General features: G+C 41.9%; 4 protein-coding genes and 1 long non-coding RNA gene across 9 annotated transcripts; 2 read left to right on the top strand and 3 right to left on the bottom strand.

Moving 5' to 3' along the window:
- Nucleotides 1-16,326: 16,326 nt before the first annotated feature.
- LOC131883667 (peroxynitrite isomerase THAP4-like) lies at nucleotides 16,327-35,277 on the bottom strand. The gene is made up of 5 exons (XM_059231185.1): nucleotides 35,149-35,277; nucleotides 35,007-35,090; nucleotides 17,313-17,585; nucleotides 16,805-16,908; nucleotides 16,327-16,729 (listed from the first exon to the last, which is right to left on the bottom strand). The coding sequence occupies exons 2-5, from the start codon at nucleotides 35,023-35,025 to the stop codon at nucleotides 16,610-16,612; spliced, it is 516 nt and encodes a 171-aa protein (XP_059087168.1). The 5' UTR covers nucleotides 35,026-35,090; nucleotides 35,149-35,277; the 3' UTR covers nucleotides 16,327-16,609.
- LOC131883665 (nucleobindin-1-like) lies at nucleotides 17,775-20,544 on the bottom strand. Its single transcript, XM_059231179.1, has 2 exons — nucleotides 19,279-20,544; nucleotides 17,775-19,183 (listed from the first exon to the last, which is right to left on the bottom strand). Exons 1-2 carry the CDS (start codon nucleotides 20,065-20,067, stop codon nucleotides 18,137-18,139), a joined length of 1,836 nt encoding a protein of 611 aa, XP_059087162.1. The 5' UTR covers nucleotides 20,068-20,544; the 3' UTR covers nucleotides 17,775-18,136.
- Nucleotides 35,278-36,990: 1,713 nt separating the features above from the next.
- LOC131883668 (uncharacterized) lies at nucleotides 36,991-38,054 on the bottom strand. Its single transcript, XR_009373631.1, has 2 exons — nucleotides 37,789-38,054; nucleotides 36,991-37,719 (listed from the first exon to the last, which is right to left on the bottom strand). It is a non-coding gene; the product is annotated as an uncharacterized LOC131883668 (long non-coding RNA).
- Nucleotides 38,055-38,214: 160 nt separating this feature from the next.
- LOC131883664 (polyadenylate-binding protein 4-like) lies at nucleotides 38,215-43,961 on the top strand. 2 transcript variants are annotated; one of them, XM_059231178.1, is made up of 5 exons: nucleotides 38,215-38,793; nucleotides 38,868-39,343; nucleotides 40,615-41,139; nucleotides 41,352-42,037; nucleotides 43,219-43,961. In XM_059231178.1, the coding sequence occupies exons 1-4, from the start codon at nucleotides 38,544-38,546 to the stop codon at nucleotides 42,024-42,026; spliced, it is 1,926 nt and encodes a 641-aa protein (XP_059087161.1). In that variant the 5' UTR covers nucleotides 38,215-38,543; the 3' UTR covers nucleotides 42,027-42,037; nucleotides 43,219-43,961. The 2 variants fall into 2 exon arrangements, with proteins under 2 accessions (XP_059087161.1, XP_059087160.1); XM_059231177.1 differs by having other exon boundaries at nucleotides 38,217-38,793; nucleotides 41,352-42,075.
- Nucleotides 43,962-52,932: 8,971 nt separating this feature from the next.
- Nucleotides 52,933-64,051, top strand: LOC131883666 (myosin light chain kinase, smooth muscle-like). 4 transcript variants are annotated; one of them, XM_059231184.1, is made up of 3 exons: nucleotides 55,126-55,572; nucleotides 61,885-63,380; nucleotides 63,447-64,051. In XM_059231184.1, exons 2-3 carry the CDS (start codon nucleotides 62,254-62,256, stop codon nucleotides 63,454-63,456), a joined length of 1,137 nt encoding a protein of 378 aa, XP_059087167.1. In that variant the 5' UTR covers nucleotides 55,126-55,572; nucleotides 61,885-62,253; the 3' UTR covers nucleotides 63,457-64,051. The 4 variants fall into 4 exon arrangements, with proteins under 4 accessions (XP_059087166.1, XP_059087167.1, XP_059087165.1 ...); XM_059231182.1 differs by adding an exon at nucleotides 56,813-57,005 and having other exon boundaries at nucleotides 55,128-55,572; nucleotides 61,885-64,051; XM_059231183.1 differs by lacking the exon at nucleotides 55,126-55,572 and adding an exon at nucleotides 52,933-53,199 and having other exon boundaries at nucleotides 61,885-64,051.
- Nucleotides 64,052-71,185: the final 7,134 nt, after the last annotated feature.

Below are 71,185 nucleotides of genomic sequence, written 5' to 3'. Positions count from 1 at the left end.
ATTCGAACGAACGAGGCTCGGCTGCATCGAGAGTAAAGTAACCTAGGACACACTGAGAACGGCAACGACTCCCATCTAGACAATCAACCGACTTGGCCAGCCTCTTCATGGCGGTTAGTAGTGCTCCGTCGGAAATTGCATGATTGGAGCACAGTGTAGTGTACGCGTAGTAGTGGACGTAGTGGAGGTAGAGCATGCATGGTGGGGAAAGAAGTCGGGGAAGTCGACGAGGGTTGACCGGGGTAGAACGTATAATGTGGATGAGTGTGTGGCGTGTGAGTGTGAGTGTACAGTAGGCCCTGTCACAGATTAGCACTGGGCTCGGAGAATATGAAGGCGATCTTTGGCGAGGTACGCCGGGGCTTCAGAGTGGAAATCGGTTGCCCTGTCAGAGGGAGAGTGCATAAGAGATTTGAATTTTTCCATTTCCACCCTAAAGGCGACAATTCCGTCGCCCTCTTGAACGGTCCAAATGGAGCCGTTCAATGGATGGGTGGATGTATGGATGGACGGGTGGTCCCGACGTGCGAGGACCAAGATGACTCATCGACCATTCATGCATCTATCCAGGCTACCACGTTATTCGTCAATCAGGCAGTTTGCCCACTTTACCGAGCTTCGACAACGGTGTACGAATCTTTTGTGCACGGAACTGTACGGGTTAACACAATCATGTCGAGAAATACTCACACCATTTCTACTCAGTGCATGAACTACGTAGTCTGGACGAGAAGCGCGTTACCGACCGTTGGATTGTAGAAGTGGAAGTAGAACTAGTGAGTGGTTCATGACTGTCTTTCCACGAGTTTGAATCATCGACAGAGACTGTGATCGCGGCACGGCCACAAAGAACTTGGAAACGTCTGTGGAGGAAAATGCATTGATTGCATGACCCACCAGACAGCCAATCAGTCCGTCAAACGCTCTCGTGCATACTCAGGATATTCAAAGTAGATGCAACGGTCTTATATCTTAAGACAGCGACTCGTTCATTTCGAATCTTAATTCTAAAGAACCACTAACTGGCGAGGCCAAAGGGAATTGAAATAACTGCAAAATACCACATTCCATGCGTTCAAAAGCGAAGTTCACAAACAGAAATGATTTAGATCAAATGTCAAACTTGGTATGCAATTTACTTCAATTAGGAAACTTTGTGATTGGATCCAAGTTCGCTATTCCAAATAATGAAAAAAGAAAACATCTTTGACATCAGGGCAAAATTCAAAAGAATCCTAGACCCTGCGCAACAAAGAGAAAGAGGCCGTCTTCCTAGTGCAAACGTGAGCCCTTACAATGGCCAAAAATGTTAATTCAATGAAATGCAATAAGAAAAAGAGCTGGCCATAAAATATCATGTTAACAATAACTGATGGTAGGGGAAATTTGTAATCGTATGTTTCCCAAAGCATATGCAAGCCTGGGCTAAATTAAATATTTTTGCATGTCTATCCACTCAGCAACTTCTTCCTTTTGAGTCTTTTGAGTGTCAGAAAGCATCACATAAAACACAACAAATTTGAACACAAATGAGCTAAACTATTCTGATTAACATCAAACATTTAACAAACGATCTTAACTGAGAAAAATTAAGATTATTAGATATTAAGACTACCATGAAAACAAGCCACTGATTGAATTCGCTACATAGAGCCAGGGCAAGGACAATAGGGCCAGTAACTTGTACTGCACATGGATGAAATTTTTATCTGGGATTGGAAACCCAGCAGTTCAAGACGAGAAATATATTCATTTTATTTGACTTTTATTTATATATATTCTTTGATGGACCAACGAGTTGGCTGATCTGGCTAACCCTTGAATATAAGGTTGATCGGGAATTTTAGTCAAAAACTTATCCAAGTCTGACTTAAATCCTTTAATTCAATTGCCAACATGCTTGTGCAAAAATGTGTTCTCAGTGTCAGGGAAAAAACAATATATCATAGAATACCTTTATTTGCAAGAAATTAGTCGTTCCTCAATAAAAGGAACGGATTACAGTTACATTTATTCTGGCCACAAAGATTGATTCGTTACACAACTGTTACTCGCGGAAAAATGTAATGGCGAGCTTTTTTGCCTCATCAAAACCATACTTTGCTAAATTGATGGTCTTATTTTTTTCAAACAGTCCTAAAATTTAAGGGTTTCCTGCCAACATGTCCTAGTGAGTAGAGGTCGAAAAAAACCTTGCTTTGCCGTTGAGCCTAAATTCCAAATGGTTGTCAGAATTAGCTTTCCTGACAGTAGTAACTCTTCACTTGTGCAGAAAACTACTCTCATTCAGATCTCTAGGTTTGTTGCTCGACGGCAAAGCAAGTTATCTTTTTCGAGCTTTACTAATGAGCATTTAGGTTGGCCGTTTTGCTTCCAATATTAAAATGTAAAAGTAAAGGTATCATAAACAAGGTTACGCTTCAAATTCAGTTTTGATGTTTTGAAAAATCAAAGGTCAGGAACTGTTTTTTTTTTTCTGTTAGTTGAAACTCTCTTCGAAAACGTGTCAAAAATGATAATCTTCGACAGTATTTTATTGAATATATTAAGTTTTCAAGTTTCCTCTGTTGCCAAGAGAGAAACGAAAAATTCAATGCCACTCTGCAGCGTGAAAAAAGGAACGAGTTTTTTTTAGGAATTTAGGATTTTTTTTTAATTGAAATTCTTTACAATTTTTTGTACCTTTTTTGCGTTCAATCCCTATAGTATTTGATCCACCAACAAACTACAGTTGGCAGATCGGGCTAGCCCTTGAATTAGGAAATTTGGTCAAAAATTTGCCCAAGTCTGAGTTACATTTCAGCTACAGGAGCAACACCTAAATGTTCCCTAAGAATATTTGGGTGACCGTGTAAAGAAGCTTTGTGTGATTTATTTGCATATTTTTGGACACACTCTTTAACAATGCCCACATGTCTAAACATGATATTCAGCACAAACCAGGACCCTGTTGGCCTTGCCCGCAGACCATAAACTGTCATGTCCCATTGCACTTCTCATTTTTTAATAAAGATCTTATTAATCAAGATCACTTGAATGAAGAAACACGATAGCCTTGCATTTGAGCAGGTTGAAGTAATGTAAAGGGTTGGTAGAAAATAATTTCAGGTCCACGGCAAACGCCTTCCGAATGCTAAAGTGTGTTGACTTTAGTCAAGTAATTCACCAAAAACAATATCTCTCGCAATTTTGTCAAAATACCTAGAACACCTCAAATTTTGTTTGTGACTTGACTCGAGAACAGGCCTCAAACACGAATGCTAAGTTTGATAACGATGAGTTAAACTTAGGGCAAGAAGCCACAAAAACGCAAGGATCAATTGAGTTCCCCTCAGTTTCTTGTCCTTTAGATGAAAAATTCAACTGTAATATGTAAAAGGTAATCCAAGCTCTAAATTAAGCTTTTGGATTTGCTCTTGTGAGGGCTTAGCAGTGCATGTTTATTTGACCAGGATCAAGAGAGTACTCCTACATCAGAAATAATGTGAAAATTATGAAGACTTTGAGGGAGCAGAACATAGAGGTGTGAAATGGACAGAGAGCGATAATCACTATTGGGCATGACCATACATCTTCCCACCCTCAAGTTAAAAGAAGCCAAAACAAAGAAATTCCAAACAATTATTGTGTATAGCAGACATGAAGAGAAACATTGGATGCAGATCATCCGTTGGGTTGAAGCGGTGGAAATGAAACAGAGCTGACTTGGACGAGTGATGTATCAATGGGGTTAGAATTGGGAGTAGACCTCCTCAAGTCTGATGTTGGCGAAATTGGAGACGAAATATTGCCCTGCCAGAGACGTCCACCAGTGCATACTGAAGCGAAGTGACCTTGCTTATGGCACTTAAAGCATGTGGCGTGCTTAGCTGGACAATTAATACGGGAACCACGTTGATGACTCGGTTGACCACATCCAATGCATTTTCCTTCAAGATTGGTGGGATCAATTTGAGATGGAGATGTGCTACGAGAACCTTGGTGTGATTTAGATCTTTTGTAGGACGATATGGCACATATTGCCGATACCGAATCTGGAGATATCGACCTCTCAACAACGTTGGCAGATTCCCAAGCCATGGCGATGCGATGGAGATGATTTCGAGATGGTTCGGCTTGACGTAAAAATTCCTCCCGGAGACGGCGATCAGACGTTCCAGTGACCAATCTAAGGGTGAACAGGTCGTCTTCCCCTATGGAAGAGAGCTCGGCTTCTTGACCCTCGAGTTGTAGACGCAAATACCATTCGCTGAAAAGCTCTCCAGAACTTTGGTTGCATTTGAAGAAGTTATATCGTCGTGTAAGCAAGGGTACTTGTTGAATGAAAATTTCACGAAGCCTAGAAATGCATCCGTCACTGCCATAAATTAGGGTCGTGGTGTCGATTTTGGTCATGAGCATTTGTTGAAGTTTTAGTTCAAGACAAGATCGAAGATATCCATGTTGCTCCTCGATGGGAAATTGATTCATACGATTTGACGAGAAGAAAAGATTGAAGCCAGTGTGCCAGGAACGAAATTCAGAGAGCGAACAAGATGCCATGAGTTTTTCTGGTTTGAGGGCCATGTTGATTTTGGATGGAGAAGAGACGTTGATAGGAAGATTTGAGGGAACAGAGTTCGCTAAATAAGACCGAATTGAGGTGGAAGTCTTCAAGATTCGCAACCTTAATTTGTTGAGTTTGGCAGAGAATTGATCAAGTGTTGTGTTCTCAACAGTAAGAGACTCCACATCCACATTTGCTGCCGAAGAATCCATTTCTTCTTCCCAATTGACTAGGGCAGACTCCACTTTAGCGAGTAGGGACTCTATTCGTTCTACCATCGACAAATGGAGATGCGTTTGGTCAAGAGATTCAACTTGAGAAAGATACGATTCGCACGAGTTGAACTGCCGAGAGAAGACCGCTTTCTTGGCAACGAGAGACTTCTTGGCGTTTTCCATGGTCGAAATAGCACTGACGAAAGATGAAGTTCCGAGTTGACCGACAAAGTTCTAGGCGGAGAAGAGACTTGTCCAGAGAGAAGGGTCAAAAAGCGAGGACGAAAAAAACCGACTGCGCCATGTGAGGGCTTAGCAGTGCATGTTTATTTGACCAGTATCAAGAGAGTACTCCTACATCAGAAATAATGTGAAAATAATGAAGACTTTGAGGGAGCAGAACATAGAGGTGTGAAATGGACAGAGAGCGATAATCACTATTGGGCATGACCATACAGCTCTGGAAGCAAAATCTTGAGCCAAACAAATAGGCAAATTTGAAGTTCCTTTTGGAGTCCTATCGAGGAGAAAGGTTGGGTTCAAAGTTCAAACAAATGAAGAGAAAGGCATGTGATTAAGGCACCCTCATCTTCTGGGTCTCAATCGTCTTTTTGAGAGGCTGAAACTGAATAGTTTCTCTTTGTTCATGTTTTAATGAGAAGCAAGACATACCTTTTTGTCATTTTCTTTTAGAAACTAATTGGAGTCCGGCAGGGCCGGAGCGGCAAGCTATTTTGAAGCTAGTTAAATGATGTTTCAGTATCGCGTTACGTCCCAACCAGGTGCTTTAAGACTAAGTACTCTCTCTGCGGGCGTCGATCTGATGAGGAGGTAACGCAATGCTCAAACCTCTTCTAACAAAATTTTGTCGAGTTGTCCAGTCAAGGCCTGCCTCCATGTATTAACCTGCTCACATAACTATTACTGAACACGAATTATATTTTGAAAAGTAATTGCAGTAAATGTTCTCGTTTTTGTATTTATAAGTATCGTTTGATACAGGGCAGGGGCTTACAAATATTAATAATAATAATTAATTGTTAATAATCTATTGAGACTTTCGGTCATGTCAACTCGTAAAATAATAAAATTGTGCATGTAAGCAACTTACACAAATATGGATAGGAATAAATAAAAGAAGAAACTAAAATGGTTTAAACGAGAAAACATTCGACTGGTGATATCACAGGAGAGATGACTAGAATTGGTTCAGTGCTCATGAAAAAAGGGAAGAGGGGAATCACAAACAGTACAAACACAGTTAGGTAAAGGTAATTGATGAAATTCTTGGTTATTGCCGTATAGTGGGTGGGTCAGATTGAACAGATCTTTTGTCAGCTCCCGTCGTTGATGGCATTGGGCTGGGAGCCGGACAAAGGTGCGTGACCGCCAACACTGTTGGACACTAACTTGACCAGCCCGACAAAGAGGGGCTCGGTTTCGCAAAGAAAATGCGTCCATACATTGTTGGCATATTGGGGTACGCAGAGGTATCGCTTGAGGAATTTAGTAAAGGTGTCATCGGTGGATTTAAGGGCGGAATGGGCGGAGTTGGGAAGCCAAAAGTGTAGGCCGTAGAGAAAGATTGGGGTGACGTAGATCCAGAAGAGTTGAACGACTATTGGGAGGGGAAGATTCTTCATGGGAAGTCTATTGCATATGTATCCGATCCTGGCCCCTGGCTTTGACTATTGATGATTTGAGAGGGTTGGTGAAGGAGAGTTGAGCTGATATTGCGAAACCGACATAATTAAGATTATCGACGATTTCAATCGGACTTTTTTGGATATGGAAATAAGTGGGAAGCAGACGACCTTTATGGAAAACCATGGCCTTCGTCTTGATGGTACTGACTTGACGGCCGTTCTCTTGGCAGTAGCGGTGGAGCGCATTGATGGCATTTTGCAATTCTATGGCTGATTCAGCGAAGAGAACCAGGTCGTTCTGGTCCATATTAAGTACTACCCACAAATTCAATTCTTGAGCATAACGTGTTTTGAAGGTGTCTTCAGTATTATAATCAAGGTATCTTGTCAACAAAGCCCTTGTCCCATCGAAAGAGTATGCACCTTTTTTATGGTTTTCTCAATTTGCCATTGGTTCGTTCATATAAGACTATTTCATCTTCAGAAGAGCATTATCTGAGAACTCGGCGACGTCTCTGTGTTCTCCGGCCTCTTTTTAATACGTATGTTTGACCAATTCTCGAGTATGCTTTTTCTGTTTGGGCCCCTGGGTTGAAGCAGGTACTCGAACAATCTGCTGGAGTCCGTTCAGAGGGGGATGTCGAGGCCGTTTTGACGACGACGGAATCAGTGGGGATTGGGTAATTTGAACGGTTACGCCTATGGGATCTTCCATTTCTGAAGTGTAGAAGGATCAGTGCCTATCAGGTCAACTTCTTCAAAATATTCAACGGTGAAAGGACAGTCAGAAATATCTACTCTACCGATGAAGTCGTTGTTTTGGTCAGCAATGTGTCCAATAGGATTACCAGGAGGGTTTTTGAGCAAGAGATCGGGAAACCCTTCACCATTTCCTCTTCCCGGCTTTGAACCTTTGTTTTAGGACTGTAGATTCATGGAATGCGCTCCCCCTGGTGACTCGTCTTACCACTACGTCTGCTGCCTTTATACAATTGGTATACAACGCAAGCAAATGATCGGCTTTCTCGCCATAGTTTACTTCTAATTCTGTCATTGTCATCTGAGACATTGATCTTTTTCTGCCTGTCTACCCGCCAGCTTCTTTTTCCTTTCGGTTTGGACCTGTCCTTTGTCTTTTTACTTTATTCATATTTTCATTTCATTTGTGCCATTACTCTTCTATACGCATTGTGTCTTTGAGTGTCTATCAACAGTAAACAAAAAGGGCATTGAGAAAAAGGATAGCATTAAATGGATCTTTAAATCTAAATTGCTATGACATTTAAAGCTTTTTTAAAAGCCTATGGAGGAAATCAGATCGCAGTTTTTCAAAGTCATGGCAAAATCACCAAGAAAGTGATGGTTGGTTATTATCAATCTCTTTCACTCCTACACCTAAGGATTGTAAAGCCTGACTGATTCTGAGCAATTTGTAAACAGAACCTCGCTTCCATATCTTATTAAATTAATGGAACATTTTGGGCTAAACCCTCGTTACATACAAGAATTGACCAGGGGCTGGAACTCGATGGTGTCTGTGAAGTAGGCAAAACCGAGGAAATATCGTCAGCCCCACGTTATTCTGGTAGCAAAGGTCAACACCACAATCCTACCCTTACTGTCGACGATTGAGACAATTCCGTTCGTTCCCCAAGATTACTCCTTCGCCCATAAACGACGCCATGTCCAATCACCCAATTTGGTTTGACATCTTCATTAGTATCTTAGACTCGCATTTGTGTGATACATCGATCCAAGGTGTTTTTCTATATACTCGTACCTTAATCGAAGCGAAAGCAATTACCGATTCCACCTTGTTTGTCAACGAAGTTTTTTCCCAGTCGATTTAACCGTTAAAAACCGTTCTTTCGTGCGCTTTCTCCGCCATATTCGAACTTACTAGTTATTTGTGCATATACCTACAGTAAGCGACACCGTGAGTTAGTGAGCGAGCGAGAGATTGGGACCCCGCAAAAATAAAAAACTTAGCCAAGCGTGATATTGGAACTATCCAACGGCCAAAAAGCCAAGCCGAGCGCAAAATCTCTGCACTATGCACATAATGTACGATGTAAAATTGTATGCAGCAACTTGATGAGAGCAAGACATCAAATAGATAGCTTCCAATCTAAGTATAGCATTTAAGGGTGTTTGCTCCCATCAAGTGCTGTTTCTAGCCATGAACCACTAGAACCTGGACGGAACGTGTAAGGTTGCTAATTATTAATTCTGATTTGAGTCAATGCGTTGCATTCTTCTTCAAATAAGACTGACCCCAGTCGTCACAATTGTGATTTCAATTTTCAGCTCGATCCAATGACTGGATTGAAAATTACACCCTCTCAAGGTATGGCACACTTCAGGGTACAGAATGAATAAGCTAGCCTTCTTGTGGTTGTTGAATACCTTGACTAGCTCATTCATTCTGTGGAGGGTCATGTGGTGAGTCTTGGGAAGGCGTGGCTTTTGATTCAATCGTTTGAATCGTTGTAAAAAGAAAATAACAACAATGACACACCCAGAAGAAATATGAAGATATTGTGGTTGCTTTGTGTTGGCCAGGGTCTTGCCTTTTGCAATTCGGCTCATTTTAAAGTGCAGGCCCCTTGTTTAGCTATCAGACGCCCACCAAACCTTACTTAAAGAGGGTTTTCCTCCCCCCTCTCCCCTTAGTTTCAGAATAAGTATGTATATAAAAAGAAGCCGTTCATCATTTACCGGCCCATGAGACGAGGAACTCTGTCTGCCCGTCGGAGTCAGCCACGGCTTAACATCTGAATGTGAAGCCCACCTGAAATAGAGTTTTCATACGGAACACTATAATCAGTTCGTAACTATTTGATGTTCATACCAAGAAGGATACTCTAAAACATTGTTGAATCCTTAGTTCAGACTCATCGCCTCTTGTCGTTTGAGAAGGACAAATTTGAAATGAAACAACCACACACGAGGAGCAGGATCTTGGATCTCGCATCAAAGCTAAATGTAATTAATCATCTTATGCGTACCTCATGATATGCCCATCTTCCAACGTCTTTTTTTCCTCCTTCGAATCGAGGAAGCCTCGTGAAACCGTCGGCGTCGGGTCTTTCTCTGTTTACCGTACATGTGTGGATTGTACCTACCACTCACTCAGTCAGTCGCTCGCTCGGCCAACTCCAATGGTTTGGATGGAAAATGGTTGTATCTGTGTCGCTCTGAAGGGCAGACAAGCACAGGAAGCCAGCAAGACGAAAAACCGTTGAACATTTAAAAGCCCGGTTCAGAACCAAAGACTTGAATGAGTCAGAGAATAATTGCGGACCAAGCGTGAACGGCTTTGGATTGACTAAAAAACCAAGGCTAAAAACTAACAAGGGAAATTCACACTCATATATCGTGTTGCAGATCTATAGGTTAGGCCAGAATTACGGGTGGGGACAGGTTAAGATTTGATAGGGGGAGGAGGGTGAAACAAATCTCACATTATATATTCAAACCCAAGTTTGTCTCCCATTGTAATACCCAAAGGCACGTGATCAACCAACCCCCTTGCGTTCAAAAAATGTGCACCCTTGCTTGGAGCACCACACGACTTTGTAACATACGAGCGTATTATGCGGAAAGCGAATTCGAAGGAAGGAAAGGCAACTGTCACACAACATCCCAACAGATCGGGATTCAGGGCTCTTTTGAGCGTGATTCAGGGCCCTTTTAATCGGGTTCTGATTTGTTTGTTATTTCAGGTCTTCTGATGGTTGAAATCGTTCCACCCCCGGCTCTCCTTAATTTACAATAGAAGTCTCTGACCTTTTCCAATGAAAACAAACGGACAACAAAAAAAAAAAACTAAACTCTGTGGTGTCATTCAAAGAGGAACACAGAACACCCTTGATCAATAGCTACAAAAAGCATATTTATAAGGGGACATTGTCACTAAATATAGTGAAATGATCAAATTCGGAATCTGAGCGCCAAATGTCTTGACTTAACTTGGCGGTAAGGGGTTGGTAATCTCAAAAAGTCGCACTGCCTCGCTCTAACATTCGTTAGTAGCATTACTACCAAAGGTCTGACAATCAACAAGTATCTTTGAATACATTTCAGCATTTCCTGGAGTTCAGGACCACTCGAGTTCATTTATGTAATACTTTGAAATTCGGTATATGTGAGAATGATATTCATCAAAATCAAATCACTGTTTGTTTTGCTGGACTAAATTTTTGGAAACCTTGAATCTACCTTTTCTGAATTGTTGGAGGCTACATGATACTTAGAAAAAACTAATATTTTTTAGATAGTCACGGAAGAATCAATTAATTGAGCTTTTTCAACAAATGCAATAATCTATCTGCCTTGTTTATGTTTTGTACCCACACATATTCAGTTGGTCACCTTACTCTCAGCAGCCAGCCAAATTTTCGGTCGAAAGCTAGCTTTTTTAGTTTGTGTGCTTCTTTGCTTGTGCTTTCATAGAGTTTGGAGGGCCAAAATATGATTCGGTGAGCCGAAGTAAAGTTTGGTGTGCCAAATTCTGTTTTTCTGTGCTCTTATTTGCTACCTGTACCTTTTTATCTATGCGTGTGCCACTTTCTTTATCGGTGTGCTGTTCAAAAACTTTGATGCGCCCTTTCTATTTTTGGTGCGCCCGTTTTTATGTCACCAGTGATAAAAATTGTATATCTGGCAGTTTCAAATATCATTCGAATCTGAATGACTAGATGTCCATTCATTTTGGTTATTATTTAAAATTTATTGATGAGACTTTTGGTCCAAAAAAGGTACTTCGTATATTACGATCTTCATGGAATTGCTGAGTTCAAATTAATTTAAGATTGGTTTTTTGCGGACTTCCTTACGCCTACTGGGAAAGGGATCCCCAGCTTCTAAATTGTGCACATTACTTAGCAAGGATCGCGCCATTGTGTGCTTATATTATTAACCATTCTTTTGCATTTAGGTCAAGCATTTCAAACACCGGCGGTCATTTGGGACCATCTTCCACCATTTTCTACCATTTTGCCACTTTCTGCCATGCTATGGTAAAAAATGGCAGAAATTCCCTCAAAGTTGATTTTTGCCATCGCTGCTGAGAATGAGTGTCTTCCAACCTGTTCTGTTGTTCAGGGCAATTGGTGAATGCTTTTTGTGCATTTTCATGGGCTTTTTCTAACCGCCACAGGGAATGTAATCCCCAGTACTATTAAAATGAAAGGTTATAATTCGTCTATTTATTACCTTTCAATCTTTATATGATATTTGGTCTACCAACGAATTTGAGTTGGCAGACCGAGCTGGTCCTTGAATATATGGTTGATCTGGAATGCTAACTAAACATTTGTCCAAGTCTGACTTGAAAGATGCAACCGGATCAACCAGGCCTACGTATTCCCTATGAATATTAGAGGGAAGCAAATTCAACAATGAAGTAGCCCGAGAAAGAAGAGAAGTGGACTTTATTGTTCGAACTAGCCTGGATTCACAAGGGTTTGAAAATGCTCTCAAAACGCACATTATGCTTCTACGGTCACTAGAACTGACCCTAAATCCTGGGTTGGGACAAAGCTCATGGATGCTTTTGAAAACGTGCAGTATCATATGCCTTTCGTACCTTCTCTGAACTCTGTACAGCCCCAACTTTTCTAGTCTCTCCCAATATGAGAGCTCATGTGATGTTCCTAGTGAAGCATCTTTGGACTTGTTAGTAGATAGTAATTGAGAGTTCCAATCCACTTTTTTCTCCATTTGTGACCGGCACCCATATGTCTCATTTCACTCCACCAAAATCCATTTCGTCAGCCTTTTTCACTCACCTCCCCAATTTTCCCCCATTTTTTACAAGTAAGACACTAAGTTTATTTCACCTCAAATTCATTTATTTATCCCCAAAACACATATTGCACATAGTAAATCTAATTAACTATGTCCCATCACCTTGATTTTGAAGAGTATAAGAGGTAAATTTGGTAAAACAAATTTACATGGTATATTTTATGTACGGGGAATATATCACATACTCATGTTTATACTGATATTACGTACCGGCTCTTATGTCAGATCTGGCTACTCACGCAAATCATACCCTACAAATAACTAGTTGTACCACTTAAATGCCTTAACACATGAACGAATGGACGATAAAGTCCTTGTGAACCGGAATATGGCGGAGGAGAATCATCCTGTCGTTGCTCATTGGCATTTCTTCACACGTTGCCTCAGGCTCTACCTCGCACCATCGCCAGAATTGTCAATCGCATTTCTCGTGGCGACACCTATGATGAAACCGGCGTCGAGACCGAAGACGGCACCGACGGCGAGGCCCATGAGGCAGCCAAAGCCCATGAAGCAGAGGACACCCAGACGGTTGTGTAAACGGTTATCAGTGGTCTCCAAGAGGCAGCTTAAATGGCTGCGTGATTATTTTTTAAACTTGCGTCGGTATTTTTATATGCACTTCCAAGCGGTCCGATGGGTCCGATGCATGGCTCCGAATTGGGTCACACCGCAGCCTGCGTACCTGGAGAGACGCGAGGCGCAGATTGTCAAGGCATTGTGGATAATCATGCCTTCTGGCTCCTTACACAAAGCGTGAAATTTCCTTTATAGTCACCGGATAGCAATGACGTCCTTCTTGAAAGGGCCCTTGAAAGCACGCTCAAAAGAAAAACTTACGCAACCTTTTAAGCAGCCTCTTGGAGACTGGCTGGCCAGGTAGCATTTTTTGATGCTAATCTTTTCAAATTAGCATTATATCAAGGCCGCTAACATTGGAATTTTTTATTAGCATTAGTCTCATTCTTAGCATTAAACTAGCATTATTTGCATGGTCCAAGCATTGTGAAATCTCGTCTTGCATTTTTGCATTTTCCTATTATTATTTCACTGAAAAAATGACCAAAAGGGAAGAAAAGCAAAAAAACATAAAAATCTCACAAGGGAACTAAATTTGGCAGTGTTACCATGTTAAAAATGTTCTTTCATTGCATCCCTTTCACTTTTCATGAAATTGATAGGCTGTAGCCACAATGTGATTTCCATAGGAATGTTTACTTTACATTAAGCAAGCAAAATTAGTTTCATTGTATTCCGAAAAGTACTACCCCAAAATAATTTTAGGTAAAAAAAGCACAAGGTTCAAAAAAGCAAAAAAAAATTCAAAGTAAAAGAGATGGATAAAGAAACTTATTGCAGCTCTTGCAAATATCCGCTTGGAAGAATGATGCACGATAAAAAAAACCATTAATATTATTTTCTTGATCTAATCTCACGCAAGAAGAACATTTTTTCGGCGATAAGATAAATTTTAATTGCGTGTAAAAAAACCTTGCTCAAGTCCTGAAAATGCATTTTTCCTCAAATAAAACTTGTCACTTTTTGGTGTCCCCTTCTAAGGCTCAGGGTCCAAAATTAGATGAATATCATAAACGCAACTGCATCAGTTATTACTGCCAAGATTTTCTTTAGATTTTTGTGGTTTTCAATTTTTTTTCTCCTAAAAGTAAAATTTTCAAGATGTTTCCTGAACATACCCTGTCAAAGAGTGCCAAATATAATTGAATTGTGAAACTGAAATTATTTATCCGCACCATGAATAATTTGCTTTTATTAATAAGTAGCATCGTTCTAGCATTATCGAATTCCAATTAGCATTTTTTTAGCTTCGATTTTGCACGTGCTAGCATTGTTGGCGGAAAATAACCTGGCCAGCCTGCTTGGAGACCACTGATTACCGTCTACAGTTTCATTTCATTTCGTTCTCGCAAACATGGACAACTAGTTATATGTAGGATATAATTTGCGTGAGTAGCCATATCTGACATAAGAGAGAGTACGTAATATCAGTATAAACATAAGTACATAAGATATAACGTGTATATTTTTTATACCAAATTTAACCTTTTATACCCTTTAAAATCAAGGTGATGGGACATAATTAATTAGATTTACTATGTGCAATATGCGCTTTGGGGATAAATAAATGAATTTGAGGTGACATAAACTTAGTGTTTTACCTGTTAAAAAATGGGGAAAATGGGGGAAAATTGGGGAGGTGAGTGAAAAAGGCTGACGAAATGGATTTTGGTGGAGTGAAATGAGACATATCGGTGCCGGTCACAAATGGAGAAAAAAGTGGATTGGAACTCTCAAATACTATCTACTCTAGTTCGACCTTTTGCAAACCTGCAGAACTCATTGGAGCCCAAATGAGTGAACTATATTCAAGATGTGGCTGAACAATCGACTTGTAGAGAGTTAGCATCGTGATACTATCTCTGGACTTAAACGTGCGACATATCCAACCACACACTTGAAAAGCTTTACCCACCTTCAACTGTATATGCTCGTCGAACTTTGCATTAATTTGGAGGACTACACCAAAATTTTTCATAGATGAGACCTGCCATGAACAACTGGAATATGGACGGGGACGCTTGGTTTGAGAATTAGCTTTTCGCGATTGAGTTAACGCATTATGTTCTTCAAATGAGAATGATCCCAGGCTACAACAATTACTCATTTCAATTTTCAGCTTGATCGAGCGACTGGATCAAAAGTTATGCCGTCTCAAAAGGCACTAAAAAGCTCTTCAATGAATGAACGAACTTGCCCTCTTGTGGTGATTGATTACCAGAAGAGGGCTAAGTCATTCATTCTGTGCTCTGTTATGTACTGCACTTTGAGAGGGCATAACTTTTGACCCAGTCGTTTGATTGAGCTGACATTTGAAATACGCAATCGCAGGGATCTGGGGCCATCCTTTTTTGAATAAGAATTTAATTCATTGACTCGAATTGGAGTTGCTAATTTTCAACCTTACCATCCCCGTCCATACTTCAGTGGTTCATGGACCTGCTCAATATCTTTGCCTCCATTATCTACGAGTGGAGTATTGAAAGGAGTTGCCCACCCTGATCCCTTGCAAAATCCGTTGATAAGAGGCCAATTTTCCGTCTTTGAGCTTCACTTAGCCAGACTGACCGTTCTAGCCGGTCTCATCTCTCGGACATTGTTATGGAAAGTATATGACAGATCACGGACCTCTAGAAATATGGACTGCGAACGAGCTTCCCGGCAAATCGGCCTGCTCTTGGTCATAGCCACTCTGAGCCACTTTTCGAATTAAAGTATTAAGATAAGAAACGTAGATCTCTTCAATTAACGGAAGGCCAATTTCATATCATTTACATGCAAAGTCGATCGTTTCAAAGTTATGTTGTCAAAAGCTTATGTAGCTGACCAAGAGTAGGCCAAAAATTCAAATTTTATGTAGCGTTTACTACATAACTTTGAACATGGCTCCTGAGTTCCCTAGATATAGGTTTGGGCTCAAACTTGGCTAAGTTCATCTATTCATCAAGACCTTGTGGTCGTATGAAGTGCTTATTTGGAATAAGATAAGCGGTTTAGGAGATAGGATATTTTTGCTTCCGTTTGCAGTCCGTATCTCTAGAAGTCCGTGGACAGATATGGTGATGTGACATACTGCTGGGCATTACAGTTTCACTATTGCTACTGGTCGGGGTTTAGACCCATACCGCAGAGGGAGAAGAGCCTTGCCTTGTTCACGTTGTCTCTTAGAGGTGCTCGGTTACCCTAACTCTTTCAATGGCTTACTTCCGGCACCAGAGTTTGAACCGACGTTTCCTGAGAAGAAGATTCTTGCCGTTTGAATGCTGCTGCTCATTAGACCGCTCCACTGCACTAGTAGATCCATTCAGGTGTAAATTCAACGAAAATTTGCATATTTTAATGCAGGTTTTTCGAAAAGCTCTTGTACATTTTCCCCCATCTCTACACATTTTACTTTTAAGTTTGGTGTCCCATTCAATATCTGTTTTGATTGGTGGGTGCCAGGGTCAGAGAGATGAACGGGGTGAAGCTTGCATGCCCAGTGAAGACGGCTGCCACAACGTCCATTTTTGTAATAAGAAATGTCGTGGCCGTTTATACAATGCAAGTTTATTCATCAACGTTATTATTGGTCGGGCGAGTTTTACAAATGTCAGCAGACTATTTTTTTTTCCATCAATAGATTGTGATGGATCAAAAGATACCTTCTCCCCAATTGATACATCTTTTTTTTTAATATTGTACGTTTGCGGTTAAAATCGATCAATTTGAAATGGTCCAAAGCACTGTCTGGAAATATGGTGCCTAAAAGAAACACACTCAAGTTCTCAAGCTCTCAAATTCTGTCATTACGTAAGTGTTGCTATTCAGAGTTATTGATTTGTCTTCTTCTCGTATACGGCTTCCAAATGTTTGGTCAAGGGTGTGTTGGTGGTCGCCATGAAAATGACTTGTTTCAGCTTTTCGCCTTCCAAGGAGAACTCTCGCACCAACTGAAATATTCAAACAGGATTGAAACAATTAACAATGATCTTGGAAAAATTTTGATACACCTGTACTGAACCCACCTTGAGCACATTTGGGTCTTTAGCAAAGCTCATTCGACCAATGTTCCTGGACTCAAATTTTAATGCAATGTCTCCGATCTGGCCCTCTTCAACGGTAGTTAAACCTGGAATGAAAAGGAGTTAAAAATGAAATGATGCCTTTGAGGCCGTCAATCAAATACAGAGAAGTTGTTTAGATCACCACGAAATATGTCCACGTCACGCCTAATAATCTGTCAGCTCACAATGTTCTGGAGATAGGGTCGACCTTTACTCAGTCAAAAGCCGGCGTGCTCTAAAGAAAGACCGGTCACAAAGGTCGTTCTGGCTTTGTTCAAGTTCAAAGATGAACATTGGTCTCTAATTGTAGAAAGGTTCGGGTAGCTGTTTTTTTTAAATTGAAAATGAAACCTAATCTATGCTTTTAAGGAAGGGTGTACCATTTGAGCTGGCCTTCAATATACCCTCAAATATAGCATGGTCAATATTCTGAGCTTAGAGAAGATGTATTTTTTCAATGGTAACGTACCAAAGTTGTGGGTAACCAGGAGGGACACATCCTGGGATTCGGGTTTGAGGCGAAGGAAGCCAAACTCTTGATGCATGGGTGTGAACTTCTCGGTGTGCCAAGAGAATGAGTTGTAGTTCAGCATGGGTTGGCCCACATTCCAGAAAGCTATTTCTTCACCGTACGTAAAATCCTGAATGGTGGGGTAGGATCCATAAGCTTTCTCGCAACGCCATTTGCCCAGAAGCCAGGCCACCGGTTGGATGGACCTCGGCACGGGCAGTTCTTTGACACCTGAGAAACATGGAGTACAGGGGCAAATAAATGAATGAATAGTGGCTACCATTAGCAGATGATATACGTAGGTATGCAAAAAGGTATTCAACTATTAAGTATAGTTGGACACTTTAGACAATACTTGAGACAAGTGAGCGAATCGAAGAAATAGAGTTTATATCTAATTATTGGAAGAAAACAGCCAGGCACAGATCAGTTCCTTTTATGATTTTAGTAAATCTAGACCAAATACAATCGAAATTATCACAACTAAAACATTGCTTCTCATACCTTTAAGTCAATTGGAAGATATGTCTCACGACGTTGTTTGTTTGAACAGTTACAATTTGAAGTTGAAAAAAAAAAATGCATGGAAAAAAATTGAGTACAAATTCATTGTGACAAGCGAGAGTCTTTCCTCCATCCAGAGATAAATCATCCTCCATGTCGCGTCTAAATGCTCAGAGAGAAGTTAAGAAAGCGTTTCCTTGAAGCATTCTGGTCAGATCTTCCTTGAAATCTTTGGCACTCTTGACACATCCTTTGGCTAGACTTTGAATCCAATCCCCTTAAGGTTTGGGACCTTGCCCGCCTTGAAATTGCTGGGCTTGTCCTACTCGCTCTTGTTGTTGCTGTTGCTGCTGAAACTGAGGTTGACCAGGACTCTGCTTTTGGGGAGGCTGACCCGCCTGAGGTTGTTGTTGTTGTTGCTGAAATTGTTGTGATTGTCCAGCTGGTGGTTGGAATTGCCGAGCTTGACCACCTTGGGGTTGTTGTTGTTGTTGCTGGAATTGTGAAGCTTGACCATCCTGGGGTGGAGGTTGCTGAAACTGTTGGGCTTGGCCTGCTTGTTGGAATTGTTGAGGCTGACCAGGTTGGGCCGGCTGCTGGGAGCCTTGTCCTCCGCCCTGGGGCTGAGGTGGATTATATTTCGTGTCCTGATTTTGCCCAGGTGCAGATCGGCCAAACTGTTGTTGTTGTTGCTGCTGCTGTTGTTGTTGCTGTTGTTGATGTTGTTGCTGTTGCTGCTGTTGTTGTTGTGGCTGTTGTTGTTGTTGTTGTTGTTGTTGCTGCTGCTGCTGTTGTTGTTGTTGATGGATTGGCGCTCCATATTGAGGCGGATGTTGTTGTGCTTGAAACTGCTGAGGCTGACCAGGAGGTACCAATTGTTGATGATAGGGTTGCTGATGTTGTCCAGCGTAGACCTCTTGGTTATAAGCGGGCTGGCCAGGAATGCCCAAGTTCTGTTGAGGGGGTTGAAACTGGTGGGCGCCGGGCGGGATATCGCCATAGTACGGATATCCCGGAGGAACCACTCCGCGGTTCAGCATATCCTGAATCTCGCGTTGTCGCTGCATCTCAAAGGCTCGGAACTCTTCATCACTGAAGTCTTCGTGCCCATCGGCGTCCAACGTATCCCAGCCCGGATCGTTATCAAACTCATCCCGCTTGGTTTCGCTCAAGAACTCGTCGTAGGAGATTAATCGGTCCTTGTTCTTGTCCGATTCGGAAAACACATGTTCGCGCATGCGCTCCATTTCTTCTTGACGTTCTCGCATGTCATCCTCCGGCGCATTGGGATCGTAGACCTTGTCCAATTCTTTCTTAAACAACATCTAAAATATGGAAAGTAACGCAGACTTTACAAACATGTCGCCAACATTAATAGGCAGCACTATGCAATACTCCTCCCGAAAACTATTGGACTCACTCGAATTTCATCCTCATCCCAATGTTGGTCTCCATTGAGGTCGTGCATGGCAAAGAAAGTCTTGGGATCCCAATCCTCGGCTCGCATGTGATCCTGTTCTTCCCACACCTCTTCCAATTGATCCTTGGACATGGGATGGTGGGGCTTGACGTGTTTCTTGTGCTTGGCCTCGGCCTCTTGGATCTTTTGGGCCTCCTCCTTCCGCTTGGCCTCGTCATCAATGTGCTTGAGGCGCTCGTCTTGCTCGAACTTCTTCTCCATCTCGTACTTCTTGAAGTCCTCGCGCCGTTTGGCATCGGCCACCTCCAGGTCTTTGGTAGTGGCTTTGATCAAGCGCTTGAGATCCTCCTTCTCAAAAGTGGGGGATTGGATTTCCACGTGATGCGGTACTTTAATGTGCTTCTTGTCGATTCCATTGTCCAATTCAAACTGCTTCATAGCCAAATGGCGTAATCGCTCCAACTCTTGCCGCTTAATGTCGTCCAACTGATTGCGAATCCCATGGTGGAGGAAATCTAACTCGTCGGCGATCGATCCATCGCGAATCTTTTCCACATCGGCCTCCTCGAGCTTCTTGCGGAACTCGGGATCGCTTTCCAGCACTTGAACTACTTCCTGCAAGTAGCGATTGTACTCCACGCCCAGTTCCCAATCCGTCTCGTTGGTATGCTTGGTCTCTGCTGCTTGAGGCTGGTTCTGGGCGTGGTCCGGCCTGGGTGGACGGGCCTGGGACAAGGCCGCAATAAGGAGTACCACCCCCCCGAGCTGAATAAGCCCTACCCCCGTCATGGTTAAAGGCAAAGCCCCGCCCCCGCCCCGCCAGTGAGTGGATCCAAGCACTTGATGGCCTGCCTGACCACGATTCGATGATTCAAAGCACAAAAAGCAGAAAAAGCAGAAAAAGCAGAAAAAGCACAATGGCGCCGAAATGCCGATGGATGGACACTGACTGGACAATGTCTCACGTTTCTCCTGGATCAATGACGACTAATGAATGAATTGACTCGTAGGATTGGCGCAACAATGAAGTCCGTTCGATGGCTACTCAACGAGACGATGGGGCCCCGACTGAAGGCCTGTGGGAATTTGGCATTTAATACCAGTGGTGATGGTGGCGATGGTGCTTCTAGCACTGACGATTCGGTGGTGATGCTCGACTTGTCTGGTGAACAGATTGACGTTGCTGGGTTGGTTGTTACCTGCAACGCCTGCAACGCTGCATGCCAAGATTAGAGGCCAAGATGTGTATTTTCAGGCTTGCCATATTCGGCAAATAAACTTGGTCAAATCGGATTCATTGCCGGACCCCATGGGCCAGGGGGCGGGGGTAGGCTTCAAACTCAACCACTTATGCCGAGCATGAACTGAAAGAGCTTCAATGGATTGACTGGCTTGCACGTACAGAGTCGACGGGATTGGTCAGCCTGTTTTCCCAGGTGTTTTATTTGACCCACCCGGCATGCCCAAGGCAGAAGCGCTGACTCCAACACGAACATGACACCAGACTCAAGCGAATGCGAACAGAACCATACTTCATGGACTTAAATTCATTGGCCAGCCAGGCTGATAATGTTCTCAAAACCACATCTATCATGTCCAATTATGATCACGTCCATGCTGATCTAGCAACACTAATATGAAACGTCGACTACTTTCCATCCAGTCAATGAGTCAATAATGACAATCTCCCTACCACGCACGGCTCTCCGCATGCACTAGTCCATGATAGGACCGAGCTGGCCCCTCAGGACCAGATCTGGACTAGTCTCAAGAGCCCAGCCGTGCAGAGCCTACCGTAGGGCTGTAAAGATGATTAAGAGTCATTCTGAGGACTCGGGTAAGATTCGAGGCAATTTGGTTCACTCGGTTGATTTAGGAATTCACCCCTATTGTGCCCCGATTTATGCTTGGATGAATGGTTGTACCTGAAGATATTGGGAGGCACCTGGGCCTAATTTTTTAAACGAAGAAAGTGGGCCTGGGCATAGAAATTATTGCTAACTCTTGATATCCCGGGTTTTCCTTTTTCCCAAAATCCAGGACGGGACTTAGATGAGACTTGGACGTTGTTCCTTCAGAGATTTTCACGGGACCATCCACGCTCTAATAGTTGACCGAGAGTGGACTTCAAAGATGATGTTCCATCAATATTCAAGTTATTTTACCGTAGTTTTATCATGAAGTCTACAATTCAGAATTATAAGTGGGACGACTAATTATGGTGGCATTAAACCTTCATCAAAGGTGAAAATGCTAAATTTAAGCAAGTAAGCTATACTCCTTGGGTGTACAATAGTCTTTATGTACCCCAAGGAGTGCTAGAGTCGTCCCAAACAATGAACAATAAATATGGAGCCTCCAGCTCAATTCCTCTTCACAGAATCACGGGAAAAAGCATACAGTTTTAATTTGAAGCCACGCCCAACCACCCAAGATATCGACGGTTCAAGACTTGGTTTTGGGAGAAATTTTTCTCGTGGGAAAAGAACCAAACCATGCTTGGATGAACTGGGTTCTTGAGCTCGTAAAACAATTTTGCGGAGTTCTTCAAAGAGGTCCTTGTCCTGTATTTTTTGGACTTACTAGTGGTCTTGTTCCCATCGTTTTCTCCCATTTTGTAGAAATGAAATTTAAAATCATCTCAAACGGTGAGCCAAATTGTTGACAAGGGATCTTCAAATTTCGGAGGAACGCCCTTGACAGAAATTCTTGGATGGATTATTATCAACCAAAGTGGCAAAACCATCACTTTTTTAACCAAAGCTTTTCTGATTATTTTGCTCCTTATTTTGGGGGGTCACATTCATAAAGTCGAAAATCTCCAAATTTTTCTTTTCAACGTGGCTTTAAATTGAGACTGGATATTCTTCCTATGATTCTGTGAGGGAGAATTCAGCTGGAGCCGTCATTTTTTAAATTCCAAGCTCATAATGATTGTGGATTACTTCCCTAAGATTACCATTTTTCACCTTTGACAAGCCAATCACGAGTCATAGAGCTTCAAAGTAGCGGCCAATTTAAATGGTCCACCGTGTAGTGGTAATGGGGCACCCCCGCATGGTTTCGTGAGTGCATATTTTGAGATGCGATTTGTACCCAGTTGCACCTACTGCGAGTATCAGATAGTTTCGTGAACGCACATTTTGAAATGCGACTGGGTAAAATTTAGTACTGTCGCATTTCAAAATTTGCGTTCACGAAACCACGTGGGGGTGCCCCATTGATTGCCAGAAGAGGAATGAATCATTCGTTCGGATCCCTTTTATGTAATGTGCTTTGAGAGAGTATAAGTTTTGCCTTAGACATTCCATTGAGCTGAAATTTGAAACCTGTAATTGCATTGACCTGGGTCCAGTTACATATGCCTAACGTTCACTCATTTTCAAATTGTGAATTTTCGACCATATTGTGAGGGTCCTCGTCCATATTCCAGTGGCTCATGGATGGATTGAACTTGTCGTCATTCTACGATCATAGACACTTGGAAACCTGGGAGTGAGTGTAAATCGCCCAACGTTCGACACGCGTTTTTCCAATGCCTTGCTAATTCCAATGATACATCAGCTTCAGCAAAACGGTTTCCTATTAATAAAATAATAAAATCAGGTCCAGAAAGGATTCAACTTATTTTGTAAAGTACGAGATAATACAACGATTCACTTCTACGATTTAAAGATTTGGGCTCTGATCGCTCTTGAATCTTGGAAGATTCCAGAGGTATCTGTAGGAACGAACACCAAATCGAGCTATGGCGTTCCCTATATGTGCACGTCATTTTACTTGTAGAGAGTCCTAGTCCAGTTGTGCTTGAAGTCATCATTTCTTTGTCCTCCTCGTCTTCCACGTCCCCACTCCACGAAGTACTCGTACTGCTTGATGCGTTGTAACTGGATGATTACGTCACTTATCTTAAGTTAGGTGGCACACAAGATCAACGAAAAGCATCCCGGCTAAACGTGTGAGCAATGCCCTAGTACTACGTTTGAGATAAGCTGTTGAATTTAGAACATGGACAAAGCGCAATCGTTGATTTCCCTCATGCGCCAGAGGCAGGGATGAGAAGCTATTTAAGACCGTTTTCGAACGCCTGGCAGAAAATGGCAGGTAACCATGCAAAAAAGGTGGCAGAAATCTCCAATTTATTGAAGCTGAAGGAACCTACATAATAGAGCTCTCTCATGGTTTCACAATGTATCGTTGTGACAGGGATAAGCCAAAATAACATCGTCTGTCCGCACGGTGGAGTGTGTCTTTATGTATGTATGAAATGAATATGTTACATCCACTCCAAAAATGTCCAATGGAGAAGTCGAGATCCTTTTTGCTCATGTAACATCCATTGATTTAACCCTAATTACTATCGACAGGCCAGCTTCTTGTTCTCTTGTCTTATTTTCCGAAGATTTAACGTTCATCCACGATGAACTAGCCCAGGCAACCTGCTCTCGACATATCATACTTGTGGACTTTAATTTCCCGAAAACGGTAGTTAAGTGGCATCCTAGCCCCCGTGGTTACACATCGTTCCCCAAGTCCTATTCCACTGGCTACCAAATAAGAGTACTTGAGGGTTTCATGACCGAGGGTAACCTGTCCCAGCATGTGAGCACCGCCACACGAGTCGATAGTGTACTATCTAGAACTTGCCAGTGATCCAGAGATTATTTCGACTATTCAAGTAATGCCAAGTGACCTTTCCGATCATAGCATTCTGGAAATATATACCACAATTCAGGAGAAAAAAACATCTAAAATTCCAGGAAAAGTCTCAAAAACTGGACTTGCCCTCCACTGCTTTCATGAAGAATGCTGGCCCTCGATAATCTCAACCATAGAATCCTTTGACCTTGTTTCCAAAATGGAATAGGAGCCTAACATTGACGATGCCATGACATTGCCCATAAGCTCACTTGAAGGCAAGTGTGCCCAAGTACGAGTAGGAGTACCTCTTTCGGCGAAAAAAGATAATGAAGCCATTATTCCGAAACGGAGACATAAGCGTAACAAAAGAGGCTAAAGTCCCTGGATGATGAAAAATTCATATCCCAAAATGTTAAAATTAAGATTAAAGACATCGACGTTCGATTGAAAAGTGCGCTAGAAAAGGGTCAGTAGTGGAAAGAGAGGAGAGTTGTCAAAGATGTTAAACTCAACCCAAAAGCGTTTTACTCATACGCCAACCCCAAACGGAAAACCAACCCCCCTGTAGTACCCCTTGGACTACCGTACGATGAAGAGGTATCTATCTAATCCAATTTAGTCAATATCCCAAGTGATCAATTTGTCTCTGTATTTTCAATCCCACTTGATCATGTAGCAATGGGGACGTTTAGGCAAGCTCTGGCAGGTTCGTTTGTTTGTTGGTATCAGTGTCAGTGATGCAAGTATGGGGCTTTAAACACGTTTTTGAGAAGCTGACCCTTGTTTCACATTGCTCTATGAGGAAAGGTCACCTTCGTTAACACCAGTTTGAAACGCCAATTTTGCATCACTGGCATTGGCAGGCAAGTTTGTTTGCTGGTACCAGCGCTTGCCTGAATGTCCGAATAGGGCAACAGCAGTTCCTCGTTAGCAGGCATTTCTACTGATGATCACGATGTTCGGAAAGCCATTGAAGGCTTGAAGTTTTCGAGTGCTCCAGGACCTGATGGCGTGACACCCTAGTTCATTAAAAGCACCATACAAGTCATTCCTCAAATACTAACATACTTTATGAAAATATCTTTATCAGAGGGTCAGGTGCCCATCCAACTAAAAACTACCCATATTGTGCCAATTTATAAATGAGGAGATAGGGTGGGTATACCTGGCAATTATAGACCAATATCCCTTACGCCAAATATTGCCCAAATCATGGAAAAGCTGTTAAAGGAAAAACTTCTTAAATACCTTGACAAAAAAGGTAGCATTCCTGACCAACAACATGGGTTTTGTTCCGATGCACTCTGACTAACCTTAGTCTGATTTGGCTGGCACGGCCATGTCCTCAACGTCGGACCAGAATCCGTTGGCCTTTGATAAAGTGGACTGTAGGTGTAACTTATTCACGTCTTTTCTATTTCTCACACGAGAGTCTCTCTGTCTTTTCTTTTCTTTTTTATTTAGAATTCACACTTCGGAGATATATAATAACCATCACCAACCTCGAGAGACGGTCATGATAACTTGGGCAATGAATCCAAACATATATTCGTCCAATAAACCCGTCTGAACATCCTTCCCGCATTCCTTGCCCAGATTCTCAAAGTCTCTTCACTCTTCTTGAGTCCTCAACAGGCATAATTTAGTAATAGGTCTGCTTTTGCGGCCATCACTGGATTCAACTGTTGCCGCTCTTACGCGACCATCGATTCCAGAATGAACTTCAACAACCGACGATGTCTTCCATGTACCCCTCGGCGCATTTGGGCCCACAACTAAGACACAATCTCTTACCGCCAAGTTGTGGGACGATTTCTGCCACATCTGCCTCGATATCAACGTTGGGAGATATTCGCCTATCCTTCTCTTCCATACTTGATCCACCAATCCTTGTACCTATGCATAATGTCTCCTAGGAGATAGAGATGCATATTCTCCAGATGGGACAATTCGATTTGGGCGTTGCAGAAGGAAGTGATTAGGTGTCAGGCCGACCAAATCTCCAGGATCACTTGATTCATAGGTCAAAGGCTTCGAATTGAGGAAACCCACCACCTCGGAAAACATCAATCGTAATTCTTCTTCCCGGAGATACCGAAGAGATTTATCCTCGCGTTCCATTATTCCATTTTTTTTATCATTTCATATCATTGGGTTCAAGCACAGAACATGGAGTTGAATGGGGATAAATTCCGTATTATGGCATACGACCAAGTTGGCATAGACCCCCTATTTATATCGATAATCACCGGAACACAATCGAATTGGTAAACTCAATCAAGGATCTCGGGATAATCCTTCAAGAGGATGGTAAATTTGAAGAGCATATACAGTCAAAAGTGACCAAGGCTGGATACATCGAACATTCAAGTCCAGAGATGTATTGACTATGAAAAAATCTAGAATACGCCTGCCCAATCTGGGCCCCCATGACCGCTCGGGGTTAAAGAAGATGAAATGAGTACAAAGGAGTTTCACGAGACACTTTTTTTTGGACTTCCTAACCGCTGCTGGGATTGGAGTCCCAGGAGTTCAAGACGAGAAATTTATTCATTTTACTTAACTTTTATTCAAATATATTATTTGATCGACCAACGAATAGGAGTTGGCTAATCTGGCGAGCTCTTGAATATAAGGTTGATCCGGAATTTTAGTCAAAAACTTGTCCAAGTCTGACTTAAATCTTGCTACTGGATCAACCCCTACATAAGCCCTACGAATATTTGAGGGCAGCAAATTGAACAATGAAGGAGCCCGAGAAAGAAGAAGAGTTGGACTTCATTGTTTTAACTAGCCTGGGTTCTCGAGGGCTTGAAGGTGCTCTCAAAACGAACGTTAAGCCTCTGCAGTCACTACAATTGACCCTAAATCCTGGGTTGGGACAAAGCTCAAGAATCTCAGATACCTTTCATACCTTCCCTGAACACTGCACAGTCCCAACCTTTCTAACCTCTCCCAATACGAGAGCTCTCTCATATCCTCAATGTTCCTAGAAAAACATCTTTGGACTTGTTCGACCTTTTGCAAACCTGCTGCACTTATTGGAGCCCAGACGGGAGAGGCATATTCAAGATGCGGGTGAACAATTGACTTGTGCAGAGTTAGCATCGTGACACTATCTCTGGACTTAAACGTGCGATATATCCAGACACATGTTTGAAAAGCTTTACCAACTTTCAACTGGATATGCTTATCGAACTTTCCATTATCTTGGAGGACTACGCCTAAATCCGTCATGGATGAGACTTGCTGAATGCCCTTGACTTCATCATCTAATAGTGGAGTGTCTAATGGTGTCGACCCAAAGGTAATTGAGCGGAATTTCATTCCATTCAGTGCCATGTTACTCGCAACAACCCAGGAGTAGATTTGGTCTAGGACCTCTGCCAGACAACCGGAATCCTGACCATTCCTACCAACTACCAATTTTGTATCATCAGCATAGGAGGAGATACTGACATTCCAATCTGGAACTCTCTCTCTCTCTTATGTTCTACGAACAAATCGGAACCTACCAGTTTTGTGGGAATTGTTGTCTAAAGAAATAACAAATGACAACTAGTGACTGGTGAAAGGAAGTGTACTCTGGCTTGTTTCCTCTTCTTCATTTCCTTCATCTTCTTTTATACATCTTTTTACAATGTTGATACTTACCAATAATACTCTTTATACTCATCCATTGTTATACCCACAAGAAACAAAAAAACAATAATTACTCTTACCAAGCTTCTAAAGTGGAGCAATGAAGATGATGAAAAGGAGAGGACCCAATATTGAGCCCTGAGGAACACCCGACTTGACATCATGTATGTCACGAAGAGGGATCCCTCAACCTTAACCAATTGCTTTGGACCAGAAATGGAACTCCTTAACCAATTGAGAACCTTGCCTTGGATCCCAATCTCATGGAGCCTGTTAACTAAAAGGCCATGATCTACCTTGTCAAAGGCCTTGGCAAAGTCGAGATAAACTACATTAACTGATTAGTGGCTCTCCAGTCCCTCAATAACCTGCTCTATATGCTCAATCAGTTGGGTAACCGTGCTAAAATGTGCTCGGAACCCATGCTGGCTAGGAGGAAGGACTTCATGTATATCAATAAATTCTACAAGTTTGAACTTCATGTTCTTCTCAAACATCTTCGCAATATTCGAAGTGAGAGAAATTGGCCTGCAGTTACTGGGGAGTGACTGATCTCCCCTTTTGAAAATTGGAACAACATGAGCTACCTTCAGAGAAGAGGGGAACTTGCCCTCGTCCAAGATGCAACGCATCAAGTACGAGAAAACAGGAGCAAGAACCTGTGAGCATCTCATCAGAAACTGAGATGTCACTCCATCAGGGCCAGGGGAGGTCGAGAGTCTCAAGTCCCTGATGGCCTCTAAAGCATCTTGATCTGTGACTACAGATCATCTAAACGCTCAACTTGGCAAGCCTTGCCAATCTCAACAAACTCATCAATACAGGAATGGGCTGTTGCTCCTAAACTCAGTGGAGTTGAAAACACACTAGAGAACTGATCTCCGAGTGTGTTGGTCATAGACTCTACTTTGTCTACGGCTTCCCCATTGACCTCAAAAAGCTCAACAGAGTGTTTCATCTTTCTGTTAGACTTTGCATAAGAGAAAAATGCCCTCGGATTTGACCTCACCTCCTGATATACTCTACTTTCCTTTTCCAACTGATCTGTCTCAAAAGAGGCCTTAATTCTATCTTGGATCAACTCCAACTTTCTTTGAAGGCTAGCCACAACTACTGGATTCAAATTGCTCTGGAGCCTTTTTGCTAGTTTGCAACTCTTTTTGAACAAATTCTTCCTATACTTCGGAATTTTAGACTGTGCCCCGGCCTGTGGAACCCATTCAGAGATTGCTCGAAGGGATCTGACAAATTACTAGGAGTAACGGACATACTGGATCAGATCAGGGTCATTGGAAAGGACCAAGTCGACGAGAACGCTATTCTCTCTAATGGCTACACCAACATATTGGGAGAAATTGCGCAAGATCGCAAACTCCTCCAGCTTTTCGAACGACTGAGATGTCGATTTCGCAATGGGAATACAGTAAAAATCGGATGTAAGAGCATCGGATATAAGAGCAGGGTTATGAATCCCCGAATCAAATTATATAGATGACCTACTCTTGGCTGACCCAATAGCTAGCCTCAGCCAACATACACCGACTCGGCTACAGGAACAAACAAGAGTGAATGGAATCGAGTAGAACAAAAAAAGGTTCTAGAACCTATTTTTGCTTTGAAAATGATAAACTATACAGATAGAATACAACAAGAAAAATCAACTACATTTTGCAAGTGCAGGAAATGAACAAACCTAACAATCAAATTATGATATACTCCTTAAATCAAAAATACATGAAATAACCTAGAAATGGGATAAAAATATTGACAGACGAAAAAAGTGAAATACGAGATGAACGTAAAATAAAAGATATAAGACTAAAATACTAGTGATAGGAAGAAGAGAAAGCTAAAGAACAAAAGTGTCTTACCTTAAGCAGCCACGCGACCACTTACACAACACAACACAACACACTCAGACCGGCCGTTCTGTCAAGATCAGAAGCAACAAATCGTGCGACTGCTCTCAACAAAAGACGGGACTGAAGAATTGACATATTGACGGGATGTCGAAATTAAGCTATTGGGAACGCCTCAAATCATTGGGGTTATACAACATTCAGCGTAGGTATGAACGTTACCTAATCCTTTGTGTTTAAATGTCTCCATTCTCTTTGCCGTAACCCGGGAATACGACATAGCGTTAACGAGAGACGAGGCATTTGGATAAAAAGCCAGTGTAGGGCCTAAAAATTCTTTTGTCTTAAACCGAGAACCAGATTTATATAACTTGCTGCCGTGCTATTTTAGTCGATTCTATGCATTAGATGGGTAACTGTTGAGTTCTAAACTTGACTTATATCGTTTTTTGTTAACAAACCCATACCAGCCGTACAGGTTTGGCAAATGGGTTTAACCCAGGGTGGTTTTTTTCGTGTTTTAATGGGCGGGTGGGACGGTTTTTTTATTGGATGGGTTTAATTGGGATTTTAATTTCCGGGTTCAATTGGTTTTTTTTTGATGAAACTTTATAGCTAAACTTTTTTTTTTATTTCTTTTTGTGACAATTACATCCAAGTAAAGTTGAGGAGTAGGCAAAAATCAGCGGTATAGCCTTTCTAATTGTAACATTGCTCTTCGAGTTCCAAATTTCCTGGGTCAGTTGAATTAGTGACGTTAATCATTGACAGGATTCTGGAGACACTAACCAGCCTCCAAACTTTCTGTTACTTTACACCGATACCGAAAAGGATTTTCACTTAATCAAACAAAACTCTGCCATGCAGCACATTGCCGCCGTCCAGCCATGACGAATCTAAATACAGTTTGAACACAATTTTTACCTTACGTATTCCTTTTTGAGCAAGCGGGCACTACTTTAAGTTTGTAGCAATGACAACAAAGAAAGAGGAAGGCCATGGAAAAATAAGGGAAATAATTGAGAAAGATTTGTGAAAAAAAACCGCCCGCAAAAACCCGCCCATGGGTGGGTTTTGGGTGGGTTTTGAGCTTTTTATCCAACGGGCGGGTTTTGGCCAACCCTGCAGCCGTACATTCAAGGGTCCCCTAGAGTAGCTAATTGAAACAGTTTACACAACCAAATATTTTCAAACAAAAAAAAAAACAAATATATTCAGCCTCTACCAAATAAAGGGCCGATTGGGCCAATTCCTTGTTATTGAATTATAATGCGTTTGTGTTGTTTTTGACTAATTCTATCAAAATCTTATTCATAATTAGTGCCCCGGGCCACATAGTGTCCGGCAAAGAAATTGCGTTCAAGGTAAGGCCAGTTTATTTAGCAATCTACCGTGCCTCTTCCCGTTTTCTTTGGGCCGTGTGACGTTGCAAATAAGGGCCCTTATGGTCATTTTGACTAAACATTGATTAGCCCCCTAGCAACTCTGTTCAAGGGCGATTGTGACAAATTTGACATGAGACTAGATTGACATTTCTTGATTAGTATCTCGCATATCAATGCAAAATCACCTTCCTAGCATGTCAAGGCTACAGTCAGACGTGAAAACGACTTGAAACCGTATGCTGGTAAAAAAAATGCTTTTAAGGAGTGAATTGATTTCTGGTTTTCCCATTTTCTGCAATTTTCGGTCAGGCGGTAGAAAATTGTCTTAATAAAGGCAAGGATGATTGATTAAGGCCGTAATTTCTCATCCCTGTCTCTCAGAACTAAAAGAGAGGTTGCGTAATCCCGACAATGATGTAGCGTGCAATTTGCTCGCTCCAAGTTTTTTTCATTTTCAGTGTTTTTTTTACTTCAAGATCATCGTTTTTATTTGGCGACGCGTATACGAATTTACTTTCTAATGCAAAATGATTGTACTCTCTAGGGTCTGTAGGGGCACAGTTTGAGAAAGTTGTTAGAGAATTTTCCCGCTTTAACCAGTACTGTAGTTCAATATTCACACAAGTGCAATAACTGAAGTAACAAGCAACATCTATTTCTAACAAGCAGGGGACCGATGTACATCATCTGTCAAGGAGTTGTTCATGACTGAAAATGAAAAATGCATAGCGCCATCTTCCTAAAAAACTTTTTGAGGTTTTCAAAAAGTGTAATGTAACAATAAAAAAATGGATGAAAATAAGTCAAAAAACCCTGTTTTTGTGGTAAAAAGTATGTTTAGAACATGTTAATGAGCAAAATAGTGACGTTTTAAAAAGATCCATTGCTGCATGAACCATTCTTTTCATGGGTGGATGAACTCGAACTCAATTTGTCCCTTAACAAGGAACTGTTGAGTCTCAAAACCACAAGTGTCCTCCCAAAATTAGATGGTGACATCATCTTTTTTTCCTGCTTCAATGTCCCAATATTCCAATTACAGTAATAGGATGCTCCCTAGGGTGATAATGAACAATTTTATCACTCTTATTACCAATCTGGGCCATATTTAACACTTTCCAACTAAAGAGAGATATTTTGGGGGCCATTTTATGACATGTTTTTCACTACTCCTCTTTCCTCCTTCACCAAACAACATAACAGTTGCCCTCTTCTCATTAGTGGACTTGCCCATCAGTGCTGCCAGATGGTATATTTGGATGCCAAAAAGTGTGCAATTTTGTTTTGCTCAGTTGGTTGTAATTTGAGCCAAATTGAGTAATATAGTATAGCACTGTCAGATAACGAGCAATGTTTGATTTTTGATCCTTAGGTTGATTGACTTATTCATGGTCTTAAAATAGGCCTTTGTCCTTTTAGTTGTATGGGTCAGGGCCCCGTCATGTTTGAGTAGGGCTTGTCCAGTGATCGCGTGCATGAACAACTGACATAATTCCAATGAGTAAAATCAAAGGCAACATGCCCAGCCAAACCACACTGTGCATGCATTGAATTTTGACATTTATTTCATTTTGCCTGCTTCTGTAAGCAAATAGCNTTTGACATTTATTTCATTTTGCCTGCTTCTGTAAGCAAATAGCATTGTGGCGTTGAGCCAATTTGATAGTGTGCTCACCATAACATATCAAATATATTCTTTTTGTTGGGTTTTGTAACATGGCTCACTTAAAATCCCTTGATTATTGAAAATTCAATGGGCACATGGTGCAAGTCAACTGTGACGTTTTTCTTAGTTCTCCCTCCTCACAATAAGGGATGAGAAATCATTAAAAGCCATTTTTGACCAGTTGGCAGAAAATGGTGGCAGAGAGTGGCAGAAATTCCTTCAAAGTTGAATTTTGCCATTGCTGCATGCCCACAATGCCCATAATCAGGATGCACGATCACAGTTTTCCTATAATTTCCTTCACTTGACATGCCCTATAGACACAATCTGCCTTGGACCTCTGCCACTTATACCTTCAAGTAACAATTCTACTTGTCATAATATCCTCATAATTGGCTGCTGAGAGACAGAATTCATTCTCATACCAGACAGGTGGGTGACTCCTTTGCTGGGTCTAGAATTCCAATTAAAGTCATTGAGGCACAATATTGGGATGCAATCACAAGGGCATATTGACCCAACTTTATTTTCGTTCTTTTCTGGGGCCTACAAAAGGATTTTCTTGAAATTCTGAAGGTCGTAAACTGATTGTAAGCTCAACCAAAGGCAAATTGTTTTTTGGTCTGAATAAAAAATCATTGCGTCGGTATTCAAGGCTTTAATATTTACGATCACTTCCGTCAATTTTTAAGCCTACCTTTATGTAGTTTTGACACGTTGGGATGGGTATTTTACATCGAATGTGAGATACAACCCCTAAACGTCACTGGAGTGTGATGGAGTTTGAATTTTGCCACCGCAATCGCTCTGAGTCAGGGATGCCATTTGACCTAAACTTTTTAAGGCCAAAATGGCGACAATTGCTTTTGAACAAGTTATATTGTACTCAAAAACCATTTTGATGACTATGAAACAAAAACTGTAATTGTTGTGGCTATGCCTTGGATACTGCAAGTGGTCTATGGATACTCTTATCAATTCAATTAACCATCAAACAGTATAAATATCAATATTTGAGGAAAATTTCCCATTTCAGCCAATGTTATAAAAATATGCTTTCTTAACAAAGGACACTTGAAAAACTTATCCAACCCATATGATCCTTCTTGTCTTTGACATCTTTTAGAATCAAGATTGCCCATTCTAAACACCAGCAGTCATTTTTGATAACCTTCCAACAATGTATGCCATTTTCTGCCACTTTCTGCCACTTTTGGCAGAAAGTGGCAGAAATTCGATCAATCTTGGTCGTCCCATTGCTAGTTCAATCCCGTCTTTTGTTGAGAGCAGTCGCACAATTTGTTGCTTCTGATCATGACAGAACAGCCAGTCTGAGTGTGTTGTGTTGTGTAAGTGGTTACATGGCTGCTTAAGGTAAGACACTTTTATTCTTTAGCTTTCTCTTCTTCCTATCACTAGTATTTTAGTCTTTTATCTTTTATTTTACGTTCATCTTGTATTTCACTTTTTTTGTCAATCAATATTTTTATCCCATTTCTAGGTTATTTCATGTATTTTTGATTTAAGGAGGATTAAGTGGCACTTTCTGTGGCAGAAATTTGATCAATCTTGATTTTTCCCATTGCTCTTTACAGGACATGAATCTGCCTGACAAAATTGGGAAGTGGATGATGTGATGGCTGGCTTTGCCAACCAGGCAAGGCTTGCCTTTCCCATCCTAACACCCCAACCCAAAAATAATGGTAAAAAATGAAATATTTAGAATAATGAATTTGGAGTTGTACATTTGCTGATCTGTTTCCACAAATTGTGCGAACTCTATTGTAAAAGGCAATCATTTGTAAATGCTTAGGTTCTATTGTATGAATGCCAATTAGTGGGTCAAGGAATCACTGCAGTTCAATTTGAGCTCAGGAAACTATAATTTGAAATGGCTGAATTATTATTATTATTATCATTCCCGTTCACACCATATCAACAAAATCCCCGAAATAAATCATCATCATCATCAATTGATCAGCAACCTTGTAACAATCCTACCCAGTAAACTAATTTTTGGAATTTTGATATAATTATTAAAAACAAATTCTTGATCTTTTTCCAGTTCCTAAGAGGTAGCTTCGCATAGGTATCTTTCTTAAAACTTTGATTGATACCTTTTACAGTTCCCCTGAAGCCCATAAACACTAAAATAGTGACTTAAAGTATTATCTAAATCACTAAAATCTTGCTTCAGAAGGTCAACCATTATGGTGGTTCAAGCAAAATTATAATGAAAACCTCCACATGTTGCAGTAAGTTGCAAATATGGGATGCTTTTTCTTATGGGCATGTTTTCTGGCATATTCTGATTTTCAGCTTGCATGTTTTGGCATGTTTTCAGAGCTGTTCTGGCATGTTCAGTTCCCAGGGACCCGGCAGTACTGTCGCCTAATAAGAAGTTGCACATTAGCTTGTTTTCCAGCTCTTTCTCATTTGGGATGGCAATTAACGTCTACAAAGATTCCCTGCCAGCTAAATACTGTAAAGTCTCTCTGCACAGAGCTAAGTAATACCCTCGATGAAGGGTCCTACCTTCGGGAAGATGAGTCATCTTGTTTGAATGGTGCAATTTACTTCGTAGTATTTCACTTTTTTCCTCTCGAACCTGGATTTGGACTATTATTCGAAACAAAGTTAGTAAATATAGGGACACTAAAACTTTCGCAAAACATACCTGCGTGTTACATAGCACCCTCGATTTGTTCAATGAACACGCCTACCACTTGGAACCCACATGGCATGAAACGGATATTTGACTACAGATCTTACAGGGAAAATCGTTTTTGCGTTACTTATTTGAGCTGTCTACGATATAGTCCTAAAGATTGGGATCCTGAAAAGCCAAATTTACTTGATGTGTTGTTCAATGAACGCTTCGTGTAGAGCTTGAACTCGCGAGGTCCCTGTAGTATCCTTGAGTAGCGTCTGGGGCATGAAATCGTCATTTCATTAATTATGTGTACTCTGAACTAGGAATGTTACAAAGTAATTTCTTTCTAGGTCTATAGGGTGAGTTATTCTGAATAATGCCACTTTAATTTAAGAATTAGCCTCTCCTCTAAGTGAAAGGCTTTAATTCATCTCCAGAGAGCCAGTGGCAGAGAACCGCCCGCCTAGACTAGGAGACGGAATCTAGAGCAAGAACCAGAGGAGAACCATATTGTCATGCTGGAAACATGCAAAAGTAGGAGTGGTTTCTTTCAAATGGAATAAGGCTTATGAAGCAAAGAGGAAGGAGCCAAAATTTAAGTATAAAGCCCTGAAGACTGGCTTTGTTGTCGTATCCTAAAGATCAATCCTCACCACTTGTTTGATGAGGAGTCAAATGGCAGCTCTCCTGCTCAGTGAGGTTCAATGAACAATAAAATGGCATTGATCAGCTACATGACTTGTTGCATGTACTAGGGCCAATTCTAAGAATGTCTGCCACATCATCTAGATTCAGGCAAACAACCCTTAAGAGCTTAGAGGGTATTAAAGGTTTTTAACTGTTAATTCAACCCCTGTTTTGTTTATGAAAAGACAAAACCAGACTAAAAGGGACTGATTGATAGTTGTTTTAATAGATAATGAGTTATATAGTGTTTTGTTGCTTAGTATACTGTTAGGGGTTGAAATAAGATAAATTTGACGTCAAAAATCATAATTTTAACATTAATCACCAATTCAATCAAAAATTATCAATTTAGAAGAACCCATTTTTTATTGGTCAATCTGATGGGAAGTGATGATCACCAGGGTTTTGATACGCTATCAGTTTTATTTGGAATTCATATGTCTTAGCAATTTTAACCCTTGCAAGATTTTTATTGTTTCCTTCAAAAATTGATGACATATTCAATTCTATATTGCTTAAAAATTAAAGCTTGGCATCTTTTAATGGATTCTCTTCTTTCTATGTTTGGTTTGTCACGGACTTCTAGATATATGGACTGCAAACGGAAGCAAAAATACCTCATCTCCTAACCCCGCTCATCTTATTCCAAATAAGCACTTCATACGACCAAAAGGTCTTGTTGAATAGATGAACTCAGCCAAGTTTGAGCCCAAAACCTATGCTTAGGAAACTCAGGAGACATGTTCAAAGTCATGTAAAAGTCACACTCCATAAAAGTCACACTCCATAAAATTTGAATTTTCGGCCTGCTCTTGGTCAGCTACATAAGCTTTTGACAACATAACTTTGAAGCAATCGACTTGGCATGTAAATGATATAAAATTGACCTACCGTTAATTGAAGAGATGTACGTTTCTTATTTTATTACTTAAATTTGAAAAGTGGCTCAGAGTGGCTATCACCAAGAGCAGGCCGATTTGCCGTCCATATTTCTAGAAGTCCGTGGGTTTGTCCACACTAGGGTGACTAGCGCTCTAGTCGACACCAAGACAAATGAGAGTGCGCTACCCGCTGCCCAATGAGGACTAATTAATTGCGAAAGGTTTCAAAGTTCCGTCCGTAACATGCATTCACGGTTTTCCCTATGAAGGATTCTAATCGAATGTAGGATTTCGTCAATGCGCGTCATCTAAGAATTTTTATGCCTGCATATGCTAATAGGATTGATGGACCCAAAAAGGGACCCACATTGACCATTGCCAGCCTGACGAAAGTATTCGTTTACAAGTGAATCTCCCGTGGTCGTTTTTAGGTCCATCAGTAAGATCTACTTTCTTATGTATGCGTGTAGGGATATCATGGGAAAGGACTTAGGGTGGCCTTGACTAGCTGACTAGGGAGGGCTGGACTACAGACGATCGGCTTTGGGGGTGACTGAGTGAAGCCAGGTGATCTGGGCGATACAATAGAGTGGCCGGGTGAGCGTGGATACCGAGCCAACATTCATCAGATCAGAGTCAAAAATCGACAACCATGAGACCGGGGCGGCCCATGAAGTGCCGCAAAAAGGTAAAGCTCCATCGTGCTCGAAGTGTCCCAATTCAGAGTGTCAAATGGTCGTCACCCTACCAGCGCTTTCGTTTGACTTCCGTTTTGGCCCAATCAGCCGAAATTTCTGGATGTGCCTCCAGCCGATAGTATATTTCAGTGTGGCGGATGTTGGCGTTGTGAGGTCAAATCTGGTCAGAGCTAGCCTGATTCAGGGGATCCAATCACACTTCAGTCTAGCGTGAACTAGAAGGAAACGGGTGCCCACATCAGCCAAAAATATACTTCCGATCGGTGGGCCGATGGGGGGGGGAGGTTGTCGATTAATGGGCCATTGAAGGAGGTTGTCCGGGATTTGGTCTAAAAAGACGAAGTTGAACAAAAAAAACTGGTCACGGAGGGAGCCACGCGTATTTCAACCGTCCGTACGTGGGATGAGCTGGCTGGCAGGCAGCTGGCAGCCTACGATTCCGAGCCCGGGGTCTGAGACCTCGATGGGCAGGCCCTCTGGCTAGCTCTGTGAGAGAGTGAGTGAGTGATTTGGAGTGGCGGCCGAAAAGCGCTGGGCCCGCTCTGTTGGCCATGGGCCGGGGCTGGCTCAAGTGAGGGAAGAACGGAAGGACTCGACGGAGCGCCCGTTTAGCTTGGTGGGTCGTTGGTTGGCGGGCAGTCTAGCAGGCTGGTGGGCCGAGTGGGTGGCTGGCTAGGTGGCTGGGCGAGTGACGGCCGAGTGACGGCCGAGTGACGGCCGAGGAAGAAGCCAGGGATTTCGTATTTCCCACACACCACTCGAAACCCTCCATCCACGAGGTCGCATTCGAAGGAAAAAAAAAGTGAAACACACCAAAAAAACAAAAAAAAAACCACTTCCTTCCTTCTGTTGGTCGTCAGTCCACGCCCACTTTCACGCCCCACTTTCACTTCCCATCTTCACGCCCCTCGTTGGAACCGCTTCCCCCACCTTGTTGGCCTTTGACTGGTTGGCTCCTTCCCTCCGTCCTTCTTTCCATTCATCGTCACTCATATCCGTCAGTCAGCTCTCGCTCGCTTGGAGGAGGAGGAGCAGGAGGTGCGTGCACACACCGTGAACCACGATCCCCGCAATCCATTCATCCGCCCGCCCGTTGGCCCGTTAACCTGGACCCTGTCAGCCTTCAGTTGCGCTAGCTCCATCCGTCGTCATCATGCAAGCCGCCACGCCCACCGTCCCCGATCTCAATCCGGCCAACGCGGCCGCCCCACCCCAGCCCGGCAACCCCAACTACCCCATGGCCTCGTTGTACGTGGGAGACTTGGATCCTTCGGTGACGGAGGCCATGCTCTTTGAGAAGTTCTCTTCGGCCGGCCCCGTGTTGTCGATTCGTGTTTGCCGAGATATGATCACGCGTCAATCGCTGGGATACGCCTACGTCAACTTCCAGCAACCCGCCGATGGTAAGTCACCGAGATGATTCGGAGGGATCCGTGTGTCCAGTCGGATTGTTCATTTCTTCCTTTTGCTTTGCTAGCTGAACGCGCTTTGGACACGATGAACTTTGATGTGCTGAAAGGTCGTCCGATCCGCATCATGTGGAGCCAACGGGACCCCTCTCTGCGTCGCTCGGGCGTGGGCAACGTGTTCATCAAGAACCTGGACAAGACCATTGACAACAAGGCCATGTACGACACCTTCTCGGCCTTTGGAAATATCTTGAGCTGCAAGGTGGTTCAAGACTCCGTGGGTGGCGAGTCCAAGGGCTACGGCTTCATCCACTTCGAGACCGAGGAGGCGGCTGTCAAAGCCATCAGCAAAGTCAACGGCATGTTGCTCAATGGCAAGAAGGTCTTCGTGGGTCGGTTCGTGCCGCGCAAGGAGCGCGAAGTCGAGCTCGGCGAAAAGGCCAAACGTTTTACCAATTGCTATTTCAAAAACATCACGGAAGAAATGACCGAAACTGACATGACCGAAATGTTCAAGAAATACGGCGACATCAGCTCTCTCAAGGTACGTCATAACCCGGATGATGGCTGTCATCGGTCTCAACCATGCTCTGCATTGGGCCACACGTTGTTCCGTGTTGTTGCCTAACCTCACCTGTCTAGTTGTCCTTGAACGGGTTGCGTTTAGGGGGGGGGCACAGCCTGAGAGCGCCTATTAATAGATCCGGCTTCTAGGGTTGGCTCGCCCGACCAACCAGCGTAGCGTACTAAAACGCTTCCCGTCTCTCTGACCTTGAACCAACTTACAAGCGGGGGCTGGGTAAGCAAGCAGGGGGCGGGGGGGGTGAAGCCATCTGGTCTGGACTCAAGGACTGACAGATGCGTCCAGAAGCTCCGATTTATCGATGATGCCTTTCAGATTGTAGGATGTAGCTTAGGTTGAGCACGCTGGACACGACGCTCGCTTAGCAACGCGTAACTCGCTCGCTCGTTCGAGTCCCAAAAGATGTGTATTACTTTCAATGATGTCAGCGCTTCTCCTCAACTCACTCGCCTTCTTATTGGCCCGAAGCATTCGAGTCTCAAGCCTGCGTGCCTGGCTAGCTGGGAGATAGGGATGGATAATATATGTCTTCCGTTTCCTTGAATGTTTGGATTTAAAGGTAGAAGATCCAAGACCGAGGTTACTGACAACCATCAAGCGTCTATGACGAGAAATCCTATCCAGCATGTTTCCGACGCTTGAACATGATCATCCCTCAATTATGTGTTAATATGTTGGTACTGAGGCGGTGGTATTATCAGGACCTGTTCTTTGTCTTTGAAAATCTTTTGAAAATCGATTTTTATATGCTTCAGTTATAGACGAATCAAAACGCTTGTAGAGCGATCTAGTAGAATCTGGTCGAGTTGTTTCCACCCATTGGACCCATTGTTCTTTTGGTAGCTCCTCTACTAGTGGAAAAATTCTGATCGACCGCTGCGAATGACCAACCAGTTTATTGGTTAATTTTGAAAAACTCTTGCTCCAAGGGTGGGATGGCCCTGTGCTCGCTAGGCTATAAAATCAAACCCCCCCTCTCCCTTGGGTTGGCAGGTTGGCAAAAATGAACGACGGATATTTGATGTACTTGATGAATATCTTGTAGCAGTACTCGCACATTTCAAACCAAACCACACGGAAACGTGTCTGTCTTAGCGTCAAGTTATGAATGAAAACTCGGCTTTAAAAAACATCTCCGTAGCTCGTTCCGTGCCCTATGAATAAGTCGTGTGTTCTGTTACTATCTAGGCGAATTTTTGAAGGCAACTCATGTCATCACTGCTCAATTCCAGATTGTGAAAGGCGAAGAGGGTATGAACAAAGGCTTCGGCTTTGTCAGCTTCGAAGATCCGGAATGTGCCGAGAGGGCCGTGGAAGATCTCAACGGCAAGGAAATCAATGGACGTCCCATGTACTTGGGGCGGGCCCAGAAGAAGGCCGAGCGCCAAACCGAGCTCAAGCGCAAGTTCGAGTTGGTCAAGATGGAGCGTCTGAACCGCTATCAAGGCGTCAACCTATACGTGAAGAATCTGGACGACACCATCGATGACGAGCGTTTGCGCACCGAATTCGCCCCCTTCGGCACCATCACGTCCGCCAAGGTCATGACCGAGGAAGGACGAAGCAAGGGATTCGGGTTCGTTTGCTTCTCCTCCCCGGAGGAAGCCACCAAAGCCGTGACCGAGATGAACGGACGGATCATCGTGGCCAAGCCCTTGTACGTGGCCCTGGCCCAGCGGAAGGAAGATCGAAAGGCCCACTTGGCTTCGCAGTACATGCAACGTGTCACCGGCTTGCGCATGCAACAGATGGGACAGGTAAGCAGACTATCAAGCCAGCGCACACTTCTCGGGCAATTATGCCTTGGGAAAACATTCATTCACTCATTTATGATGACATTAATCCGTGTTTCACCTGACCTTCATGGCTTGATTACAACCTCGATTGCTGAACTCTTCCACGCCACTTGAATCCCCCTCGTATTCTCTGGACACACCCACTCTCACATTATCCATATCTTTTTATCCAGATGGGCTATGCCCAACCCTCGGGCGGTTACTTCATGCCTGCCATGCCCCAGCCTCAGCGCTTCTTCAACCCTGCTCAAGCGGGCATGCGCTCGGGCACACCCCGATGGACTCAACAAGGCCGCGGAGGCGGCAACCCCGGCATGATGAACATGGGTGGCTTCCGATCCCACGGTCCTCGAGGACCCCGCCCCTCTCAGGGCGGTATGGGAGGACCGGGAGGTGTGCGCCAAATGGGACAGCCCATGATGCCCATGATGCAGCGCCCGGGACTCTCACACCAGGCCGTCCAACAAATGCAGGCCGCCAATCCCCGCTCCCAAGGATTCAAGTACACCCAAGGCGTGCGCAACCCTTCGGTGCCCGTGATGCCGCAGTCCATGCCGCCACAACAACAGGCCCAACAAGCCGTGGTCATCCAAGGTCAGGAGCCTTTGACGGCCTCCATGTTGGCGGCTGCTCTGCCTCAAGAACAGAAACAGATGTTGGGCGAGCGATTGTTCCCCTTGATCCAGAGGATGTACCCAGAGATGCCCGGAAAGATCACGGGCATGTTGCTCGAGATCGACAACTCAGAGTTGTTGCACATGTTGGAGCACCAAGAGTCCTTGAAGAGCAAGGTCGATGAGGCCGTGGCCGTTCTTCAGGCCCATCAGAAGCAGCCTTCCGACGCCTAAACCTGTCCGAGGTGGTGAAAGAGAGCTCCCGTTCTTTGTATTCATTTGGGTAATCATTAGATTTACGTCCACGAACTTAAACTTAATCACTTTGTGCTTAAAGGGATTGTTAGTTAGATTGTCCGAAGAAATTAATGAACAGCCCACCCACGTTGTTCAGTGTGAGCCAAACAAATTTATAAATTATTGGGCGTTGGAGAGTGAGTGACTCGTCTGCATTTTGAATTCGCTTTTTCTTCAAGGTAGACCAAATAACAAAATTGTTTGGCAGACGTCCCCTTGTTTTGAGTTTATGAGAAAATATAGAAACCCTAAGAGGGTCTTCTTGTTTTTATGGGTCATCAGTGGGGAGGTGAAAAATGGACGTGTGCGAGACCAAAACAATGAATAGTTGTTTTTCTAATTCAAACCAAGATATATTTAAACAAATAGTAGATAGTTTCATTTCCATTTATGCCGCAGTGGCTGCTAATGAATTCTCATCAAAACTTATGACTTCCAACATCCCAAAAGCGATTTATGAATTTTTTTTTAAGCGCTCGTATCTCTGAGATGTGGCTTAGACGTTACTCAGGATGAACCTCCACTCACTACTATGGCGAGTGTGGTTTCACCTGGGACAAACAAATCTTTAATCCAAGTCCTGTAAAGTGTTTCTATTGTTATGATGTTGGATTTCATGCACATGCTATTGCCTCTTACAAGTTGTATGGATTAGCTTTTGTCAAAATTGCCCTCAGCATACATTTGTTAGAAATTTTTAACATATTCAATACCCTTTTTTTATTCACCTTTAGATGACAGATATGCCTTGCTTACATTTCTGGTGCACTTATTAGCTACAGTATTGTAAGAGCTTTGAATATATTTGACATGCACGTTTTGGAACTTCCAATTGATAAATTGGTGATTTGACAATCCTTGGGAAAGAAAGATAACTTGTCTGCTTTGGCTTATTTCGTATTGGTAAAAAAACAACATATTATCGTTAATTGATTGAATTTGTTGGTTGACATGTCAAATGGATCAAGTCATTCAATATTATAAGGTATAAAACGTATTGCCTACCCTTTCACTTTTGGACACCCAAGTATTCACTTTACCCCGAAATTGTCTACTCTGCTTGCTCAAACAACCATAGAGCATCCTAATTTTATAGCTATAAACTTAATGACTACCCATTTTTTTTTAGCCATCCATCATCCATATATCGGCTCAGAAAGTCGGCCAACAGCAACTTCGGAATCACGCCTATCACGTTTCTTTCCTCAAGAAACTGGGTTTCATTGCAGAAAAATGAGTGGCATGGAGTGGTCCATGTGTGTACGTGACGTCGTCTTTTCTTCCTTCTATACCCTCTTTCACGAATGACCCAGGGAAAAAATTGCCTCCATATCTCCGTTATCCTTTACCCTCTGGGTCTGACCGGACTTCTTTGTTTGAAACAGAAAGTGTAAAGGAAGTATCTCTACCCTCCCCCCTCCCCCTCTTTTTTGCCTTTGAAGCGACCAACAATAAAGAAAAAAAAAGTATCAGCCAAAAAATTGCAAAACACGTGGAAAAGCACCCCTTAAGAGTGCTGAAAAAAGTTGACACGATTGCTGCTGTTCTGTACGACCCACGAACATTAGACTTAGACTTCAAGTGTCTAGCGTACAGGCAGATCAGTAAAAGAAAAAAGCCCCAAAATGAACAAAAAAATAGTAAAACTTCCGAAAAATTGAAATTACAAAAAAAAAACCAAACTTTGAAAAAAACCTTCCTGCTATGGATAGTTTTGTAGGTTAAGTTCATACCGTTATGTTACAACATTTCTTCTTCTACTTCCGCTACTACTATTACTACAATATCTGAAGCAAGCCTTTTCCCGCAAATCCTTTGTCTAAATACATGATTTCGTGGATGTTGAACAATAAAATCCTACTTTTAGAATGACGTGCATGTTTTCCTTAGGGGCAAGTTTGTAGAGGGGCCATCATCGGCCGTGGGTGAAGAAAACAAGATACCTTGCAAGAAGATACTAGAGGTTGTTACTCTATGAAACTTCCTACAAAGTCGGAAAGAACGATCGCTCGCCAACAAGTAGGAACCACTTGCTCTATTGGGACATTGAAGCAGGAAAGGAAGATGACGCCATCTTTAAATTTTGAGGCTCAAAATTTTTACAGTGGGTTTTTTGCAACCTTAAAAAAGTTTTTTTGTCTAATATTCAGACTTGTAGGTTGGTTTTTTAGTACCTCTTCAGTTTGAAAAGTGCCCCAGTGACCTCCCAAAATGTGTGATATCATTGTGCAGCTGCCACTTCAATGTCCTACACGGCTCCTGAAACCATTAAACAGGCTGCAACGAATTTTAGGAGTGAAATGTTATTAAATACAATATGCATTGGAACTTGGGAGATTCGAACATTTAAGCAAGCGCTGGTACAACCAAACAAACTTGCCTGCTAATGATAGGGATGCAAAATTGGCGTATCAGATTGGTTTTAATTACAGCTCTAGTTTTAACTAGAAACTAAATTTAAGTTAGTCTCTAGTTTTAACGAAGTTGACCTTTCCTCATATAGCAATGAGAAAGAAGGGTCAGCTTCTTAAAAACGTGTTCATCAACCCTACATTCAAGGACTAGCTCGATCTGCCAACTCAAATTCGTTGAGAGACCAAATATTGTATAAAGATGGAAAGGTAATTAATGGACGAGTAGTACTAGTACTGGGGATTACATTCCCTGTATCGGATATAAAAGCCCGTGAAAAAAAGAAGCCCCAAACTTTCATCACTGATACTGACACTGGTACCAGCAAGCAAACGAACCTGCTGCAGTTTGCCTAAACGTCCCCATAAGTTAGACGTTAAAAGATCATAGAAATAAGTTCATTTTTGAGTTGAAACACGTTTTGCCCCTTTTATTACTATCCTAATGGCATGACTCTTTTTCCAACTACACCCTCACGCATAGAGTGTCGAAAAATACATGCGACAATTTCGTCAAAAGAGTCACATTTTTTTGCCTTGCGTCTTTTCAAAGTGAAAAAGTAATTGAGTATATACATATATGAATAGGCCAAGTAATTGGTTTTTGTCTCATTCCGATCAGAACTCAATAGCATGGATTATAGTGACTACATCAAATTAGGATCCTGGCCAGGGTTGGCTAAAACCCGCCCCCTAGATAAAAAAAAAACCGCCCATGGACGGCTTTTTACGTGCGGGTTAATAGCAAATTCTTCTCAATTTTTATTCCCTTACTCTCCGACGGCCTTCCTCTTTCTTTGGCTATAATTTGATTGATAATAAAACATGAAGAGCAATGTCTAGATTTCATGGAACAAATGGTTGGAAACTCAAAAACGTTCCTTTGTGGTATTCAATCCTTAAGTTTCTAAAGGTAAATTCTGAGTTTCCTGCACGGTTTTTTTATATTGCGTGTCAAATGCAGCTTATTGATACAGTTCTTTGACAAATGGACTAATCCCAAATCAGCGAGGCAACCACTGTACCAAAAACATTATACTTCTGTTGTTAAACATTTCGCCTCTTTAGTTCTTAAATAAGACAAGTTCGTCTCATTCCCCCTTTCAGAAAACCTCTATTGGTATGGTGTTACTTTTAAAAAAAAAGTAATGGACTAGTTTTTTTTAGTAACACTTTGGTTGTCTTTGGCCTAAAATCAATAAAAGAAAAGGAAAAAAGATGTCAAGCTTTGACATTTGATGAAAAATCAATAGAACCCGTCCAATTAAAAAACCAATTAAACCCATCAAGCAAAAAAAAAACCATTTGCTGCCCCTGACCTTGGCCAATATTGAAACTTGTTGACAAGAAGGCGCTAACCACTCTAAAACGGACTAGGACACGGCCTATCGGAAATAGATTGGACGATGTGATGGCTAGCTTCGCTGGCTGGGCAAGGTTCGACCCTCCGACCCTAGCACGCCAAATCAAAAAAAACTAGTTTTGGGAACTGAGAAATCAAGTGTGACAGTCTCATCTTGAAATCGTCAATCATTGGCTTTATACCACCAACTCAACGCAATGTGAAGCCAGTTCAAGGCTAGAGCGGGGCTACTTTAATGACAGGACATGAACAAGGACCATATCAACTCCAAGACCCAAGGCTACGATTGGGATTGTCCTCATCATGTGCCAATTACCTACTAACTACCATTTCAGTCCCCATTCATCATGTGTCTTTGGTTCTAGAGAATGCCAGCAAGTATGGTCTTAACGGTAGGCTTATTGTTACCAATGTGTGTTGTCTATGGTCTCCAATGTCCAGTTTTCATCTAGGTGCGGACAAACACACGTAACAACGAGAAAATATGCTCTTAGATGCCAGACTGTATCAAAGATTAAAAAATGAACAATTGATTGCCCAAGTATTGTGGCACAATGAATTAGCCATCAACTCTTCTGGTAGACGTTTCAAGTTCTCCACGGATAAAATTCGGAACAATTAAGACATGTAAATAACCATTTTACAGGAGGTTGCATGTATACTGCTTGATTTATAACGAGCCAACACTTTGGCAATCATCAACCCCAACAAATAGTACAAGGAAAAGCAGTTTCACAAGCTTTTGGTGACTACCTTTGAAAACATCACTTTTGCTGAACTTTCCATTTGCTTTTTAGCAGAATTTAATCGAAAAAGATGAAGATGAAAAGTCATTGGTTTGCTGCAAGTACACGTATACAATATGTAGCTCTCTCTTTATCAATGTTTGAATGCCATGAGCGTAATGATGTCGTGTTCCGAATAAGTGAAGTGGAGTAAAACTATTGAAGATATATTTCGGGTGGTTCAGGTATGGTCTGCCTCGCAGGACGAACAGGAGAAGAATGATCAAGTGAAGCGAAGCGTGGAAAAAGGACATAGGGCGATTGGGAAGATAATGGTATTGGTCACACAACCTATATTTTTATGATTCCACCAACTCCCCTCTTCAAGAATTTTAACCAGTATATATTTGACGGTAAAATGCTCTCCAATACCATAATCTATTTAGCTTTTAACTCGATCTCAGGCTACGAGGTGAAACAATAGAACGCGCTTTTTGGGTGGTGTAATTTGGCGTAACTGTGTCATGAGAAGCGTCACAACAATCGATCCGGAGAAACCGGCGATTTTGCCACGATTTTCCTCCATTTTCGAAAATAATCAAGTAGCGGCGACCAAATTGTTTAAGGATACGGCCACGTTTATCCCAGCGTTTTGATGGAAGGCTTTGGAAATAAACACGAGAACCTATGGGGATTGAGTTCAAAGTGCGAGAAGGTCGGTCATAGTTGACTTTGCGTGATTCTCCCACTTTCAATCGCTTACGATGATAGTGGAACACTAAGTACATCCTCGTGTGTGGGAATTCGGGATCGAATCGGACGACCAAAGACTCACTGAGCGGGTGACAACCCGTCACTGAGAGGTGTATTCCGAAATTCCAGAAGAGCCTCCGCAAAATCCTCGGATTGGATATCGCCTCCGCATGTCACCAACATATGTTTGACGGATTTTACCATAACTAGTTCAACTAGTGTGTTTTCAACTTCACAGAGTTAGAAGCAACAGAACAATGCTTTGATGATGAGTGATGATATTGACTGGGCTTGTCAAGTTGAGCGATTAATTGATTTACAGTATGTGCATTTCATTTTTGCACTTTCAAACAAGTTTATATCGAGGAAAATTGGAACTTTAAAGAAGAGTTTTACAATGATATTTGTTAAGGAAAATCTATAGGGATGCCTTAAATTCCAGATTTCAATTCTTCAGTTGATTATGTGCCTTTCCAATTTCTAAATTTAGCCAGTCGCTAATTAAAAAGCTTCTCTTTGAAAGTATTGGGACAACATTATTGAACTTAAGTATGGAGGCCCTTGATGTTGACCTTTCATGTTAAATCTGTCTTTCCTGAACAATTGGTCCATACATCCATGGTCACAAAATTCATTCTTTGGTGCCCTATGAAGTCATCCAAGAGGTGGGCCCTTTTGTAGGGAACTAGTTCAATCCCAATTTCGCTGTTTGTAGCCTTAAAATTCTTTGCCTGTATGCAAAACAGCCTTAATGACGCCCACCCTTGGCTCTTTCTCGTTTATGCCAGGGTTCACGGACCTGTGTCAATTACATTCTAAAATGTAATTAAATGCAATTGCCATTATTTTCAAATTGTAATGAAATTACATGGAATTACAATTCAATTACCTTTTAAAGAGTACCTCTTTTGTAAAATAGGAGTTGGCTTACTATTACTTCGCATTCGCCCAATCCATCGACTTCACTCTATGTTACTTGGTACTTGTAATACCTTTGCTATTGCGTAAAGTGAGCTCAACTCTTGAGTTGTAACAAAGGCTATGGAGGCATTTGAACATGTGAAGGATCTAATATCATTCGTACCTTCGGTGGACATTGTATAACTCCAGGGACTGGAGTCGATCCCAATAATTTAGATTGGGCATACCTGCAATACCAGTATTTCGAATGAAACTGCTTTGCGCCTTTTCAAAGTGCTAAGCTTATTGGGGCCGAAGTGCATGAAAGGTTTTCATGGTAAATGGATCTCGAGATTTGAGGGTACGGTAAATCTATTCAATTGTCTGTCCAAAAGTGGTCACTTTTGAAACTCCTGGGCCACGAAAAAAAATAGTAGCCTCCCATCGATCTTGTGCATTCGCAAGTCGACGCAAAAGCAGGCATTGAACCGGCACAACCTCCAAACCCAAATTGACACCTGTTTGGTTATATTTTCATTGTTATCGAATGCAAGAATTAACTCTTTTTGAATTTTGCAAACAGTCCAAGGCAACTGACAAACATTCTGGGATACTACACTCTTTATGATCAATTGATTCATCCTCCATATTCTATTTGCAAAAAGACTCAAGGTTCCTATTGTATATTCGGACATTTAGGCAAGCGCTGGTACCAGGAAAAAAACTTGCCTGCCAATGCCGGTGATGCAAAATTGGCGTTTCAAACTGGTTTCAACGAAGCTGACCATTCCTCATATAGCACATGGAGTACGGTAGAAGTGGAGTGGAAAGCTCTCTGAAACCTCGCTAGAAGACGTTTCAGTATTGCGTTACCTCCTAATCAAGTATCTGAACATGAAGATGGAATTCATTGAGCACATTGAACACTTTCTCAGTGGGGAATGCATCTGATTAGGAGATAACGCATAGATCTACAAAACCTCGCTAGAAGACGTTCGATCTTCGACCGAGCTTTCCACTCCACTACTGGCGTACTCCATGTATAGCAATGCGAAAGAAGGGTCAGCTTCTCAAAAACGTGTTTGAAGCCCCAAACTTGCATCCCTGACTCTGGCACCACCAGACAAACGAACCTGCCAGAGCTTGCCTAAACGTCCCCATATACATATTGAAAAGTGATATCAAGGCCTCAAAGCCATAAATTGGCCTGCAAGTGACTATTTTCAATGCTCAATGGGCACTTAGCCATTAGTCGCAGTTCCCTGTTCCAACACATCCTAACTACTTTCTTCGACAATTAGTTCAAGTTTGGGATTATTATTATTATTATTATTATTATTATTATTATTATTATTATTATTATTATTATTATTATTATTATTATTATTATTATTATTATTATTATTATTATTATTATTATTATTATTATTATTATTATTATTATTATTATTATTATTATTATTATTATTATATGCACAGGATATAAATTTACATTATTACATCGAAGTTTCATTGCCAAATGAGCCGCAAAAACTCCTGATGACTCCCAAATGATTGAAAACAACAAAAATTTGCCTGGTAATGATAAGTGCCGGCCAAAATTTGCCGATAAATATGGTCTTTTTGACAACAAATTTGGATAAGAACTTGCAAATAGACTTTCCAATACAAAGGAATCAACACGTTTGGGGGTGAGGTGATTGTTTTTGCCTTCCCTATCTAGCAAAATGTTGATGAAAATGAAAATAGAATCCTAAAATCATCCAGCGCTGGGATTTGAACCTGCTATCACGGGGGAGCAGGTTCTTGTCTTGTCCATGCTGCCTCCTAGACTAATCAGCATGTTGCACATCCTTGATATTTCGCAAAAATGATAGATCTTAGTTCATAAACAGAAAAACAATAATGTCTGAGTGTAGCAAATGTATTGCAAAACAATTTTGTCAGGAAAATTAAGTTTCGAGTCTCTTGAAAGCTATAGTAAGCCAATTCTCCGCAAATTAAACATCCACCTCATGACCATTTACCCCATAAATCATGAAACACGTCAAGATATGCCTGATTTTGGAAGGAGAAGTTCATTACGCAAACAAAACTGAGCTCGTACATTTGAAACGGAGCATCTTAAAAAATTGTAACAATAAAAGAGCTATTTAAAATGAATGGAATACATAAGCAGGTGGTTGGCAATATATCTGCTATCTGTTTCATACCTACGTGTACTTTTTTTTAACAAGATTTGCAAAAGATCAGGTTGTAAAATTTCGCATTTTTCGCTAAAACTGACCATAATTCTTGAAAATTGTCATGAATTTTCAAATATTGGTATTTTTGCAAAATTTCCGGAATGAAAGTTTTGGCCGCCTCTAGTAATGTTCATAAGTAGGGTCAAGCATTTATTGTGACGCTGACTATCGAATCAACACTATTTACCGAATAAACCATAAACCAACCATTCATTGAAGCTAAGCCCGGTCGAGGTTGCCGAGCTTTGTGCATCGAGTGATTGTTGTTCCCTGCGTGTCTGATTGCGGTTAAGGTCCCTTGTGTGTGTTTGCGTGAAACCTCAACTTGTTGGGTGGAAGGAAAGCCGACTAGAAATGGCGGGGGACAAACTATTCGACTCATGAAACGAGGAGGCACATCAAGAGAATAAATGTGCTGTGTGCCGAAACGCAGCACCCACCCTACCGGGAAGGACCTGTTCCACTTTGTTGAGATTTTTCCGGCGAGGATGGATGGATGATTAACTCGACCCCTCTCCTTTTCCTTCCCTCTTGTCCCACCCGCAGTGAACCAGGCCCCTCCTCGTTGCCACGGCAACTGAGTTGGGAAAAGCAATGAGAAGTGGACAAATACCAAATAGTAGATCTCGGCTCAATTTGAACTGTGGTTGTTTTAGCCACAGAGTGGTTGATCCTAAGAGCAAAATAGGTCCTTAACCTTTACGGGATGGTTTTGTACTTATTTTTGCACCACGGTCCAGATTTCATCCAAGTGCTTATGCTATGGAGTGTTGCGCAAGAAGTGAGGAGTATGAAAACAACCACGAGGGTCCCATGAAAGTAGTATCAAATGGCCCTGACAGCAGTCAGCCGTGAGCTGAGCCTACTTTTCCCAATCCCAACGGCGGCTAGCGTGTAATGCTACTGGTCGGAGGAGAGCCAGACCCGATACACGCAATTTTGTACTGGGACATGAGCTGAAATGAAAACTATCCGGCCAAGTACGTAAAAGGCGTCCAGCCGGACACCAATTGAACTTTTACGACAGGCACGCACTTGAGCTTGTTGTATCTAGATGGTCCAACGGCGTCCTTGAGTGGCACGATTGGCCTTCGTTGGGGCCGGGTTGGTGTGCGGATATGTTGGTTGGTTGGTTGGCTGGTTGGCTGGCTGGAAGGAGAAGCTGCAGATGGTAAGTCTGCTCGTGTGTAGATTGGTGAGTCAGCCACTCCAATAGATGGATGTTTGGATGGCAAGGACGGATTGTTGTCTGAGCTGTGCGAAGGGGTCCAGGCAGGTTGGGAAGAGAAACAAGTGTCGTTTTGGAACACCAGCCCAGGCCTATGATTTACCATTGAAACTCGGGAAGGAAGAGGTGGAGGACCAGGAAGGGAAGAGGGAGAGAGGGAAAGACGAAGAAGAGGGCAAGGAGAATGAACAACAAGATATGGCCTTCAACAGCCTTCGTTGATCACTCTCCCTCCAACACCCGCCTCAAGCTTGTAAAGGGAGAAGCTCTTCGCAACACTCAATATATTGTGCCAGCCTGGAAAGGACAGTCAGCAGAGAAGCGAACAGAAAGTGAGGCGAGGGAGAGACAGAGAGAGGCAGAATGATGATAATGTGAGAGGGTAGAGAACCCCCGCCCAATAACCTACCTCACTCAAGGTCCTGATTTGAGCAACCACTTTCTCTTGAGCCGCCCAAAAGTGTCCGGTTCCTTGGTGAAGTCTTTCCGTTCCTTCGCAAAGCCTTCGGCTAAGCCTTTTTCTCTCTGATGCATCCGTGAACTTCTTAAGTGAGTGAGTGCGTGAGTGATCAAGCAAGTAAAAATGGTGGGACACAAATTGGTTCCTGCAATAGATGACAGTAAAGGAAAAGCAACACTCACCACTATCTCCAGCTCAACAACTACCACTACTACTACCACGCTATGGTCACACGTTCTTCTTCTTGTCTTTTCCGTCTCACTTTGGGCAACAGGCTCATGGTAGGGAGGCAGATTTCTGGCAAATAGAAAAGGCCTCTTAAGCCTCAAAAATGTCAAATAAACGTATCCAAAATGGCATATGGATCGACTGCTGAATCAAAACAAGCGAATAAATCCAAAAGTAAATTTGCAATAGATTATGAAAGTATGTAAAGTTTGCAAAAAGTTTGACTGCCATACGTACACTAGTTTTGAACCAGTCAAATATTTGTCCATTAATAGCCTTTTGCCTATGAACAAATTTGCTCATGGCAAAAAACTACTTTGAAAAATAAGTAGGACATGTGAGCCAATGTAAGGTGTAAAAATCATGGGCATTGACGCTATTTTGTTTCATTTAACATTTCGCCACATTTTTCTTCATGCTCTTTTTGCGAAATTGAAACTGAAATCAAAGGTTTCCTGAACTGAAAAATCTGAAAACACAACTTAATTGATGAATTTGAACAGCCTGCACGAATATGCCATTTTTTTTTAAACGAGGACATATATTAGGAATTAGTTGCAAATAGTGAATAGACCCGTTGTGGGGCATAAAATCCTAATCACCAGTTTTCTGCAACCCTACTCATGGGCCTCAAAAAGTGACGCTTTCTCACAATCAAGAACTAACTCGATTGGATTTACAGAAGTTGGTGTCCAGAGACATTCTTAAAATTTACTTCGTGGTCCGAGGTCCCACGAGTAAGGCCACATGTGTCACTTTCTGTTCAACTAGCATTCGTTCATCATACGTTTAGCAGGTAAGATTGAACTTTTATGTCACCTCCCTCCACCTTATTCCTTCCTCTTTCGGGCCCTGGCAATGGACAATATGCTCCAAAGACTACTCGCTCCTCGGCCTACTCAACTGATCGACCCAAAAGCAACCGAAAGGCCAACGGACCGACCGACCGACCGACCGACCGACCGACCGACCGACCGACCGACCGACCCATCTACCACCCAGCCACCTTACTACCCAACCACCCAACCACCCAACCACCCAACCCACCAACCTACAAACGAACCGAACAACCGACGGTTCAATCACTAGAGCTTGGGGCCCAAGTGAAAGTGCGTGGGGAGACATAAGCGGCACAGTGGTTAAAATGCCCCATTGAGTTTTGATTGAGATATCCAAGCACATCTTGACATTTTTTTTACCTCGCATGATCACAAGAAACGGCTTTGATCTTATTGCTTGGTGAATTTCTAGCTCAAACTATTAGTATCTAGAGTACTCCCATTTTCAAAAACATATTTGATAGAAATTAGGAGCTCGTACATTTAGCACTTAAATACAAGCTAGTCTACAATATTTTCAAGCGTCACTGAGTTAAATAGGAATTGACAGTCCTATTATCATCAGGTTTGGATCCAAAGTGTTTCCATTATATCTGAACTCAAAGACCCAGACAATAAATATCGAGTTTCAATTTCACAATAATGAATACTATTTTTTTTTAACAAATTCAAAACAACTCAAAATAGAGTTTAGAATCACTCAAAAAACACAACTTATAAACACAAAAAGTACTGTTTGACACGTTAATGCCTTCAATCGAATTCTGTAGATACCACAGTACATTCAGAATGTAGTCTCATTAATTTAGGCATTTTCTGAGCACTCTGTTGAAATTGACCTGACTTAACATTGACTTTTTTTGAGATCTCATTGCTTGCTAATTGTGGGCAGTCTTCATAGTTGTTAAATAAACTTTGAAAGATTTACACTGTTCGAGGATTATGAGGGACGGAATCTACCACATGGAGCAATTTTGAAATTAGGGAACAAAATTATAGGATTTTTTAGCCATAACGAGGGCATAGTGGAGCTAAAAACGGATGAAAACAGGATCATTAATTCCTATATAACTCAGTAGTGATTAAATGTATCAACAATATTTGTTCCTTGTTATGTTGCGAGCTAGAAAAATGCCAATAAGATGTGCAATGGTATGTAAAAAAATATTTCTCTTGGGACCTGATTGGTTTTGTTAGCCACCGTGGCGAGGCATCACTCGAACATCCCTCAATCGACCATATTTTCAAAGCCTCAGAGGCTCAAGCTCGCATGAGCGAGGCTGGACGATATCCTCCTCCAACAGGACCGCCGAAGGTTGACCAAGAAAGGGAAGAATTAAAGACGACCGCCAGAGAGAAGAAGAAGAAGCCTCTTCGTGTTCTCCATCCTTGTCGTTGTCCCCGTCGCCGTCGCCGTCGTCCTCGTGTTGCGATAGGTCGTCTATTCACCCATTTTGCCTAGCCCATCTACAGAGCCCTCCACACACCTACCTACCTACCCATCTATGCATCCATTTGTCTTGTGTTCCATCTCTCTTGGCGGCAGTGGGTGGTGTCGTATCCCTTGCTCTCGTTCCAAACTTTCTCTGCCATCATCCTTCACTTGGCCTCTTCCTTCCTTCCGTCCCTCGTATCTCTCCGTTCCTCCCTCTCCTCTCTCCCTCGTTCTTCTGGGCCCTTTGGCCTTCTTCTCGGATTCCCTTCTATCTGCCTCTATGTATGTAGTGGCCCTCCCAGATAGTGCATGCACTAGATGTACGTATGACACGAGGAAGAAGAGCAGGGTGGGCGACCACATGCGAGCTTGTACGACTCTGAGCGGCAGTTTGCAATAGAACGCGAGTTCGGGAACTTCGACTCGCTCACGGCCTAGCATTCGACTCCAAACCACCCACAGTTAGTAGTAGTAGTAGTAATAGTAGTAGTCGATCCCATGAAGATGCAGTGTCCGGTCCGCTCAAGGGACAAGACCGAAGAAGGACGTTCGACTCCCTCACCACCCTCGGCCGTGTGTAAGGTGTTAGCAGGGAAAAAGAACATTACAAATTCGTCACCGCCACGAGCACGAGAGATTTTTCGACCAGAACCCAAAAGAAAGCAACCCAAGGCAGTCGTCTTCGTCCTGTAATCGTCGTTCGGCACAAGAATTGCACAGGGTCCCTTGAAATGGCGCCTCCAGTCACATTGGTTCTTTCTCGATGTTGTTGATCCCTTGGGCGACAACCCATCGGGTCTCACCTTCAGAAGTATTTCCAAAGTGGATAAGTGATGGTCTAGCAGGGCCTAATTCAATTACACGACAAGAAATAAGCACCCCCCGCCAGCATAAGGTAGAGTTTTCTATTTTTTCAACTCTTACAATCTTCCCATCCTATGTACTCGCCACGAGTCAATCACGCAAATCATTCACGTCATGGATGAGGCCCACCTACCTTCATACCTACCAACCTTCCAACCTACCAAGCTACTTCTTTCCATATCCTTGTGTTTTCACCTTTTTGCCTCCTGTGGATAAATGAGTCTGGAATGTCTAGAATGAGTCGGTGCCATGACAAACACCATCCATCCATCCATCCATTGGTAGAAAAGTCTCAGGGCAATTAAGATCATTAATAGGCAAGCGCCCCGGACCGCTTCAAGTGTCACCAAGTAGGCGGAAGGTAGCCCAGGTCTACACGCACATGGGATTGACGATGAAAGTTGAAGTACAGAACGCTCTCAAAGGTCAGCAGGAAATGTTGATGGTAATGGCTCAGATATTTGATGATAGCCAAGGCCAAGAACGAAACTCATGATGTGGGTCCATTGGGATGATTAGACAGATTAGTGGGAACCCGGTTCTATCTTCAATCTTAGCATGGCATGCCCTTCATGAGCTAATGATTCATCCTTCGATTGAGTGAGTGGATAGTAGGCGCAGGTTCTTAGATTAGGTCATGAGTCATTAAAGCTGTGTGAAGAGAGAGGGCCCTCGAAGGTAGCCCTTATTATGAGGCTGACCTTTTGCATAATTGAAGGTTGACAGTTACGGATCGACATACATAATCGGGCTCATTCCAATTGCCTTCAATGAGCATCTTCCATATTACAGAACAGAGAGGGCAGAATCAACTCATTTGGATTGACCATTAGCTCTGCCACTCCTTGTTTGAGCCGCCAGTCAAGTGGCTGCATGCAACTGAACAGCTTTTCAACTAATGGGGAACAGATCGGGGCACTAAATGTACTGGGTATTGGATTCGGACTATGATGATACTTGATGACTGAGAAATGACTGAAAACTTGGCATAAATGAATGAGAACGCCAGATCAATGATTCAGTTATTTCCCTATTCCCTTGTTCAGACACAGGGGTTTGCATTTGCATATCTTGTCATTTCAACGTGTTTTTGACAACTGAACGAGAACATGGGGAAGTTATTAGAGTGTCCGAAGCAATCGATATGGAACAATTAGGGGCCGATGTTGCTCGCTCACATTAGTCTAGGAAAAACTGTGCCTGTCTTAGTTGGAGAGTGTGTTTGAAAGGCCTGATACTTGATTGACCACTTTTGTTCAACCATTTCGCAGGGCACACAGGACTTTAAAAGCTGTAAACCATCCATTTTGATTGGGGGCCAGGTGGACAGCTACGGAAAAAGAGAGAGAGAGAGAGAGAGAGAGAGAGACCTTAAGCATTGACAACCTTTGTGAAGAAACCAGGCCCAAACTTGAAAGCCATGTCAAGGCGCCATCCGCCCCAGAAGTGTTATTGGGAATTCAGGTAGGGACCTTCCTAGATTATAAGAGAACAATTAGTGGTGGTCGATATGTGATCGCAATGGTGTAATGAATTTACCTGAAGTTTAAAAGCTTTAGTTCAGCAACTTGAACGTGAGGTCGAGGAGAGAGGGAGGGATGTCACGCTACACGTAAATTGTCATAAGAATATCCTATGCAATACTTAACTTCGGTCTTTGGTTGGTGGGACATAGATTCCCTCTTCGACAGAAAAAAAGTAAACACATATCACAAAGGTTAGTTTTTTGTGTTATCTTTTCTTGTTGAGTACGCAAGATCCATTGTAAGATTGAATATATGAAGTGATGGTTGTCTACCACGGCCATCCCACCCACCCAGGCGAACCCAGAGGGCCACTTCAGATGCAGAGAAAAGAGCTTTACGCAGCAGGTTACGGAAGGGAATGTTTCGACGGAACAAAAGAAAGTGCTTCCTTCCCAGAGAATCCATACTTTTTACTGCATTTCACATCAGGGTTTGAAGCTAAGTGTCAGACATTTCTAACAGCTAGCATGAGAGTTGAGCGGTTTGTTAAAATTTTCCACGGCTTAAAGGGAGGCCTGTGCATTTCGTCTGAACGATTGTGCTGGACCTAGCACGCTTGTTTGATGGCAATGACAAATGTGTGTCCTGGCCTTTGGAAATGACTTGGACCACCTTTTGAAAACAGGAGACTAGACATTCCAATCGAGGAGCCTTGAACTTAGACCTCAATTCAGTTCTTGATTCCGGAGTACCCAACCATCTTAAGCTTTTGCTATGAACTTTCGTGTTACTTTTCTTGGCTCATTTTTTGCGACGATCTTCGAAAAAGATTGAACAGTACATTTTATGTTTAAGCCATTGCGGAATTTGCCTTCGAACTCTTTCCGACTGCATTTGGCAGGCCCTCTTTTGTGTTACAAGACCGAGAACTTGTGGAGCAAATGACATTGGGGCCGCTCTACCGCTCTTAGTATTGGAGGGGATCAGTGGCTCAAAATTGGATCTGAACGTCTTGTTAGCGTCTCTTTAATGGCTGGATTGTCGGAAACCCTTCATGACCTCAAGTTTGAGCCGTGGTCGAAGAAAAGGAACTCCTTATCTTGACAGTTTTAATCCTCTCTGGCAGATCTACTCATCGATCAATGTCAAGCCAGCCTTTTGCAACTCCATCCAGCATCATATTATCCAAATATCGACGATCTACGGGAATAGAGCTGCACATACAATATAAACCAATTGACGTCCCAACCAAGTAACAACCAAGGCAATCAAGGCTGACGAGAATCATTGGTAGAATTGCTCCTTGTTCTATTTTAAGACAGTCGTAAAAAGACATGGGACTCAAGCAACTCAAGGCTTCCTTGCTATTCAGATATCTTTTAACTGCCTCTTGGGTCTAGAGTGGGTGGCTGATACCAGAACAGAGGGAAGGGGCATGATTTTCATTAACCTCATCTGGCGAACGGGCGTTCTCATTTCCCGGGTCAAGAATGAATCAATTGTCGCAAATAATGACGCATGAAAGTAAAGACTAGAAACAGTGACGTCGTTTGGGAAGTTGGCAACCCTAATCCCTTAAGTCACCTACGCACTCTTCGAGGTTGTCGTTGAAATTGTTGTCATTGTCATGGTAAACCTACCCTATGTACTGATGACGTGCCCATCGTGGATCTGCTAGGGCACTAAGTGCTGCTACAACAAAGCATACAATAAACTAAGGGCGGCTTTACACTAGAATCGAAAACCGAGATTGAATCCGGTTTGAGGATTGAAGTTGGAGTAGTGCTGGGGCGAGTTCGGCATAAGACTCGAGTCCAGCAGAGGACTCCAGTTATTTGCTGTGCTCAAGTCGATCAAAAAGACTCCCAACATCAGTCCTACTTCAATCCTCAAACCGGATTCAATCTCAGTTTTCCATCCTAGTGTAAAGCCGCCCTAACTGTCTACATTCACCTCGTGGTTGCCTGGGATTATGGGCTAGCACGTTCAAATCCAGATCAAATCCAGAGTGATCTGTAGAGAGGAGCAAAATTTGTAAAAATAATTGCCACGGAAGTGTTGTTTTTGCACACTGCATCTTCATTTACACTTTTCAATTTGTTTTGCACCTTTTCAGAACCTTGCGTCTGAAAATGGCATTTGCCTCTTTTTGCCTCTAAAATGTCTCTTGGAAAGTAAAACAAAACACCAAAAAAAGAACACAAAAGCCCAAATGTTTCAAATCGTCTCAAATTGAAACCAATTCATGAATTCACTCTACCTGCCATAGTCTTTAATCCCATCTTTTTGGGGAAAGATTTTGCTCCTCAATGGCAAAAGTCTCAAAATCAGATAGAACTCTCCTTGATATATTGGTTCTAGGGCTTCTAGATGTTTCTAAAGAAAGGACTTTTTGAGGTTTGAACTTCAATGAAATGTTTTGAACCTAAAGCTTTTTGGGCAAATTTGCTTATGCATAATTTTGTCACATGCCTTGTTTCCTTCAATTTCTTTGGCTTTGTGGCCTGTAAGTGGGTTTAGACTGAATTTTTAGGTCTCTTTTAGCTCTGTAGGTGTTTAACACGGGAAAAAAGCATCTTTTACTGACTATTCGGCTTTTTTATTGATGGTTTTTTTCTAGGTTTTAGTAATATTTTTTCGGTAGTTGTATAACCCAATTTAACGCACCAGAACTACTCTCCCCTAATTCCATGCCAATAAATACCATTTCCTGTTTTGAAGAAAGAGAAAGTACATTACTTGTTTAAGAGAATCAATATGGTAGATATAATACAAATGTAAGTGGCAATGACCTTAAGCAACCTTGACCACATGAAAATTATATTCATGTTGATTTCGTATAACATTATGCTAAACCTGGTGTCTGGAAAAGTATTAAATCCTAAGGTGGCTTTTAAAACTGAATCACGACTTGCAACCTAAAAGATTCTATCTATATATTTCTTTATTTTAGCTCTTTTCCGCAAGTTTTATTGCACTTTTGGGTTTGTTTCTTTGCAACTACTTGTCTCTAAAGGTCATGATGTACTACTCTTTTTGACCCTCCCGAGTGATCAGTGACAGATCAGTTGGGTGTTCTCGGAGGATGTGTCTGTGTCAGCGTTGCCAGATCGGTTGCCGGTTTGTAGGTCACATTCGACCTACCAAGTAGCATTTAGAGAACATGCAGCCCCAAATATACACACTTGAAGGGCACTGGTCTTACCTCATTTTTTTTTAGCAATTATGAATTAGCTTTAAGGCATAATAGTTTTTTTTCGGAAGGGCTTAAAGTCAAATGTCAATTTAAAAAAAAAACAATGGGACATTGAAGTATCAAATTCATGATGATGCCAGCACAAATTTTGGGAGGTCACTGGGGCACTTTTCAAAACAGAAGAGGTACTTAAACCCAAGATACAAGTTTCAATATCAGACATAGAACGTTTAAAAGGTTTCGAAAAGTCTATTGTAAAACTAGAAAATTCTTAAACATGAAACATAAGTTGAAAAACAGCTCTTTTCTGCTAAGAAGTAGTAACTCTGCTAAACTAAATGCTAAAACTCGAATTTATTCTAAATTAAATCTATTAAGACTCAAAATTACGAGTGTGCTCTCAAAATTTGATTGTGACGTGATCTTCCTTTCCTGCTGCAATGGCCAATTAGTTGGAGGCACATGGCCTAACTAAAATCGCGACAAAGCGGAGTAAGAAGTAAGGAGTACAAGTTAAAAATTGCATCCATAGCTCTATAGTGAAGGATGTAGTCCCTACATAGCGCTCACTGCCCATGCCAATATTTAGCTTTCAAATCAAATGTTAAAGTGAGTAGTAATCTAAAAAGCAGGCGTGATTCAGAGTTCTTTTGATCCGGCTACTTTGTTTGGGATTCGAGGTCTTCTGAAGATGGAGGTCACTCCATATCAGACATTCTCTCTTCCAAACACGACAATGAACAACCCTAAACTCTGTGTGGACTCAGGATACTGGTGTGGACATTCTCAGATTGACCATATCTATGTTACTCTAATTTGATTTCGTAAAGATACCATGAACCTGGTAATAAATAAGTAGCACGGTATGTCTTTCAATATTTAATTCCGTTTAGGACGTCTCGACTTCGCTTAGTCACTACTTGAGCACCCTTGAAAATATGAATGGAAATAAAAGTTATAACAATCAAATGGCTGTTATTTAACTCCATAAGAACAACTTTGCATGTCTGCGCCATGTCAGTTTGCAGTTTCAAATAGAAAGTATTGATACTTAATCATTCTATGATATACTTTTTCTGAAATCTTGGCAATTTATCCATTTGGGTTGGGTGACTCATCGGCCTTTTCATTTCATAATGCAATAGTTTTTCGTCCAAACTCGCTGCTCTGACAAGTCTTTCAGTGGCGTTGAACATTTACTTGTCTCTTTAAATATTTAGTTAGGGGATGAAAAGCATTTTGTTTGAATAATGCCCAATCATGGTTGACTTTTCTTCCAAATGACCAGTGTGTTTGAAACGTATCCCTTTGAAGGCCAAATTAAGGGTCTGAGGCAACATTTTTTTCCCGTGGCCATTTAGTCTCAAACGTAACTCTTTGGTGGTCAATTAAAGGATCGGAGGCCTCATGTTCTTTTTCTCTTGGCCATTGAGTTTCAAAGTAGCCACTTAAAGAAATTTTGGTCTCCTCAGAAGCCACCTGGCAACACAGACTGTGTTTGTAAGTAAACAAGAGATAAGGCATTCGGGACCAGCCGAACATCTTCTCATTAAGCGCGGGTTTGCCCCTCAAGAAGTAGTACATATGTACGTAAAAGGAGATCCTCGGAATTGAGTGAATCACGTATTTCACGGCAAGTCTCAAATTTCACCGACCATGTCTTTTTCTTTTTGCTTTGTAGAGTGTGTTTGCCTTCTTCGAGAACAACATTGCCCTGGATATCCAGCCAGTAACTACGCAGTGGATTCGGGCAGGTGGTCATTGCTCAAGAACAAGGAGAAGAACATCGGAATACAACAACAATAAACCAACGACATAATCAACCCTGATGTTAAGGAAATTTTACTACATCGTTCCTGAATGAATTGAAGGCACCGCAACAAGTGACGATTGATAAGGACAATTTGCCTCTTTCACCCCCCCCCGTGTGAATAGTCATTCATTGGTCAGATTGAATTGATCTCGGTTCTGACTCGAATCGGATGATTAAGGGTTTGGCTGACTAGTGAGAGTGAGTGAGTAAGTGTGTCCAGTTTCCTTTGTCACCAAAATGCCCAAGCCCGTGCTGAGTATGGAAGTGCCGCACCGGCCGCTCTCTGAACTCAGAGCCGAGTACTGGATGATCCAAAAATTGGGATGCGGCGGCTTTGGTAAAGTTTATCTCATCCGGAATCGACAGAACCGCGAATACTGTGCTGCAAAACATCAGAAATGGCTCACTCCAGATACACAAAAGAATGCTCGTCGTGAGGTGGCGCTATTGCGGCGGGTGGAACATCAAAACCACATAGTTCGGCTCATGGACTACTTTGAAGGAGAGGAGCAAAGTGTGATCTTAACAGAGTACCTTCAAGGCGGTGAGCTTTTTCAAAGGATCTCCTCCAAGGACTATCAATTGACAGAGGCCAAATGCAGAGGGTTCTTTCGACAGATCCTCAAGGGAGTGGAGTTCATTCACACCAAGCGTATTATTCACCTGGACCTGAAACCCCAGAACATTGTCCTGGTGTTACCCCAAAATGTGACTGTGATTGAGGAGGATCAGCTCAGCGAAAGCCGTTCCTCGACATCGTCTTTCCGGAACCGCAGTAGTTTCACACACACGGAAGACCGGCTGAAGATCATTGACTTCGGGTTGGCCAAAGAACTAGGTCTATATGCGGACCGAATCCCAATCACTATGTGCGGGACACTTGAATTCATGTGCCCAGAGGTAATGCGATGCTCACACGCCTCACCTGCCTCGGATATGTGGAGCGTTGGTGTGATACTATACATGATGCTCTCGGGGGGATTGTCGCCATTCTGGGCCGGATCAGAATACCGCACCCAACGTCGAATCATACGTGGGATCTACAGCCTTGAGCATCCAAACTTCAAGGACATCACACAAAACGCAATGGATTGTATCGAAAAGCTCTTGGACACGGATGGCTCTCGACGGCTGACCGCATCGCAATGCCTTGAGCACCAATGGCTCACCGGGTCATATTTGGATACGTTGAAGGCCTTGGAAACCACTTGGATGAGGAAATACTTGGCCAAGCGTCGATGGCAGCGCTGGTACAACACGGTTCGAGCTATGAATCGGATGCAACGCTTAATCCAAGACGCTGGGAACCCTGAGGTCGAAGCGTTCACCATGAGTCCTTTCAGTGTGACCACCCCGAAGGAAAAGTGGGTGTAAAAGGCCACTCTCCAATTTAATGTCATCAATTCCCCTCTTCCCTTGATCTCTTACAGACAGATTTAAGTACGGACACAAATGAATGGACATTGACAGACAGACCCAAATACGCCAGAAAAGAAGGCCAAAGATTTGCAGACCAGGAAGAACCAATGGACCACGTGTGCCATCATCGCCCACAAATGACTAGTCTTTTAATTGTCCGTAATGGCATTAAACATGACGATGGTTACATTGAAAGTAGACATATCCATTGATTTCGGAGTTTTGGGCAATAGATTAGCCCCTTCCCCCTCATCTCTCCCGTTTACGCTCTTTGTCTTCCTCCCCACTTCATCCATTGTTCTTTTTTTAATGTCTTGGAAAACGACAGCCAACTTTCCCATCCTCTTATCTGAATTGCCTTTTCACATAGAACCAAGCGTTTTGATTTTCATACCTACTTACTCTCCATGAAATCTTATATCAAAACCATCCTGCAGTGCCATATTATCGAAATTTGTACATCCAATGTTTCTCTTTTTACTCGAGCACCTCTTCAACCACCCGCACTTAGCCAATTGAACTACCGATATCAAGAATGAGCCCTGCAAAGGCCTCTTTGTATTTACTCCGTAATGCAGGGGAATCTGCCTCCAATAAATAACATATTCTCCAATTACATCGCAAACTGTTTCCTATTCATTTACACGCCAAGATCATTTTCCCCTTATTCCTTTGTTGCAACGAGTTAACTAACCTTAAAATTATTTATTGTCACTCCCAAAAACTAGCCTGAGGTTTTTTTAGAGGCATTTTCTCAGACTTAGACCCTTGGACGTTATTTAGTGTAAAAATATTCACGAGAGCGGCGAGTGGATCCTCACTCTGAGTAACGTCCACACATTGACTCTGCGGTACGAGGGCACTGAAAACACAGTTCTCTGGTCTATTTTCCCTGTATTTTTCAAACATTACCATTTCTTCCTCTGACTTGAAAATCACATTTATCTTGACGATTTGGGACTTTTCGCGGATGTAAAATTCATTATTGCAATCCTTTCACGACGGAGCTTTGGAGAGGGACTTGATGAGTCTATGTTGAGATAATTATCAAGGCCAAACTCAGCGCAATGTAATACCCTATCCCTACAAACTATTCGTGTGATTGTGGTTCTGCATAAATATTGAGCACAATGATACGACAAAAAGCAGTCCCAGAACCAAAAACGAATTGTCCTTGCCAGTCATTAGTTACGTACAAAAGCATTTCCCTTTTTAGTTTTCAGGATCGTTTTCTCTCTGACTCTCGTCCACAAAATTGGACAGTAATCCAAGGATTGTAACGCCACCATCTTGGTCATTATATTTGTGGTTTGTTCATTTTCAATGTTGCACCCAAACGTAACACCTCCATCAAATCCAAATCAAACATATTCATTCATCTCTCGTAGTTGTCTTCGAACCAAACTCCATGGTACTTGGCTATGTCACTACCATTCCATTCAATGATATCAACGATATGAGACCTTCTAGTTAATAATAATAACAACAATAAAGGCTTATCATGATTTCGGATCTCACAACTTTCCTTTTGCATTAGATCATCGCCCAGTTATACGTTTTTGTTCACTACCACCCCACTTTTACGAATTATATTAATGTATCAATTAAGGCGGACCAGAAATTTGTCTACAATTAATTTTCATTTCAAAATAGCTTCTTTGCCCATCTTTCTGTAAAAGAATTAAATAGCAAATGCTCACAATTTGCCAATAGCTTGCAATAAATCGTACATAATTCCCCCAAAAATAGAGCCAGGCAGAGCGATTCCCATTAAATGGGAGGGGTTTTGGTGCCACATGTTAAAATTTAGTCACCTTTTTCAAATTGTAGGATTCTGTTAGTTAGACAAAAGGAGAGAGCTTGGCAAAATAATTTGTCAAACGATTAGAGTAATCATCTTAAGAATCTTCTTGGGGAATTCAAAGAAATTACAGTAGTAAGCAATGAGGCTCATTACTATTATACTTTTGCCAAGTATTTGATTAAGTTGTAATAGAAGATTTAGAGGTACTACAATGTAATCAAACACTTACAACCAAAGTTGTAAGATCTTGAACAAAACAGAAAGTCGAGCACGAAACAAATATGATCCAGCCCACATTCACCCTTCTCCAGACATATGTTTTCATTTTTGACTAAATCGGGCTATAAGCAGGGGGTTAGTCGTTATTCAATAAAAGAAACGAATTACAGTTACAATAAGTTTGACCAAGAGGAGTAACTCGTTACACAACCACAACCTGGCAAAAATATGTAATGGTGTTACAATGGGACATGCTCATGGGGGTCGTTGTTTTCCCCTTTGCACTTGAGCGCCCCCTTTTGACTTACGTAGGGGTGGGTCGAGGTGTTGGTTGTGGCACGAGTCAAATACAATAGTGTCGAAAAGAGCTATTATACAAATAACAAAGGATAGCCCTAGCAACGATAAAAGGATTAAACTTTAAGTTCGCTTTGACACCGAAGTTAAATTGTTGGTTAAAAAAGCTGTGACACATAATTTGACAAACAATTCCGGAAATGTTAGACATCTGAAAAAGGGGGACTAAAATTCAATTTACTTTAAACATGGCCTTCTCTGACTCCCCTGGTATTTTTGATATTAGTTATGTTGAATCATCTGGAAATTGTAACCAAGACTGCGGACCATTGCCCAAGACCAAGGCTTTAACTAATTTGAATTTATTTATTCATATTATTGACAGGTATTAACGCATTGAAACCTTGGTTACATTTTCGAATTGAATGAACAACATTAATTAAAACAGACGCTAAATCTTGTGTGGACTCTAGGACCTAAAAGTTTGAAATGGTCATATCTGTATCAATCATGAACCGATTTAGTCGAAATTTCCCTTGCGACCTCTTGTGACATCTAGAAATATAATTAAGCCCTGGTCTTGATGTTCATACATGCCTCACGATGATGACGGAACGCGAAGCAATTGGTGAGTGCAACTAACAAGGCACTTTCGATGCAGAATTTTGTTTTCCAGACTTTTAGTGTAATTCGTAGCCAAGTAATCACAATCAGTAATCAGATCTCAAAGAGTGCAGACGTGCGAAATCAAGCTCTCCATTTAAAACTGAGACATCCTGAGCCAAGACTCATCAAAATGAAAAAAGCAACTCGGAGTAGCAAGAAATTGCCTACTAAGTTTACGAGTATGTTGGACGAAATCTTTGCACCTCGAAAGGAATCAAAAGTTATATCGGTGGAGATGGAAGCAACCCCAACAGAAACCAAGGAGGAAGCAATCCAGTGCCTTCAAGAACTGGAATCACTTGCCAAGGACATCGGTGAGGAAAATACCAAAAAGGCAATGTCTGTTATTGTTCGACTGTTGAAGACGTCTTTGGTGATGTTGAAGCAAATGGAAGAGACGCCCGAGAGGATTGACTTATTGGAAAAACAACATGAGATAAGAAAAGCAAAAACAAAATTGTGATCAAAGGCCTTAAATCTGGGGATACGAAAGATTTGTCCGAAGTGATGAAAGATGTTGGTTAGGAACGTCCAATCAAGCTCATGTGGTTCCAATTTTCAAAGGGGGAGATCAGTCACTCCCCAGTAATTATAGGCCGATCTCTCTCACTTCGAATATTGCGAAGGTGTTTGAGAAGATCATGAAGTTCAAACTTGTTGAATTTCTTGATATTCATGAAGTCCTTCCTCCTAGCCAGCATGGGTTACGAGCACATTTTAGCACGGTTACCCAACTGATTGAGCATATAGAGCAGGTTATTGAGGGACTGGAGAGCCATGAATCAGTCGATGTAGTTTATCTCGACTTTGCCAAGGCCTTTGACAAGGTAGATCATGTCCTTTTAGTTAACAGGCTCTATGAGAGTGGAATCCAAGGCAAGGTTCTCAATTGGCTAAGAAGTTTCATTTGTGGTAGGAAACAATTAGTTAAGGTTGAGGTATCCCTTAGTGACATACATGATGTCAAGTCGGGTGTCCCTCAGGGCTCCATTTTGGGTCCTCTCCTTTTCATTATCTTCATTGCTCCGCTTCAGAAGCTTGGTAGTAGTAATGTCAATATCATTGCACATTTTAGCTCGGTTACCCAACTGATTGAACATATAGAACAGGTTATTGAGGGACAAGAGAGCCTTGAATCAGTTGATGTAGTTTATCTCGACTTTGCCAACGCCTTTGACAAGGTAGATTATGGTCTTTTAGTTAACAGGCTCCATGAGATTGGGATCCAAGGCAAGGCTCTCAATTGGTTAAGGAGTTCAATTTCTGGTGGGAAGCAATTGGTTAAGGATGAGGAATCCCTTAGTGACATACATGATGTCAAGCCGGGTGTTCCTCAGGGCTCAGGTTAAAAAGGTTTGGATTGTTCAGTATTCAGAGAAGGTACGAAAGGTATCTGATATTGCACGTTTTCAAAAGCATTCATGAGCTTTGTCCCAGCCCAGGATTTAGGGTCAATTGTAGTGACCGTCGAGGCTTAATGTGCGTTTTGAGAGCACCTTCAAGCCCTCGAGAATCCAGGCTAGTTAAAACAATGAAGTCCAACTCTCTTCTTTCTCGGGCTCCTTCATTGTTCAATTTGCTGCCCTCAAATATTCGTAGGGCTTATGTAGGCGTTGATCCAATAGCAGGATTTAAGTCAGACTTGGATAAGTTTTTGACTAAAATTCCGGATCAACCTTATATTCAAGGATTAGCCAGATCAGCCAATTCTAATTTGTTGGTCGATCAAATAATATATANGACATCGGTGAGGAAAAGACCAAAAAGGCAATGTCTGTTATTGTTCGACTGTTGAAGACGTCTTTGGTGATGTTGAAGCAAATGGAAGAGACGTCCGAGAGGATTGACTTATTGGAAAAACAACAAGAGATAAGAAAAGCAAGAAACAAAATTGTGATCAAAGGCCTTAAATCTGGGGATACGAAAGAGTTGTCCGAAGTGATGAAAGATGTTGGTTATGAACGTCCAATCAAGTACTCCAAGCCTTTCTTGGCAAAGAGTCCTGGTGAAAAGACGAAAGTCAAAGGTCCAATCAGGGCCGTTTCGTCGGTGGAGTTCTACAACGAGATGGATAAAAAAGAGTTCTTCAGGTGCCTGGCTCGTGGAGGGTTGGCCAAAAAGGGGCTACATGTTGGTGATTACATACCAGCGTGCTTTGCCAAGGACCGTCTTCGCCTCGACACAGAGGCGTTCAATTTGAGGAAAGATGCTCCTGGTACCAGAACAAAGCTGGTATTGGGGTTTCGTGGACCATTGCTCCTGGTCAGAGAGAAGGGCGAATCGACTTATTCAAAGAAAGTATAAAGTTTTGTTCCCTTGTGCTGGTCATTGTCCTTCTTTTGTTTGTTGAATTTTTAGTTTCCTTAAGCATGTCTTTCGACAAATATCCATTAATCTCAAATCTTGCTCCCAAGCATCCACAATTTTTGCTGACTGTTCAATTTGAAATCTCTTTTTATACTTGTGGTCACATTGAAACCGTTTTAAACACCCCGTCAATGCTTTTCAAGATCTATCCTTTCTTTTTCTCAAATTCTTCCTCTCAGAGCAACGCACTGCAAAAAGTGGTGTCAATTATTAAGCACCTAAAAATTGCGAGACCTCCAATTTGGATAGGATGTATTTATACTTGGCGCAGAATTGGGTTTAGACGATGATGATCTGAGCGGGGGTAATCAGGTATCAAATTTCAACGATCTAGGATACGTAAAAACTTTGAAGAGCATGAACTTGGCATGGCTAGTAAATGTGAGGTCTATTATTGCCAATGAAGAAAAGAACAGAGACCTTGTTCTTGAATAAGCACCAGAGATTTTGGCGATGCAGGAAATGTGGCAATTCTCTAGGTTTCAACTGAAATTCAATGGATACGACTTGATAGGAATTGAACTAACAGACGGGAGACGGGCGGGTGGAGTGGGATTTTTGATTAAATCAAACCACAAATATAGCCAACCTAAAAACCTTGAATTAATGGATGAAGATTGTGAGGCAATAGGAATTGAATTAGGAAAAAGAGTCTTCCTCTCTGTGTACATCCCACCACATGCTGATTTTAATCGAGCTTTCCACAAACTAAATGATATTCTAGCAAACACTGGAGGAAAATCAATCTTTCTTTGTGGAGATCTGAACATTGATTTGCTGAAAACATCTAAGACTCTTACAGACCTCATTGGCCTTTTAGGACAGTTTAGTTTTTCACCCCTGATCAATGATGCTACAAGAATTACCGTACACTCCCGCACTTTAATAGACAATATCTTCACTAACTGTTCCGAGGTATTGTCCTCTGGAATACTTGAATGTGACGTTAGTGATCACTTTGCAACTTTTATTTCAATAAGCATGGAATCAGTAATAAGCAAGACCCTGTCCAAGGAAATAGAAATTAGGGACATAAGAAAACCTAATCTAAAAAGACTAAAAGATTTATTGCCAGTTAGATATGGAAAACCCCAAGCAGGCATTTAACAATTTTGAGACAACGTTTTCTCAGATATTTGATATAGCTTGTCCAATAGTAAAAAGACGATGTAATAAAGGGAACACAAAACCAAATGCTTGGATGACATGGGGACTGATGACGTCACGAAAACAGAAAGATAAACTGTTAAATAGATTCAGGAAACATCCTAATATAGAGTCAAAAAAAACCTATGATAGTTACGGTGAATTATATTACAAGCTAGTGCGGTTAGCCAAAGAGATACAAGGTTTACAAGGTTTTATTAATCTTCAGGGACCATTAATAGTCATTATGAAGATATTTGGGTTACTTGCATTATGGAAATAGTGAAAAAGAGAACACATTTTGACATGGGAAGGGTGATTATGATGAAAGTTAAATCTTGTTATGGGAGTCATATTTATTTTTGAATTCGTTGACGGTATGACACTGTCGCACTTCGCCTGGGAGATCGTTCCACATCTTAACAGAGCGAACACTGAAGAAATGTTTTCGCAAATCTAATCTCGTTTTTGGCACTCGGAGATTTCCTTGTACTTGCCCACGTGTTATTTTGGAATGGGTTATAAGAGTGTATATCTCTTCCGCGGTTATGTGATCCAGACCATGCATTATTATGTACGTAAGAATGGCGTCTCCCCTCCTGCGACGATCCTCAAGTGAAGTGAGACCGAGCTGTTGTAGTTGTCTTCATATGATACATTGGAAGAACTTTTTTAAAGTGAATCAAAAAAAATAAAGACCCCCTGAAAGGGTGCAAATGAACTAAGGGTAACACGACAAAATCACAGCAGTTTCTTTAGTCTCAAATCAAACAAAGAAAAAACCAAATCACATCTGATCCAAAAGAAGTTGGGACAATATTTAACAACTATTTGCAACATAGGTTTAACTTAAACGGAAATTTTCCCTCTCCAACGCAGAGCTTATGGGAGGATTAGGACCCAAAAAGTCGAGAAATTTTTATTTCAAATGGGTAAAATGTAAAGAAATAAAGGCGGTGATAAATGAGCTCAAGTCGAAAACAGTTCAGGAAGGACGGTCTGTCAAACCGAATTCTAAAACATATAGCTCCAGCTTTAATAGTGCCGTTGGCGAGGTTAGTGAAAATCTCTTTTGTGTCCGGATACATACCAACAGAATGGAAAACTGCAAAAGTCATTCCACTTTTTAAATCAGGTGACAAATCACTACCGGTAACTATCTTCTATAAGTCTTTTTGCCAAGTTTCTCCAAGATTTTAGAGAAAATTGTCATAAACAAATGCATAACTTTTTAGAAGTAGAGATTCTCCT

The sequence above is a fragment of the Tigriopus californicus genome, chromosome 7 (assembly GCF_007210705.1).
Source record: "Tigriopus californicus strain San Diego chromosome 7, Tcal_SD_v2.1, whole genome shotgun sequence".
Lineage (NCBI taxonomy): Eukaryota > Metazoa > Arthropoda > Copepoda > Harpacticoida > Harpacticidae > Tigriopus > Tigriopus californicus.
Note: the sequence above shows the minus strand (reverse complement) of the source record. Positions and strands in the feature narration are given on the sequence as shown.

Bases quoted from the DNA above. Each gene is read 5' to 3' on its own strand.
- LOC131883665 (XM_059231179.1), bottom strand. From the start codon at position 20,067: ATGACGGGGGTAGGGCTTATTCAGCTCGGGGGGGTGGTACTCCTTATT. The intron at 19,184-19,278 runs GTGAGTCCAATA...TCCATATTTTAG, and splicing joins GGGATGAGGATGAAATTCGA to ATGTTGTTTAAGAAAGAATT.
- LOC131883667 (XM_059231185.1), bottom strand. The intron at 16,909-17,312 runs GTACGTTACCAT...TTTTCATTCCAG, and splicing joins CCTGGTTACCCACAACTTTG to GTTTAACTACCGTTGAAGAG. The intron at 16,730-16,804 runs GTGGGTTCAGTA...TGAATATTTCAG, and splicing joins AAGACCCAAATGTGCTCAAG to TTGGTGCGAGAGTTCTCCTT.
- LOC131883664 (XM_059231178.1), top strand. From the start codon at position 38,544: ATGCAAGCCGCCACGCCCACCGTCCCCGATCTCAATCCGGCCAACGCG. The intron at 38,794-38,867 runs GTAAGTCACCGA...TTGCTTTGCTAG, and splicing joins CTTCCAGCAACCCGCCGATG to CTGAACGCGCTTTGGACACG. The intron at 39,344-40,614 runs GTACGTCATAAC...GCTCAATTCCAG, and splicing joins GCGACATCAGCTCTCTCAAG to ATTGTGAAAGGCGAAGAGGG.
- LOC131883666 (XM_059231183.1), top strand. From the start codon at position 62,254: ATGCCCAAGCCCGTGCTGAGTATGGAAGTGCCGCACCGGCCGCTCTCT.